General features: G+C 45.6%; 2 protein-coding genes and 2 non-coding genes across 9 annotated transcripts; 3 read left to right on the forward strand and 1 right to left on the reverse strand.

Moving 5' to 3' along the window:
- Positions 1-4794: 4794 nt before the first annotated feature.
- WDR13 (WD repeat domain 13) lies at positions 4795-12480 on the forward strand. 6 transcript variants are annotated; one of them, XM_052662998.1, is made up of 12 exons: positions 4795-4920; positions 5265-5344; positions 6005-6245; positions 6995-7104; positions 7224-7354; positions 7947-8254; positions 8944-9124; positions 9448-9589; positions 10711-10829; positions 11251-11431; positions 12027-12104; positions 12432-12480. In XM_052662998.1, the coding sequence occupies exons 2-12, from the start codon at positions 5304-5306 to the stop codon at positions 12463-12465; spliced, it is 1566 nt and encodes a 521-aa protein (XP_052518958.1). In that variant the 5' UTR covers positions 4795-4920; positions 5265-5303; the 3' UTR covers positions 12466-12480. The 6 variants fall into 6 exon arrangements, with proteins under 6 accessions (XP_052518958.1, XP_052518956.1, XP_052518959.1 ...); XM_052662996.1 differs by lacking the exon at positions 4795-4920 and having other exon boundaries at positions 5051-5344; XM_052663000.1 differs by lacking the exons at positions 4795-4920; positions 5265-5344 and adding an exon at positions 5379-5459.
- A 23606-nt stretch (positions 12481-36086) lies between these two features.
- On the forward strand, positions 36087-36196 carry LOC128070649 (U6 spliceosomal RNA). Its single transcript, XR_008201625.1, has one exon. It is a non-coding gene; the product is annotated as a U6 spliceosomal RNA (small nuclear RNA).
- Positions 36197-40157: 3961 nt separating this feature from the next.
- Positions 40158-40264, reverse strand: LOC128070728 (U6 spliceosomal RNA). The gene has a single exon (XR_008201698.1). It is a non-coding gene; the product is annotated as a U6 spliceosomal RNA (small nuclear RNA).
- A 14633-nt stretch (positions 40265-54897) lies between these two features.
- WAS (WASP actin nucleation promoting factor) lies at positions 54898-67286 on the forward strand. Its single transcript, XM_052663524.1, has 13 exons — positions 54898-54959; positions 60212-60377; positions 60734-60874; positions 61990-62076; positions 62179-62281; positions 62386-62427; positions 62521-62574; positions 63367-63541; positions 64515-64557; positions 64761-64914; positions 65126-65538; positions 65798-65912; positions 67173-67286. The coding sequence occupies exons 1-13, from the start codon at positions 54898-54900 to the stop codon at positions 67226-67228; spliced, it is 1611 nt and encodes a 536-aa protein (XP_052519484.1). The 3' UTR covers positions 67229-67286.
- The last annotated feature ends 3640 nt before the right edge of the window (positions 67287-70926 follow it).

Raw genomic sequence — 70926 nt, forward strand, 5'->3', positions numbered from 1 at the left:
CACACATTTGTTGTCTAGAGCTTCATGTATCGGGCTGCTTTTTCATTCAGGTTCCAGCTTAACTTTTTTGGTCATTTTATTTTTAAAATTTTATTGAAGTGTAGTTGATTTACAGTGTTGTGACCAGCTTAAATTTATTTCTCACTCCTTCCTCCTTCCCCCACCGCTCAGTAATGCTAACCAAAAGTGAAAAGTGAAGTTACTCAGTTGTGTCCGTCTCTTTGCGACGCCATGGACTGTAGCCTACCAGGCTCCTCTGTCCATGGGATTCTCCAGGCAAGTATACTGGAGTAGGTTGCCATTTCCTTCTCCAGGAGATCTTCATGACCCAGGGATTGAACCCAGGTCTCTGGCATGGTAGGCAGACGCTTTACCGTCTGAGCCACCAGGGAAGCACTAACCAAGCTTCTATTTTAATGATAGTAAAAACCAGTTTGAAAAATGATCTTATTTATCACTTATCTTTCTAGCTAGAATGGCAGCTCCATGAGAGTGGAGCCCAGTTATCTGAGTTACTGCTGTTTTTCCAGTGGCTGGCACCTAGTAGGGGCTTGATAATTATTTGTTGGAAAACTGGCTATTGCAATTTGCTGGAGGCTGCTCAAGTGGTCTGTGAGACTTTTCCCAAATGTAGGAATCTGGTTTCTGACTCAGGCATTGGGGAGTTATCACCATTAAGACTTTGGTGATTGTGAGAATTTTGGCTTCAGAGGCAAATATTTTCCCATCAGGAAATGGTCAAATTTAAATTATGATCTTGTGTCCCAACCCCCACTTGTCCAATTTAGGAAGAAACCTCAGGGATGAGATAGAGTTCTTACTGTACTCGGGGTCTACATGTTACACGTCATCTCCATGGTCTTCCTATTTCATTCTCTGGCTTTGATTCTCAGCACACTCTTGTCACCCCCCAGCCATCTAGGCTTTCCCTCAAATCATGCTTCTGTTAGTTCCTGAGGATGAGGCCCAACTCCAGGTTTCATCTCAGCCTGTGTAATGAGAAGCCGGCACAACCAGTGTCGTCCAGTGCTCGCCTTTGCAGTTCTAAACTCTGGGGGCCAAATAGGCAGGAGGCACATGAAGAAAGGAGTCCAAAAAAGACATGGCCCCTGCTTGTTTCTGCCATTACTTAAGTTACTATTGTGATGTGGTGTCACCTTCAAACAACCTGGCTTACCTGTCTTTTCTGTCAAACTGTTTTTGTTTATTCTTTCAGCTAGGACCCTCAACTGTCACTCTGACAGTGAAATAGCTCCAGATTCTGTTAGAGTGGGTGGGACTTGTGGTCCACCCTGGACTTGAGCTTTTTTAAATGCCATGATTGTAACCAAGGTCACTTACAACCTCCAGAAGCTGCTCCTGGTGACTTGATACCCCCAGGCCCTAGATCATTCTTTCCCTACCCACTGACCTGCCTGCCATTCATGTACGTAAATTATGCCCCTTTCTCTCCAAGCCCCCAACAAACTGAAAGTGCCTTCTATTACCAGCTTGTTGTTCAAAACCCAATTTAAAAATTAATTAATTTATTTATGGCTGCGTTGGGTCTTCGTTGCTGCACAGGCTTTCTCTAGTTGCAGCAAGTGGGGGCTACTCTCTATTTGCAGTGTGTGGGCTTCTCACTGTGGTGGCTTCTCTTGTGGAGCTCAGGTTCTAGGGCATGTGGGCTCAGCAGTTGCGGCACATGGACTTATTTGCTCCACAGCACGTGGAATCTTCCCAGACCAGGGATCAAATCCATGTCCCCTGAATTGACAGGTAGATTCTTATCCACTATACCACCAGGGAAGCCCCTCAAAACCAAAACCAATTTTTAATCTAGTACATGCATGCTCAGTCACTTCAGTCGTGTCTGACTCTGCAACCCTATGGATTGTAGCCCACCAGGCTCCTCTGTCCATGGAGTTTTCCAGGCAAGAATACTGGAGTGGGTTGCCATGCCCTCCTCCAGGGGATTGTACCCACTCAGGGATTGAACTCACTCCTCCTGTGTCACAGCCAGATTCTTTACTGCTGAGCCACCAGTGAAGCCCCTTTTTATCTAGTATCAGTGTGTAAATGTTTAAAAACAAAAGTTGAAAAAATGCAGAGCAGATAAATACAAGAGGTAATCAGGGTCATTCTAATTCTTGTTATTTTTGCATCAGATTTACCTCTGGCAGATGGATCTGTTTATTGGGAAAAGTTTTTTAAAACAACTTTTAAATATAGTCAACATTCTGTGGATATATTCTCTATTCCAGATGCTTATCTAAGCTTTACAAATATTAACTCATTTAGTCCTCTCACTAACTCTATGAGGCAGTTTTTATTTTCAGATAAGGAGACTGAGTCACATAGAGGTTAAGCCCAAGATCACATAGTTGTCAGAGACTGTGGCGGTGGCCAGATTGTAGTGCCTTCTGAAAAGTACTGTACTACTTCCTGGAATGACAGCAAATGTTCTCACAACAGGTGTCCTTATAAACATGTTTTACACATAAATAGCTAATTTATAACAACCCTGTCATTAAAGTGGTTTTATCTAGTATCAGGAATGAAGTTCTAAAATAATTTATGAAATTTTAACATGAATTGTAAAAGCAACAAGAACAAAACAATTCTGGCAGGGAGACAGTAGATCTCCTTGCTATCCCTGACTCTCCTGTGATTTCTTCCTACAGCGTTTCTACGGAAGCTGAATGGTGGGACAAAGGTGTGGAGTTCTGTCTAGGGAGGGTCAAGGAGAATAGGAAAGGCATTGGTTGTATCATCCTTTATGGCAAAAAAAAAAAAAAAAACTGGCAGGGGTGTCTGTGGGGGATGGGTTCCAGGACCTACATGGATAATAAAATCCATAGATGCTCAAGTCCCATAATTGGTCTTCTGTATCCACAGTTATGCATCTATGGATTCAACCAAGCAGAGATGACATAATACTGTAATATTTCTTGAAAAAAAATCCACATATAAGTGGGCCCACACAGTTCAAACCTGTTTTGTTCAAGGGCCAACTGTAAACCCAATGCTGGCCACAAATAGTGGTCTGGTGCAACAAAATGTCACCCTTGGTCTTTGGGTTTCCTCGGCTGTAAAATAGGGATAGTAAAGGGACCCACAACATTCCGTTATTAGGATTAAGTGGATTAATACATATAAATCACCTTAAACAGTATCTAGCATGTCCAATAAATGTTAGTGGTTACACATTTGTGCAGCAAAATAGTTTATTATTTAGCAACCATGAAACAAAGTGGTGTTCAACATCTTGAAAAGAACACAGATAGCTTAGTTACATGGACAAGGGAGGTTGTTATAACACAAAGGGCAAGACGTTTTTGGCTCTGTCTCATTTAACGTTTGGAGAAGGCACTGGCAACCCACTCCAGTACTCTTGCCTGGAAAATCCCATGGACAGAGGAGTCTGGTAGGCTGCAGTCCATGGGGTCACACAGAGTCGGACACGACTGAAGTGACTTAGCAGCAGCAGCAGCAGCATTTAAGGTTGCTTTAAAAAATACTGTTCAGATTATTGTATTATATAAATAGTGTGAAAATAACACTACTTTTATAACAAACAATAATCTGAACAACATTTCTGAGAACTGTATCAGTTAAGATCTGTTAAGCCCTTACATAGGCTTGCTCCTTGGAAGAAAAGCTATGACAAACCTAGAGAGCATATTAAATAGCAGAGACATTACTTTGCATACAAAGGTCCATCTAGTCAAAGCTATGGTTTTTCCAGTAGTCATGTGTGGCTGTGAGAGTTGGACCATAAAGAAGACTGAGCGCCAAAGAATTGATGCTTTTGAACTGCGGTGCTGCGGAAGACTCTTGAGAGTCCCTTGGACTGCAAGGAGATCAAACCAGTCAACCCTAAAGGAAATCAACCCTGAATATTCATTGGAAGGACTGATGCTGAAGCTGAAGCTCCAATACTTTGGCCACCTGGTGTGATGAGCCAACTCACTAGAAAAGAGGCTAATGCTGGGAAAGATTGAAGGCAGGAGGAGAAGCAGACAACAGAGGAGGAGATGGTTGGATGGCATCACTGACTCGATAGACATAAGCTTGAGCAAGCTCTAGGAGATAGCAAAGGACAGGGAAGCCTGAAGTGCTGCAGTCCATAGAGTCTCAAAGAGTTGGACATGACTGAGCTACTGAACAACAACAGGAAGCTACTAAACATTGTAGTCCAACTCCATACACTGTACAACCTGATCACGTTAAGATGAATACAGATGCAACTTCCTGTTGCAGTTGAAATAAAGATGATTCAGATGGCCTCCTGGGATCCAAACCCCAAAGCGTGTAGTACATAATTATGTCTCCCATCTCTAGAGATGTCCAGACCAAGCTTCCTGGGAGTATCCAAGCCCACCCCGCCACTCCATCACAGACACACAGGAAGTACTCTTCTTACTCTGGGCATGTCTGAAGGCCCATCAGTCACCTAAGAATTGGAGAACTTTCTAGGGGCCTCTGCATGTGTGACAATTTTTTATTCTGCACTTCTAATCTTACTTGGTGAAGCTTGTACTGCTGAAAAGCAGCTTATGCCACTCTTTTCAAAAGAAAGTCTTTTTTTAAAGTAGTATTTCCGATTTTTAATGGGTAATTCACATACTCGCCCTGTCCCGGTCCTCCCTGGACGTTGTTCTTGTGTACCTAAATGCCATTAGGGACTGGGGGTGAATAGACCTTAAAAGGGCGGAGCCTCCATCCTTGTGCCAAAAGCGCCTCTTCCTTAACGCGCCTGCGTGATTTCTCCCACGCCCTGGGGAGGATTCCTATCGACTTGCTCCGCGCTCGGTGGCTCTTCCTGGCAGCAGGCGGCCATTTTACTGGAGCCTGTGAGAGAGAGAGAGAGAGGAGAGAAGGGTGACACTGGTTTCAGGGCCGCCCCGGGAGCCTCAAGAACGGGAGGCAGCCCCGGAGGTGGTCCCTGATCCCGGGTCCTGCTCTTGGACCTGGGAAGGGAATGCGTGGGGTGGGAGGGGGCAAGATGGTTGGGGAGTGCCGACAAGGATTACTAGGTGGGGGAGGGGCGTTGCTATGGTGACCGGGAAGGGCGGGGTCAGATCTGAATCGTCGCTATGAGTCACCCGGGCGCTGCCTGGGAAGGGCAGGACTGGGGTGGTGACCATGCTAACAGCCGGGTGGGATTTCGCGACTTCGTGGACTGGAGGGACTCTGTGTCTATGGCAACGATCGCCTGGCGGAAGGGGCGGAACTAGATCTCTTCACTTGAGACGCTGATATTCCAGGCCCTTGTCCTGCAGGCTCCCGCGGGCGGACACGCCGGAAGAGGAGGCCAGGGAATGGCCGCGGTGTGGCAGCAGGTCTTAGCAGTAGACGCGAGGTGAGGCGTGGGGTCGGAGTTCGTGGGAGCGGAAGTTATTGTGGTGCATGCGCAGTGGCAATAAATGAGGCTGGGCAGAGAACTTGCCTTTTGCGGCTGAGTGGGCTTGCCGGAGGTGAGCATGTGCAGTAGTAGCGTGCGGGGCTTGAGAGAATGACTGGCCAGAGAGGGTCGTTAAAGAGCATGCTAGGAGAATGCAGTCACATGTGGGCATGCGCAAAGCGTCTGGTATTAGACCCTTGGGAGGGGGTGCTAGAGCCCAGGCTAGTGACATCCTGTTCCCACTTTTGCCTCCAGACTTCTTTTACCACCATCATTTCCCCAGCCTGACCCAGTCGCCATCCCATACTGACCCCCACCATTCCCCACACTAACTCCCACACCATGTCAGATTGGCCCCTACCATTGTCTACATTGACTCGGCCACCCCATACTACTTCCAGCAAAATTGCAGACTGCCTCCATTGTACCCACACGGACCTTCTTCCCATGCCCATTACTATTGTGGACTCACCCTCATTACAGCACCAGAGAGACTCCCATCACCACTTCTGACCACTTGCCATCCTTACACACACCTCATTCTCCTTCCCTATCCCTTGAGTTGATTGACTCCCTCTGTCCTGTGCCTGCTGCCCGCCTTGCCTCCTGCCATCGCAGGTACAACGCGTACCGCACACCAACGTTTCCACAGTTTCGGACGCAATATATCCGACGGCGCAGCCAGCTACTGCGAGAGAATGCCAAAGCTGGGCACCCTCCAGCATTGCGTCGGCAGTACCTGAGGCTGCGTGGGCAGCTGCTGGGCCAGCGTTACGGGCCCCTCTCTGAGCCAGGCAGCGCTCGTGCCTATAGTAACAGCATCGTCCGCAGCAGCCGCACTACCCTTGACCGCATGGAGGTGAGCTCCTCCCCATGCACTTGCTGTGTTTACTACCTGCCTCCATATTTATTCATCCAACAGACTTGTCAAGCACCTGCTATGTGCCAGGCACTGTTTTAGGCTCTTAGGATGAGCAGAAAGCAAAAAGAGATAATGTATGATACAAATCAACAAATACAAATAAGGTAAATAGGTTGATTAACAGGCAATAAATGAAATAAATAGGTCAATAAACGTAGCAAACCAGATAAACAAATGAATAACTACCATGGCTTGTAGTGAGGAGTGCTGACGTGGAAAAATAAAGCAGACTTGGGGAATGAAACGGGACTCGTGTAGGGGACAGAAAAAAGCTGTTTCTAGTGGAGATGATCAGGGAAGGCCTTTCTGAGGAGGTGACAATTGAGCTGAGACTTCAATGAGGCAAGAGACTAAATCAAGTGGTTTTCTGGTGGAAAAGTGTTCATTCTTTGTTCAAAGAACATTTGTTGAATATCTGCTGAGTGGGGCAAGAGCAAGGGAACTAATGCAGAGGCCACCATAGTAGTGCCAGCAGTGGTGGCTGTGAGAAGGAATCTGGTTCTGGCATATGGGGTCTTAGTTCTCCAACCAGGGGTTGAACCCATGCCCTCGAAGTGGAAGTGTGGTCTTAACTACTGGACTACCAGGAAGTTCCCATGGTTCTGGATATATTTTGAAGACTCTAGACCTTATAGGTTCTTGAGGGCTGTTTGCAAGGTGTGCCCACTTTGACCCTCTGTTGCCAGGACTTTGAAGATGATCCTCGGGCCCTGGGGGCCCGTGGGCACCGCCGCTCCGTCAGCCGAGGCTCCTACCAACTGCAAGCACAGATGAACCGTGCTGTCTACGAGGACAGGTATGCACCAGGGACAGCTGAAAGAAGAGGTTTGTGGGGGGGGGGAGGGGCCACGGGACAATGAAAGGCCACACACTAGTACCTCCCTTCTCTTACCCTTCACTCCTACTGGGGCCTAGGCCCCCAGGCAGCGTGGTGCCCACCTCAGCGGCAGAAGCAAGTCGAGCCATGGCTGGGGACACATCGCTGAGCGAGAACTATGCCTTTGCGGGCATGTACCATGTTTTCGACCAGCACGTGGATGAGGCAGGTGAGCCAGTGGATGGCGGGTCCCATCACCATGCCTTTGCCTAAACTGACAGCAATCCAGTGCCTCCTTTTCTGGAATGCAGAGTCTTGGGCCCATCTCTGATGGGGCAGTTCCCATACATCAAACTTTTCGCAAACCTAAGATCCCTCTGCAAAGTGATCTGCAAAGCCTTGGTTACTTTATCTACCATAAAAGGACTGTGCACCTTAAAAGAGCACTTGGCTTCTGGGGTTGTGAGTCACTTGAAGGAGCTTAAAGCTTCTGCTGCAGAGAAATCCCCTTGCAAAGGGTAGAGTGGGTTTTGCAAACTGCCAAGACCTTGGTAATTAGAAAGTGCTAACTGAGATGTAGAAGCCACTTCACACTACAGAAGTCATTTACAGTCCATAAGGTACCTGCCAAGATTTAGGGAGTTTTTGGCAGAGGGCCTTCCGGGTTCCAACTCTCTTTCTCAGCCAAGGAAAGCCCTTTGCTGAGGCCACTGTGCTTGGTGCAGTGATTCCTGGCCCCCAGCTCACAGGTCAGAAGCTTCCATAAATGAAAGCACTCAGTGAGCATGCTGACTCTACCAAATGGCTCCTTGGCCTTGCAGTCCCCAGGGTGCGCTTCGCCAATGATGACCGGCATCGCCTGGCCTGTTGCTCACTTGATGGCAGCATCTCACTGTGCCAGCTGGTACCTGCCCCGCCCACTGTGCTCCGAGTGCTGCGGGGCCACACCCGCGGGGTCTCCGACTTTGCCTGGTCTCTCTCCAATGACATCCTTGTGTCCACCTCCCTTGATGCCACCATGCGCATCTGGGCCTCTGAGGATGGCCGCTGCATCCGGGAGATCCCTGACCCTGACGGCGCTGAACTGCTCTGCTGCACCTTCCAGCCGGTCAACAACAACCTTACCGTGGTCAGGCTCCAGGGCGCCCCCTTGCCAAGGGAGGGATGCCAGGCCGGGAGGGCGTGTCTCAGGGAATGGGGATAAGGAGTCCCCTCTAGTCCATCACCTCCATCCTCCTTTGGCCAGATTCAGAGGGAAACAAGGCAGGACTGCGGTCTCAGTTCTTGGACTGGGGTGGGCTCACTGTGGGGATGAGGCAGTCTGTGGGTAGGGTCACGACCCCATCAGCAGTAGTCCTACCATTTGCCAGCTGTGGGGGTTGTTGGCTGGGGAGCAGGGTTACTGGTTGGAAACCTTGTCTCAGTGGCAGCTCTTTGGTGGTCTGACCTGGATGGAGAGTCAGAGGGCAGGGGAAGGAAATGAAAAGTCTAGCCCAGCCCTGAGCAGGGAGTAGGGGGAGTTGGCCCCCTGAGCCTGTGCTCTGGGATCCTTTCAGCTGCAGCAGCAGCTGCTGTCCTAGAATAGTCGAAGACTCCAAGAAGGACCAGGCAGTTCCCTTTAGTTCTGGGAGCAGCTGTCTGTTCTGGTCAAATTGCAAGAGGGACCAGCTGGGGAGGATTACCGGCCTGGGTCACCTTGCAGTCTACCGACCCACCCTCCTATAATGAGAGGGCACAGGGATCAGCCAATCCCATCAAATGCAGCCTCAAGAAGGACTAGCTGGGAGCAGGATGATGGTGCCTGGGTCTCACCCACAGGTGGGGAATGCCAAGCACAATGTGCACGTCATGAACATCTCCACGGGCAAGAAAGTGAAGGGTGGTTCCAGCAAGCTGACGGGCCGCGTCCTCGCTCTGTCCTTTGATGCCCCTGGCCGGCTGCTCTGGGCGGGTGATGACCGCGGCAGTGTTTTCTCCTTCCTGTTTGACATGGCCACAGGTAGGCAGGCACCCGGGCTTTCCTGGTGGCTCAGTGGAAAAGAATCCACCTGCAATGCAGGAGCTGCAGGTTCCATCCCTGGGTTGGGAAAATCCCCTGGAGGAGGGCATGGCAATCCACTCTAGTATTCTTGCCTGAAGAATCCCATGGACAGAGGAGCCTGGCAGGATCAGCCCATAGGGTCGCAAAAAGTTGGACACAGCTGAAGCAACTTAGCACGCACAGGCAGGCCCCCAGCCTGCATCCGGGTGCTTGCACTCCCACCCTCCCGGTGCACAGCCCTAGCCCTCACCTCTGCCTCCTCTCTCTCTCTGCTGCCACAGGGAAGCTGACCAAAGCCAAGCGACTGGTGGTACATGAGGGCAGCCCCGTGACTAGCATCTCTGCCCGCTCCTGGGTCAGCCGTGAGGCCCGGGACCCCTCACTACTCATCAACGCTTGCCTCAACAAGCTGCTGCTCTACAGGTGAGTCTCCTTTCTGTGCCACCTGGAGGTGGGGAGCCTGTCCCCTCTGTCAGACTAGCGTGAGAGCCTTCTCTTCCCAACAGACTGAGCCATGGAGGGTGGAGATTAACTTCCTTGAGGGTGGAGGCCTGGTCTCCTGATAATATGGTAACGGCAGCGCCAATAGGAGCAGTAATGCAAAAGGAGAAGTAATAGTAATAGCAGTAGTTAGCATGTTCATAGCAATTATTGGGGCCAGGCTGTGTTCAAAGCACCTTGTACATATCACCTCATTTAATCCTCACAAAAACCATATGAGGTGGGTGCTATTTACACGTCTATTTTATAGATGAGCAAACTGAGCCGTAAAATGTGTTAGAGCCCCCTTAGAGCTTCCCAGGTGACGCTAGTGGTAAAGAACCCACCTGCCAGTACAGGAGATGTAAGAAAGGTCGGTTTGATTGCTGGGTTGGGAAGACCCCCCCTGGAGGAGGGCCTGGCAACCCACTCCAGTATTCTTGCCTGGAGAATCCTATGGACAGAGGAGCCTGGCAGGCTACTGTTCATGGGGTCGCAAAGAGTTGGATACGACTGAAGTGACTTAGCATGCCCTTAGAGCTGTGGCCTGCTTTCTTTCCTTCCTTTTTTTTTCTCTTTTTGAAGTAGGGAGTTTTACTATCTCCACACAATTATGTCACCTAAATGCAGTTCTCAGCCTAGGCTGCATGCCAGAAAGCTTTCCCTACCAAACTGCCGTGGAAATGCCCCAGACTCCCTGGAGTAGCTTGGGTTCATTCCTTTGAATGGCCATGCAGTGTTCCACAGTGCAGGGGTCCTGTAGTTTGGTCAGCCATTTCCTCTCTTTGTGCATGTCCTAACTCCAGGATCTCTTAGGGATCCTTAGAGAAAGGAACTAGTGAATTAAACAGCAGTGGTTCCCCACATATATCAACAGATACAGCTTCCAAACAGTCACTATTGCACTCTAGCCTATGCTTTATATGTTTATGCAGTGGTCTCAAAACTGGATTTCATGAACCTTGAAAGGAGCTTGGGTGTGGGGGTGGGGACACAGGCTAGCCCATCATTTGTCTCCCCCGGGGCTCATGCTGCCCCCTGAACCACTCTTCTCCTCCTCTCAGGGTGGTGGACAATGAGGGGACCCTGCAGCTGAAGAGAAGCTTCCCCATTGAGCAGAGCTCACACCCTGTGCGCAGCATCTTCTGCCCTCTCATGTCCTTTCGCCAGGGGGCCTGTGTGGGTGAGTCCCATGGGGTTGGGGTGTCTGGGTGGCCAGGGAGGAGCAGGGACCAGGGGTGGTGCTGTTCTGGCTCAAATATCAGGATACCCTAATGCCCTGACTTTCTGGGCTTCAAAAACTCCCAGCAATCTCACACTTTGAACGTAGACCCCCAAACAGCCCAGAAACTTCATAGCCTGAGACACAGCCCCTCCTCACCCCCACCAACAAAGAACGCAGAGACCTCACACTCTGGAAACAGAACCAACACAGTTAGGTGACCTCCCATCTAGGGCTGGTACATCCCAGGGACCCCAGCCCTGGGACCTCACACCTTGGACATAAATCCATCAACACCTCAGACACCTCAGAGACTCCACACGCAGGGCACTCCGCTGCCTCCTGCAACACCTCCTGATGGTCTCTCCTCTCATCTGGGCAGTGACTGGCAGTGAGGACATGTGTGTGCATTTCTTTGACGTGGAGCGAGCAGCCAAGGCCGCCGTCAACAAGCTGCAGGGCCATAGTGCGCCCGTGCTGGATGTCAGCTTTAACTGTGACGAGAGCCTGCTGGCTTCGAGCGATGCTAGTGGCATGGTTATCGTCTGGAGGCGGGAGCAGAAGTAGGAGACTTCCAGCCTTGCTACTGTTCACCTTCCTACCCACCTCCTGCCCCAGTCTTGTATTTGTAAATAAAGTTCCTGTGGTTGTGCTGATGATTGGCTTCCAGTTCTGCAGGGGGCGAGATGGGGGATAGGGCAGCTCTAGGACCCAAGATGGGATGAGGTTCACCTCCTCATTCATGCCTTTGTACATTGATTCATTCATTCATTCGACAACCATTTATGAACATCTGCCATGTCAAAGGCACTGCTTCACGTGTTTTACACAGTGATGCGTTGGACAGACATTATCGAGCACCTGCTGCATGCCAGTAACTGTTCTAGGCACTGAGGGTGCAGCTGTGACCTAAACTGACAAAAATCGCTGCCCTTGTGAGGCTTACATTCTAGTGGAGTCAGGTAGATAATAGACAAAACTATATAATGGGTCAGCTAAAGTTGAGTGTTGTAAGGAGAAAGGATAGGGGATAGAGTTGCAAGAGGGTGGGGAGGATTAGGCTCTTTTTGGTATCATGATTGCAGATGTTCCTGACCATGTAAAATTTATTTTTTATGTATTTTGTAAAATAATTTTATTTATTTTTGGCTGTGCCAGGTCTTCGTTGCTGTGTGGTCTTTCCTCGGTTGCAGTGAGCAGGAGCTACTCTTCATTGCAGTGTGCAGACTTATTCAGGTTGTTTCTCTTGTGGCACAGGCTTCAGTATTTGTAGCACGTGGGCTCAGTAGTTGTGGCTCCTGGGCTCTAGAGCACTGGATCAATAGTTGTGGCCCATGGGCTTAGCTGCTCTGTGGCATGTGGGATCTTCCTGCACCAGGGATCGAACCATTGTCTCCTGCATTGGCAGGCAGATTCTTGACCCCAAGCCACCAGGGAAACCTTTATGTATTTTTTTAGATTTCATATTATATTGGAGTATGGTTGATGTACAATGTTGTGTTAGTTTCAGGTGTACAGCAGAGTGATTCAATTATATATATACATGTATCTACTCTTTTTCAGATTCTTTTTCCATGAGGTTGTGATAGAATGTTGACCAGAGTTCCCTGTGCTGTACAGTAGGTCTTTGCTGGTTATCTGTTTTATGTATAGAAGTATATGTATGTTAATTCCAAACCCCTAATTTATTAATATTCCTTCTTCCCACCTTTTCTTTTGGTAACCATAAGTTTGTTTTCCAAGTCTGAGTCTGTTTCTGTTTTGTAAATAAATTCATTTGTGTGTTTTTTAGGTCCTGCAAATAAGAGATATCATATGATATTTATCTTTCTCTGTCTGACTTCACTTAGTGTGATAATCTCTAGCTCCATCTGTGTTGCTGTAGATGGCATTATTTCATCCTTTTTTATGGTTGAGTAATATTCCATCATATATGTGTATCACATCTTTTTTTAAAAGATTAATTCTATTTTTTGGCTATGGGGGTCTTCATTGCTGCAGGCTGGCTTTCTTTAGTTGGAGCGAGTGAGGGTTACTCTTTGTTGTGGTGTGCAGGCTTCTCATTGTGGGGGCTTCTGTCTTGTTGCAGAGTGTGGGCGCTAGGTACCTGGGTTTCTGTAATTGCACCATGTGAGCTCAGTAATTGCGGCTCATGGGCTCTAGAGTGTGGGCTTGGTAGTTGTGGCATAAGGGCTCAGTTGCTCTGTGGCATGTGGGATCTTCCCTGAGCAGGGATTGAACTAGTGTCTCTGCATTACAGGGTGAACTGTTACCCACTGGACCACCAGGGAAACTCTGTATGTCACATCTTTATCCATTCCTCTGTTGATGGACATTTAGATTGCTTCCATGTCTTGGCTATTGTAAATAGCACTGCAGTGAACACTGGCGTGCATGTATCTTTTCAAATTACATTTTTCTCGGGACATGTGCCCAGGAGTAGGACTGCTGGACCATATGGTAGCTCTATTTTTAGTTTTTTAAGGAACCTTACTGTTCTCCATAGTGGTTGTACCAAATTACATTCCCACCAACAGTGTAGGGGGCTTTCCCTTTTTTGCCACATCCTCTCCACCATTTATTGTTTGTAGAATTTTGATAATAGCCATTCTGACCAGTGAGGTGATATCTCATTGTAGTTTTGATTTACATTTCACTAATAATTAGTGATGATCAGCATCTTTTCTTGTGCTTTTTTGGCCATCTGTATGTCTTTTTGGGGAAATGTCTATTTAGATATTTGTTGAGGGTCCTTTAATGGACTGGAACCTGGTGGTCCAGAGTCAACGATAAGAAAGTGAAAGAGAGAGCCAGAGGGAGGGGGAGAGAGAGAGAGAAAGACAGACAGACACAGGAACCCAACCTCTGATGGAGCAAAGGTATTTTATTAGCAGAAATGCAGGCTTATATATCTTTAGTAAGATGATTACTCAGCTATTACACAGGATGAAATTTTATCAATAGCCACAATATGGATAGTCTAATACATACAAGGTCGCCGATGCTGAAAAGAGTCACTGAAGGGAGTTACTGAAAGGAATCCAAGCAGATACCGTTTCTCATGATCTCAGTCCTGAGAGCTGGATGCAGTTCTACTCGTTCCCTAAATAGGAACTGATAAGGAACAGAGAATTTATGAGAAACAGCACATAGGAATCCTCCTGTTAAACATTCCCTGACAGATCTTCTGCTCATTTTTGCCTGTTTGTTTTTTGTTTGGCTGCACCATGCAGTATGCTAGATCTTAGTTCTCTAACCAGGGATTGAACACATGCCCCCTGAGAGATAAGTGTGGAACCACTGGACCCCCTGGGAAATCCCAAGGGTTGGTTGGTTTTTTTTGATATTGAGCCACATGAACTGTTTGTATATTTTGGAGATTAATCCTTTGTTGATAGCATCATTTGCAAATATTTTCTCCCATTCTGTGGGAGAAAATTGTCTTTTTTGTTTTGTTTATGGTTTCCTTGCTGTGTAAAAAGCCTTAAAGTTTAATTAGGTCCCATTTATCTATTTTCATTACTCTAGAAGGTGAATCCAAAAAGATATTGCTGCAATTCATGTCAAAGAGTGTTTTACCTATGTTTTCCTTTAAGAGTTTTATAGAATCTGGTCTTACATTTAGGTTTATAATCCATTTTTAATTTATTTTTGTATATGGTTTCAAAGGATGTTCTAACTTCATTCTGTTACATGTAGCTGGCCAGTTTTCTCAGCAGCACTTATTGAAGAGACTGTCCTTCCTCCATTGTATTCTTTGTCATGGATTAATTGACCATAGGCATGTAAGTTTATTTCTGGACTTTCTATCCTTTTCCATTGATCTATATTTCTGTTTTTTGTGCCAGTACCATAATGTTTTGATTACTGTATCTTTGTATTATAGTTTGAAGTCAGGAGCCTAATTCAACTCCATTTTTTTTTTCTTAAGATTGCTTTGGCTATCTGGGGATCGCTGTGCGTGCTCAGTTGCTTCAGTTGTGTCCAACTCTTTGCAACCCTATGGACTGTAGCCCTCCAGGCTCTTCTGTCCATGGGATTCTCCAGGCAAGAATACTGGAGTTGGTTGCCATGCCTTCCTCCAGGGGATCTTACCGACCAAGGGATTGAACCCTCATCTTCTGCGTCTCCTGCATTGCAGGTGGATTCTTTACCCACTGAGCCACCTGGGAAGCCTGGAGTCTCTGACAGTGTGAAATTTATACAAATACCTGAATGAAGAGAGAGAGCCACTGTGTGTGAGGGAGAAGAATATTATAGGTTTAGAAAAGGCAGTGCAAATGCACCAAGGCTGGAGTGTTCCAGAAGGACCATCATAGAGGCCAGTATAGCTGGATCAAGGTTTGGTAGGAGATAAGGTTAGACAGGTCCAATGCTGGAGGACTTTAGGAGCCACCATGAGGACTTGAACATTTTTTGCTGAGTGAGGGGTGAGTTCCCAGAAGATTTTGAGCACAGTAGGGGAATGAACTGACTTCATTATGAGAGGATCCCTCTGGGCACTGTGAAGAAAACAGACTGAGGCAGGGGAGCAGGAGCAGGGGGGCCAGTCAGGAGACCCTGCATTAGTTGAGGCAAGCAGTGATGGGGTGGTGGCAGCAGAGGGCCTAAGGTAGGGAATGTTGGCTTCTACCACAGAGGTTTCATCCTATTAGTCTGCAGGACTCTGCCTGCTCCTCAGAGAGGCTATGGTTCCTAGGCTCCCCCCACCTTTGGGGCAGCCACTCTGTGAGCCCCACACCTGTTGGTGCATTGGTTGTTTTCTGCAAGTAGGTAGCAGAGGTGTTGAGAACGCCAAGGCAGTGCAGAGCAACCATGGACCCCAAGGCTGAGGTGATGGTTCGTGTTGTGGGAGGAAGGGGATGAGGAATCTCTCTTCACCTCAGAGAAACCCCAGTCCACCCCCACCTCCTCCAAAGCCCACCCAGGGCCCAAATTCAGGGCCTGGAATAGCTCAGAGACCACAGAGTAATGTTCAGTATTTGAGAGGAGCCCTGAGTGTATTCTTGCCTGGAAAATTCCATGGACAAAGGAGTTTGGCAGGCAGGCTACAGTCCATGGGGTCACAAAGAGTTGGAAATGACTGAGCTACTGAGCACTGAATGAGGAGAGAAACTTTGGGGTATAGGCAGGGCAACTGATAACCCAAATCTCTTGTCAATGACCTGAGTCACCCGGAAAATGTCAAAGTTCTATAATATCAAGGAGGCTCTTGCTCCAGTTGCTCTCTTCCCTCTAGCTTCATAGGCTGCTGGCCAGATGCATCAATGGGAAGTGTAGCTACCACCTTGAGACCTCAGGCTCAGTCCACAGAGTCACAGAGACGCCAGCCTGGCCCAACATAGTTGAACTGCTGAACTAACACCCACAGTCCTGTTGGAGGAAAGTAACCTCTTGTTCATCCAAGCCACTGTTACCAGACAGTGTGGTTACTTGCAGCCAGAAGCATTTGCACCTGGTAGTTCCATCTGACAGACCTTAAGGTAAATGGTGATGTGATAGTGGTGATAGTCCAGAGAGCTGGACTGTTCACAGAATCAGTGATTTGCTAGAAGCATTCAGTCTCAGCATATGGTTGTATGCACAGCTATGATTTTTACAGCAAAAAGATACAGCACACAATCAGCAAAGGGAAATGGCACACCGGGGTCAAGTCCAGAGGAGACAAGGCACAAGCCTCCAAGGTGTCTTTCAGCAAAGCCTCACAGGACATCCTTAATTCCCTCAGGTGTGATAGCACATGTGAAACATTATCAACCAGGGAAGCATCCATGGTTTCTACTGGGGGCTGGTCACATAGGTGCCCGCTTGCCTAGCACATACCCAACTTCCAGACTCCCTGAAAGAATGCAGCTATTTAGCATAAACCACAGTGCTTGGGTGGACAGTTCAGGCACATCAAGTCACTCAGTTAAGAGAGTGGTGGAAATTGCCCGGAAGTTTCCAGATGCCAGCCAAGGACCCCCATTGAAGCAGGCCTTTCCATGCTAGCTCTTTCCTGCATAGTATGAAGCACCAAAAAGATGCTCAGATTCAACTAAAATTAGTCAACCTCAACATCATTTGGGGGAACCTCATTTTCCTCTAACACCTTCCTTTCTTCACATTTTTCATGTTCTTTATTGCATCTGGATTCAAGATGACTGATCATGGATGTTGTTATACATGACTTGGGGGATTTTCTCCTTGCAAAATTCTGAAGTAACAGAGTTGACATTCTGTTTTAAATTTATCTTCATGATTTTCTTGACTTACAATCTAAGGGGAAATTAAAGAACAATTAATAAAAAATAAACTTAGTCAAACCTGGGCCTCTGTTAACTTGTCCATCATCACTGTGCCTCTGATTTGACATCAGATCTGGAACTCTTAACCACGCCACCATCAGTACCCCTCTGGTCTTATTTGGAAATGAAATTCTGCCAACTGTTCTTTGGTTCAAACTTGAATGTAGCCCTCTAGTTAATATCCCACCATCCCTTGCTTTCTGCTCTGACTGGGCCTTTTTGAACTCTAGAATCGTCAAGGCGTTTCTGGTATGACCTCAAATTCAGACTCTGCTGGCTCTCATGGCATCAAGACCATCTTTGATACCACATGAGAATTTCTTAACTAATCCAACATGATAGGCTTCACATTCAACCAAAACCCAGAGCTTTTGTTAGTTATTCTACTGCTGCCCTGACCTCTATAAACTATTCGACCATCATCAGCCCTCTGGTCTGACTGTGAGTAGAGAATTCTGTTAACTATTCCAACATGAATTCCTCTGATCTAATTTTGTACTGTTTTAAGATGCCAGCCTCTCTGGTTTGACCTCCTCTGTTAACAGTTCCACCATCAGTGCCCTTCTGGTCTACCTTAACAAAGTCTCTGTTAAGTATCCTACCATCACCGCTACTCTGACATGACCTGAACCTGTTATGCTCTGAGCCCGTATCTCCGAACCGACCGAGAGAGCAAGTCCACCACAGTATTGCAAACGCAAGAAGGGAGTTTGTTTATTCCTAGCGCGCTAGGGCCCAAGTCTCATCCCACACAAGGGAATGCGACAAGAGCCCTGAACAAAGGAGTATGGCAGCTTATATACAGGCAGTTCTTTGTCTCAGTTACAGGAGTAGCTGGCGTTACATGATTGGCCAGGCAGGATGAGCGCATATCCTGTCTCTTTCTGGTAAACATGACTCAGGTCCTAGAGCCCGCCGTTTGGTCCCTAACATTCCCCTCTGTCCTTAGATCATATAGAGGAATCTTCCTCTTGGTCCTGAGACACAGTTTGATATTGTTGTCGAAGCACAAACAGCTGTACTGTATTTATGCGTTTTTTTTACAAAGGCTATAAGTCTATTGATAATACATGGGCCAAAGGTAAGCATCAGTAGAAGTATTAGCAGGGGTCCCAGCAAGGTGGAGATTAGGGTGGTCAACCAAGGGGATTGTTGAAACCAAGACTCAAACCATCTTTGCTGAGCCTCACGTTCTCGTTTACATTGGGCTAGTCCCTCTCTTATTCACTGAAGGGGAATTCAGCCTAAAAGGACATTTTAGCACCCAAGTCAACCACATTAGATTTCATTCTTACTCTTCGGAAAGATAATGCCTCTTTATTTGGAATGCATGTGTTCCTTCCAGTGGCAAGAAGTGAGGTGACTTTTATACATCATGTCCCATTACAGGGCTCCTCTGTAGGGAAGCAAGGAAAACATGGCATCTGGGGCTGTTAATTCTTAACAACACCAGTAGGATGTAATTGCTTTATCACAGGGGACCATGAAGATAGCACATGTCAACACCGTACGAATGCTCTTAGATTATGGAATCTGGTCAGTGACTCGACACGTACTGAAATAGACAACAGTCGGATTGATAAATTGTGAAAGAGAAGCCAGTAACAGCAAATGATAAGCAAGTACATGACTTGAAAACATTCCTGGCGTTTCATTTATCAGAGCTCTTACTTGGGTATGCTCCCTGCTTGTTGCTTTGAAAGAGTTTTTCTTAATTATACTCGTCATTATTTTCTAAGTGAAAGTCACTCAGTCGCGTCCGACTCTTTGCAACCCATGGACTATACAATCCATGGGATTCTCCAGGCCAGAATACTGGAGTAGGTAGCCTTTCCCTTCTCCAGGGGAGTTGTCCTCCCCGGCGGGATGGAGATCCCGGACGAGCCCCCAGATGTTATGCTCCGAGCCCGTATCTCCGAACCGACCGAGAGAGCAAGTCCACCACAGTATTGCAAACGCAAGAAGGGAGTTTGTTTATTCCTAGCGCGCTAGGGCCCAAGTCTCATCCCACACAAGGGAATGCGACAAGAGCCCTGAACAAAGGAGTATGGCAGCTTATATACAGGCAGTTCTTTGTCTCAGTTACAGGAGTAGCTGGCGTTACATGATTGGCCAGGCAGGATGAGCGCATATCCTGTCTCTTTCTGGTAAACATGACTCAGGTCCTAGAGCCCGCCGTTTGGTCCCTAACAAACCTATGCCTTCATATTCTAACTGAAAGGCCCTTCTGGTATCAAATCAAATCCAGATGTCTTATTAATTCTTCATCTAAGACTCCTACCTTAATTGTACCTGGGCTTCTTTTGAACTATTCAACCTTCAACCTCTCTGATCTGACTTTGAACCCAGGCCACTTTAACACAAGTCACAATGCTCCGTTAGTCTGACCTCAGACATGTTCCACTATTAACTTCTGTGACAGTGTCCTGGTCTGTTCTCAAAACAGGGCCTGTTTGATTGTCATCCCATCTTCAATGTCATCCTGCTTCCTAATCAAAGCTTTTCTACTATCCTTGCTCTTCCATCTGTCTAATATTTACTCTTCCAGGTTCAATGATCTACTGTCTTAACTATCCAACACAGCCATTTAAATCCCTCCACACCAGGCCTATCCTCAAACCTCTGTTACATGTGCCACCATTAACTCCCCTCTGACTTGACCTCAAACCTGATTTTCTGATGACTGCCCTATGAGTCTGTCATTGAACTGGTACAGTTATTTCTTCCAACATCAGTGTTCCTGGAATCTGAATTCAAACCCCAGGCTCTGTGAACTATTTTAGAATTCCCCTCTTGACTGACCTCAAACCCAAATATTTATTCAGTTGTCTCCATCTCTGTTTCTCTGGACTGACCCTAAACCAGGGCCTGTTAACTGTTAATGCCTGTCTAGTCTGAATTCAAGCATTTGCTAACTAGTCTAACATCACCACCACTCTGTGTATATAATCAAACAGAATGATTGTTAGCTAATTAAAAAAATCCTAGCTTCTTTTATCTGACCCTAAATCTGGGTCTCTTTATTCCACCATCAGTGGCTTTTCTGGTCTATTATTATTGAACTCTGTGTGTTAACTCTTCTACCATCAACACTCCTCTTATCTGACTTTGAACCACAGTCCCTGTTACTTCTTCCACTGTCAATTCCCCTCTGGTGATGTTGCCTTCCACTGGGGCCTCTGATAAGGAAACTACTGTTATTGACTCTCTGGCCTGACCTTAAACACGGTTAGTCATTTTACCATCAACACTCTTGTTTTAGAGCACAGACTAGTAACTAGTCTATCATCCATGCCCTGTTTTCTGACCTTGAACCTGGACCATTGTTATGTCTTTCACCATCTGTGCCCCTTTGGTAAAACTTCAAACCAGGACTTATGGTAAATACTCTAGCATTAGTGGCCTTCTTGTCTGAATTCAAATATTGGGGATAAAAACTACTGAACTTATAAGGACTTCTTATAGGTGTTTACTACTGGTGAAATACAAGCTACAATCAGATATAATGGGGTGGGGGATTGCAATGTGCACCAAACTGTTCACAGAGCTAAATGTAGATTCTAGTGAAGTCACAGGCTGGAATATGGACACTCCCATCATGCATACCTGAGTGTGTGTGAGCCAAGGAGTCTCCATAGCATAGTCTTTATGAACACAAGTGTCCAAACTCCAGTCTGTAGACCCCCAAAGTGTCGACACTCCAGTCTGTGTGACTGCAGGAGGTCCCTACCTCAGGATATATGTACTGAGGAGTGTCCACATCTAGCCTTTGTGACCTGAGCATGTCAATACCCTAGTCTATATGACTCCAGAAGTGTTCATACCACAGCCTGTGTTATATAGGAGTGTCTACGCCCGGTCTGTCTGACCTGTTTCTAAATTACTCTGTGTGTGACTCATGGGACTCCACATCCCAGCTGTTACCCCAGATGTGCCTGTACCCAGTCTGTGTGACTCGGAACATTCAAACTCATGTCTGTATGACCATAGGAGCGTTCACATTCCATTCACAAAGGAGATAAGAAATGAATAGATATCCTTCATTTCTGTTGTGGATAATTAGATAAAGGTAGATTCAACAAAGTCTTTTTTTAAAAAGACTTAGAGATAATCATAAGTTGAATTACAAAGAGAAGAGAGAAATTTCCCATCACTTGAAAACAGAAATGATTCTGTAACAAAAGGTAGACCAAGAAGGAAATACCAAGAAAGCATAAAAAATACTGAAAACATAAAACAATACAGAATTAAAATTCTGAGGATAAATATTAATGGATTAAATTCCATACATTAAGTGACAAGGGCATGCAGACTGGGCACACAGATTGAGTAAAAATTCAAAAATCAAATAATGTCTAAATCAAAATAATTCAGGATTTTTGTGGGGCCCTAAATGGGAAACCTTAAAAAAGATGGGTTAGCTTTCCGGTCGGAAACTAAGATGGCGCCTGGCGGAAGAGATAGGGGCGTGGTCTATGTTACAGTTTTTGATTGGCTCTCTTGATTTCTGTGCACGTGGACAGCGCGTGATCACCATAGACTCCTGTTATAATGAAGGCACATGACGATTTGACCTTTAACGAGATTGGTGCAACTATGGTATACTACAATTTGACCTTTAACGTGATTGGTGCAATTATGGCACATGATGATTTGACCTTTAACGTGATTGGTGCAACTATAGAAAGTCCCTCGCAAAACCCCCTTGCTTGCCTATATAAACCAAGAGTTTGTGGCAATAAGGCGGAGCTGCTTAGACGGAACACCTGTGGAAGAATGTCTGTGGCGTGTGATTGTCTCTCGCTCCCGGAGGGGCTGGGTTGGCGGGACAGCAGGCTCACCTCTCCTCGGGACCCCTCAGCTTTTTTGAGGGAAGTTCCACTGCGTCTCTCTGCGGAGCGACCCCCGCAGATTTTTTTAAACAGTAAGTAAAAATGTATGAGAAAAGTAAAGACAGAGAAAATAGTAGTTGCAGTATAAATTCAAGATAAAATTAAGGAAAACAGCATGAAGCAGTCAAAAAGGACCGTTTATATTGATCCAGAGCATGGTCAAGATTAAAAATATAGTAGTAACGAATTTTTATAGTCCATATAACAGACCAGATCGTCAGCTAAAGAACTAGAAGACAGCCAATTGAATCCTTGCCAACTTATCCATATGGCTGGATCAAGTTGAACAGTCTTCATATTAGACATTTAAAAATGAAATAGGCCTGCAGTTAGGTTTAGTGGAAAATGCAGCAAAATAGAGGAAGTGGTCTACGTGTTTTTCTCAGCTCTGGACTCAAAGAAGGGTACTCTCATGGCCTTGGGTGTTCTCTCTTGCAGTGACTATGAGTGGCCACAGGTATAATGTCTAATGTTCGTATTAGTTCTTGACTACCCTAGGCCCATTAAAAAAAAAATATGTATTTATTATTCATTTGGTTGTGTCAGTCTTAGTTGTGGCACAGGGGAATTTTTGTTATGTCATGTGGGATCTTTTATTGCGGGTTAGTTGCCCTGTGGCATGTGGGATCTTAGTTTTCCAGCCAGGGGTTGAACCCAAGTCCCGGGTACTGGAAGGCAGATTCTCAACCACTGGACTACCAGGGAAGTCCTATTTTTTTTTTTGTTTTAATTGAGGTATACTTGACATACTATATTATATTAGTTTCAGATGTAAATATAAAACATTAATATTTGATACTTGTATATATTGTGAAGTGATCACCATAATAAGTCTAGTAAACATCCATCACCATATATAGTTACAATCTTTCTTCTGTGATGAGAACTTTTAAGAGTACTTTAAAATATGCAACACAGTATTATTAACAGTATTATATTACAGTATTATAGTCACCATGTGATACATTATATCCCCTTGTTTTATAATTGGGAGTTTGTACCTTTTTACTCCCTTCACCCGTTTCACATTGCCCCCACCCCACCTCTGGCAACCACCAATCTGCTCTGTGTTATCTATGAACATCCCCCACTCCAGGTCCATTTTCAGGTTTTATTCAAAATGAGAAGTCACTTGTGGTCAAATTCTACCTCACAACCTCGTCTGAATAAAAAAGATGTGCACTACTCTATTACTGAACCACAAGAAACCCTCAAGTTATTTAAAAACATAACTTTCAATGACCATACTCTCAGACCATGATGCAATGCTGCTGCTGCTAAGTCACGTCAGTCGTGTCCGACTTTGTGTGACCCCATAGACGGCAGCCCACCAGGCTCCCCCGTCCCTGGGATTCTCCAGGCAAGAACACTGGAGTGGGTTGCCATTTCCTTCTCCACCATGATGCAATAGTGATTAGAAATTAGCACTCAATTCTAAAAACGAAGACATCAGGGTCCTCCCACCACCCTAAATGCGGTTTGGGCTAAATTCTCTGAGGCTGTTTCCTCCACCTGTCCCGGGTGATGCTCTAGTTTCCTGACAGGATTGATCTGGTCTTATTCATTCTTGCATCAGAGAGATTATTCAAGCATCAAGTATCATTGCTTTCTACTCATTGTTGAGTGTGTCTTAAGCTAAAATAACCTGTTTGACACGATTCTTGAGCTACACAGCATGTTACATGTTTCAGGAGCTCTCGGAAGACTGATTTCCCAGATCTAGAAAAATGCAGTCCATCTGCTGTTCCTTTGGGCTTTTAGATTTTTTTCAGAACACATGGAGATGTGTTCTGAATAAAAGCCATCCCCGTGTTTTCATGCTCCATCCCACCTGCCTGCTTGTGTTGGACTGAGTTTAATACAACTCGGCACCAGTGAAATACACAGTCATCTCCTGCACCTGTTGTTTTGCATCATGTGCCTCCAGTATTCTCAGGTGAGCTTTAAATAAATTTACTTTTTCAACTAGTTAGACATCTACATTTAGCTGATAAATGAGGTGGCTATTCTATTCACCTGCTTCCCCCAAACTGGTGTAGAACTGGAGGCAGTGTTAAGGCCCCTGGGATCACTGGGGCATTTTATTGGGCCCTTGGAGAATAGTCAGTGTTAGAAGGTGGGTTCTCCGAAAGCAAAATTTCAGATGGAGTTTGGGGTATAACATGTTTATTAGGGATTGGTTCCTGAGCAGGGAAGCAGGAGGAAGTGGGATTGGGGGAAGGGCCAGTTGATCTGTGATGAGGGCCCCACAGAGTCTGGGTGGTCCCAAAGAGGAGCTCTGGAGCCAGGGCTGCCCATCAGAGTGACCCTGTTGGGAGGAAACCATAGGGGTTTATGTCTGTGCCTTGATGGGTCATCAGATGTGGGCTGGCCAAGGCAGGACTTGACCGTGGGGAGGTGGCTCTCATCACCTGAGGCCCACCCTGCAGAGCTGACAACTGCAGCCAGGGCTTCCTTGAAACGGGGTCTAGGCGGTGCAGGGAGAGGGCTGGGAAAGAAACAGGTAGCCACTGGGTGAGTGAGTGAGGACCCAGGTTTTTAATCCATGGTCCTGAACCAGTCACCTCTCCACTCTGTGGGTCAGTTTCCTCTGGACCCAGCTGAAGGTTAGGGAGTCAGTTCATTCATTCTTTTGACATGTACTACCTGAGCCTTCACACTGTGTAAGGCACTGCAGCAGGATTTAACAAGAAATAAAACAGATAAAACCTTTGCTCTCAGGAAAACAGCCTTCCTGGTGACCCCTAAAACCCATGCAGTGATGCAGACTCAGAGCAGAGGTCACCCCGGCCTTGCTTTTGATGATTGTGATGCCCGGTGAGTGCCGTGGCCTCGATGCATATTCGGACAGATGGCTGGCTGGCATAGAAGAGGAGAACATGATCAGCTGAATCCATGCGATAACAGGAAGGAGGGAGCCACTGTGCGTTCTTGAGGAGAAGAACACAGAGATAAGTGTGGCGTTATAGAAAGGCTATTCCAGCGGCAGTCAATAACAAAAGTGCAGGAAAAAGAAAGTTTTAGCACATATCACCCTGCTTCTTGCAGGGATTAAAAGAAAAATAGTCAAGGCCAGGCCATACTGCCTGCCCTGCTGGCTGATAAATGTTTGTTTTGGGCTTACTGTAACCAAGTTATTGTCCATCAGTGGCGGCAATGATTGGGAATTTGCCTTTATGATCTGACAATTTGGGGGCCTCTGTGAATGAATGAAGGTTGGGCAAGAGACCACACAGAGTATCTGGCGTGTTAGTTTGTACCTCTTGCAGCTAGCCCCTCCAAGGCCTCTCTCCTCCACATTGCCTTCACAGGATAGCCTGTACTACTTTATATAATTGGCTGAGCTCTAGTTGAGGGAGGGAAAAGGCAATGGGTGGCAGCAGGGACAGTGGAAGCCAGTAGGAGTGTACCTAAGACAGAAGCTGCAGTCTTTTTATAAACTAACCTCAGAGATGCTACCTCATCATTTCTCCTAATTCTACTTGTTAGAAGTGACACTCTAAATCTAGGCCACACTCAAGGGGAAGAGATGATATAAGTGTATGAGCCCCAGGAGGCAGGGGTCATTGGGGACCATCTCAGAGGCTGCCTACCACATTGCCTGTAAGGTGTCTGGGGCCACAGACTAATATTTTTGCAAGGTCTCCATCTAGATGAATAGTTTGAATTAAAAATGTATTGAAAATCATGGGTTCACATGTGGTATTATGATTTATTAATGAGGATTTAGAAAAAAGTGTAGAGAAGAGGTATTTTATTGGAATATAGTGGCTTTACACTACTGTGTCAGTTTCTGCTGTACAGCTAAGTGAATCCACCATACATATATACATAGCTCCTCTTTTAAATTTCTTTCGCATTTAGGTCACAACGAGGCACTGAATAGAGTTCCCTGTGCTCTATAGCAGGTTCCCAAGAAGAGAGATTTAGGTATCTGTTTATTGTATAGTCAATACACCTGAATAATCCTTGTATTTCCAGTCTCCATCTCTTCCTCTTCAGGTCCAGGAGCCATCTCCTTATGTTCTTTATGTTTTGTTTTTTTGTTTTTTTCTGTTTTTTTTTGTCAAATGTGCCTAAAAAGGAAAAAACCATCCTTCACCTTCCATGTAGGGAAAAACCAAGTTTTTCACCTCCTTCTGTGTTTCTCTTTCTGATGTGTCTCCTATACTACTCACACAGAACACTCACAACACTTCTGACCCAAGATGTGTGGGTTTTTCTCCCCACATCAAGCAATTCTCTATGACACCAGCTGGGTGTCCTATAATTTAACTCAATTCCAACACTATCTACCTGGAGAGTGCATCAGATCCCAGAGGTTAAGGGCTCAGCCCCACAAGACTGCCCCTCACCCCACTTCAGATGCCAATTGCAAGTAGTAGGTCCCCAGGTTACCCACAAATTCTGTCTGATTTGGTTGCAAATCAGAGGTTCCCACGACCTCCTCTTCAAGATAGATTAATTTGCTAGAGCAACTCACAGAACTCTGGGGAATACTTAACGTTTACCAGTTTATTAAAGGACATGATAAAGGGTACAGATGAACAGTCAGATGAAGAGATACCTAGTGTGAGGTCTGGGAGACTCCTTAGTGCAGGAACTTCTGTCCCTGTGGCACTGGGGTACATCACCCTCCTGGCATGTGGATGGTTCACCCACCAGGAAGCTCCCAGAACTTCTCGCTATTGAGATTTTACAGAGGCTTCCTCACGTAGGCATGATCAATTATTAACTTCATTTCCAGCCCTCTCCCCTCTCTGGAGGATGGGAGGTGCGGCTGAAAATTTCAAGCTTCTAACTATGGTGTGGTCTTTCTGGTGACCAGCCAGCATCCAGGAGCCATCCAGACCCACCTAGAGTCCCTCAATAGAATAAAAGATGTTGCTAGTGCTGTTTCTTTTTTTTATTTTTAATTGGAGGATAATTGCTTTACAGTGTTGCATTGGTTTCTGTCATACATCAACATGTATAACTGTGGCTGATTCATGTTGATATATGGCTGCTAGTGCTCTTGTCATGGAGGAGTTTACAAGGGGTTCAGGAGCTCTGTGTCAGGAATCAGGGGCAGAAACAATATATATTTTCTATTTTCTCACAGTGCCACTCCTGGCTAATTTCATCTCCTACCACAAGAAGGTAGCAACGCCATTATTACTCACAATACTGTGGCTCTTTCGAATCTGTTTGTACTGGAAAATATGGAGCTCCTGCCTGTGCAGTTTCCTAATACCATTTACTTAATGCTGGTTACATCTTACTTGGGACATCGCATCGTACATTGGGCTGCCCATAAATCCCAGCCTCCAGTGACTCCTCATACTTCTGTGTTTTGCTGATTAGACCCACAACAGCAAACCTTACACAGAGTACGTGGGGAAATGTGAACAAAAATACTTCATTTCCTGGTCATGTTAAATTTTCTGTTTGGAATTTTATATTGTAAATGTAGAACAGGGAAACTTCTAGCCATGTCTTTTCTTGAACTCTTTCAACAATAATCACTGCATTCCTAGAATGAGATCTATTGCAAACTTGACTGCACCCCTACCTTCCACACATCCCCACTAGGGCGGAGGAAAGCATGGCGCCCATGGCAGAGCGAGAAGTCTCAGCTGTAGAAAGAATGTTCATTCTTGGAGTCCCCTGGCAGTCCAGCGGTTAGGACTCCACACTCTCAATGCACAGGGCATGGACGGCTTCAATCTCCAGTCGGGGAGCTAAGATTCCCCATGCCACATGGTGTGGCCAAAAATAAATAAAAACAACCTATAATAATAAAATCCATAAATTTCATTTTAAAAGAATTGTATTTTTTTATGGCCACATTGGATCTTCATTGCTGGGAGCAGGCTTTCTCTAGTTGTAGCAAGTGGAGTTTACTTTCTGGTTACGGTGTGCAGGGTTCTCACTGCAGTGGCTTCTCTTGCTCCAGAGCAGACTCTAGAGTGCATGGGCTCAGTAGTTGTGGCACTCAGGCTTAGCTGCCCCACGGCACGTGGGACCTTAGTTCCTGGACCAGGGATCAAACCTGTGTGAGCTGCACTGGCAGATGTACCCTTAACCACTGGATCATCAGGGAAGTTTTGTTTTGTTTTTAAAGAATGTCCATTCTTCATCTTGCCACCCCATGGGCTGTAAACCACTAGTCTCCTCTGCCCATGGAATTTTCCAGTAAGAATGCTAGAGTGGGTTGCCATTTTCTTCATCTGGCAGGGCTTGAGACCCACCTGGGGGAACATGATGTCACCACATTGATGAGCCAAGAGACCTGACTGGAGTTGTGAAGCAATTGTCTTGAAAGTTCCTAGAGGGAGTGGACATGGCCCAGAGCACTTGCCTGATACCTGGCGCAGAGCCTGTGGAGGGAATGATTGCCCTGGATGCTAAGGCACCTGCCACCACCTCTGTACCTTTAGGTGCCCTAGACTGGAGGCATGAAAAGGTCATGGTGAGAGCTGATACACATGCAGCTCAAGCACAAGGGCTGGCACTGAATTTTCAGGCCAGGAGCCTTGAACTTGGCCTATAAACAACACAACTGAAAGTCAGCCCAAATCAGCCTGTTGCCACCATTCTGCTGTCCTAGTCTCATAAGATCCTATGAAAGAAATGCCACACTAGCCAGCAGGAGCAATCTACTCACCAGGCCCTGTCCCCAACTCCCCCACCCTGGGACTAGCCACAGAGCTCTGGGACAGCCCCATAGGGTAACATCAGTGATGATGGCTTGTCTTTGCTCCTCTTTGTCTGCAGCCCCAGCTGGAGACTTGAAGACCAGGGCCTGGGTCATCTGAAGGCTCCTTTACTCACATGGATGGACGTTGATGCTGGTTGTAGCCCGGGCCACTCCATGTGGTTGCTTTGGGCTTCCTCACAGCATGATGGCTGGGTTCCAAGGCCAAGGAGGCAGGTGGAAGTTGTACCTTTGATGACCAGTTTTGGAAGTTACATAGTGTCACCTCCCATATACCCTATTCATTGAGTCAGTCACAAAGTCCTACCCAGGTTCAGAAGGAGAAGAAAAAGGTTCTGCTTCTTGATGGGGAGTGACAAGGTTCTGGAAAGACACATGGGGCCAGAAATAGTGCTGCAACCATTTTTGGAAATTATGTTGTTGCTGTTCAGTTGCTCAGTCTTGTCTGACCCTTTGCAACTCCATGGACTGCAGCATGCCAGGTTCCCTTATCCTTCACTTTCTCTCAGAGTTGACTCAAACTCATGTCCATTGAGTCCGTGATGCCATCCAACCATCGCATCCTGTCATCCCCTTCTCCTCCTGCCTTCTATCTTTCCCAGCATCAGGCTCTCTTCTAATGAGTCGGCCCTTCACATCAGGTGGCCAAAGTATCGGAGCTTCAGCTTCAGCATCAGTCCTTCCCATGAAATGTTCAAGATTGATTTCCTTTAGGATTGGATTGACTGGTTTGATCTCCTTGCAGTCCAAGGGACTCTCAAAAGTCTTCTCCAACACCACAGTTCAAAAACATCAATTGTTTGATGCTCGGCCTTCTTTATGGTCCAATTCTCATATGCATACATGAGTACTGAAAAAAACATAGTTTGACAATAAGGACCTTTGTATGTAAAGTGATGTCTCTGCTTTGTAATACACTGTCTAGGTTGGTCATAGCTTTTCTTCCAAGGAGTAAGCATCTTTTAATTTCATGGCTGCAGTCACCATCTGCAGTGATTTTGGAGCCCAATAAAATCAAGTCTGTCACTGTTTCCATTATTTCCGCATCTATTTGCCATGAGGTGATGGGGCTGGATGCCATGATCTTGGTTTTTTGAATGTTGAGTTTTAAGCCAGGTTTTTCACTGTCGTCTTTCACCTTCATCAAGAGGCTCTTTAGTTCCTCTTCACTATCTGCCATAAGGGTGGTGTCATCTGCATATCTGAGGTTATTGATATTTCTCTAGGCAACCTTTATTCTAGCTCATGCTTCATCCAGCCCAGCATTTTGCATGATGTACTCTACATATAAGTTAAATAAGCAGGGTGATAATATACAGCCTTGATGTATTCCTTTCTCAATTTTGAACCAGTCCATTGTTCCATGTCCAGTTCTAACTGCATACAGGTTTCTCAGGAGAGAGGTAAGGTGGTCTGGAGAAACCTGTATGATTTTTGTAATTTTGAAAATTATAATCGACCACCTGTATAATTTCCATAATTTTGGAAATTATAATCTACCTCTAACTTAATGAGAAACTTGGCAAGTTGCTCCAACTCACTAGGCCTCAGTTTCCTTATCAATTAAATGGGTATAATAATAGTGTCTATGGTGGAGGGAAAGAATCACATGCAATAATGCACATTAAATACTTAGCCCAGTGCCCACAATATGGCAAGTACTCAGGGAAAATTAGAAATTATTGTCAGTAATCATTAGCATTGACTAATGAAGCATCCTGGTATAGCTGAAACAAGGTGGTGTGGGTTGAATTGTGTTCCCTTGCCCCGCCCCCAAGTTTATTCAAGTCTTAACCTGTGAATGTGACCTTATTTGGAAATCGGTCTCTGCAGGTGTAATTAAGATGTAAGTTAAGATAAGGTCATCCTAGATTAGGGCAAGCCCTGAATACAATCACTGGCATCCTGATGAGAAGAGGCACAGGGATACACACACGGGGAGAATGCCATGTGACAATGGATACAGAAGTTAGAGTGATAGGTCTGCAAGCTATGGACCACCAAGGATTGCTGGCAACCCACCAGAAGCTGGAAGAGGCAAGAAAGGACCCTCGCCTGGGGCCTTCAGGGGGCCCTGCCACCAACGCCTTGATTTCAGACTTCTAACTTCCAGAACTATAAAATAACTTCTGTTTTTTTTTCTTTCTCTCTCTTTTTTTTGGCAGCACTGCATGGCTTGTGGGTCTTAGTTTCCAACCAGGAATTGAACCTGGGCCCTTGGTAGTGAAAGCATGGGTATCTAACCACTGGACTGCCAGGGAATTCCCAAAATTTCTGTTGTTTTAAGCACTCCCCACCAATGATTCAACTGACACTGGGACCCTACTCTTTTCTAGGCACTGAGAATACAGTGATGACTAAAGTAAGCATTCTGCATCTGAGGAGCTGGCAGCAATACAAGCAGTAAAGTGACAGATGTACAGGCTGGATTTAGAAAAGACAGAGGAACCAGAGATCAAACTGTCACCATCTGGTGGATCATAGAAAAAGCAAGGGAATTCCAGAAAAACATCTACTCTGCATCATTGACTATGCTAAAGCCTTTGACTATGTGGATCACAACAAACTGGAAAATTCTTAAAAGATGGGAAAACCAGACCACTTTACCTGCCTCCTGAGAAATCTATGCACGTCAAGAACCAACAGTTAGAACTGGACATAGAACAACAGACTGGTTCCCAACTGGGAAAGGAGTATGTCAAGGCTGTATACTGTCACCCTGGTTATTTAACTTATATGCAGAGTACATCATGAGAAACGCTGGACTGGATGAAGCACAAGCTGGAATCAAGATTGCTGGGAGAAATCTCAACAATTTCAGGTATGGAGATGACACCACCCTTATGGCAGAAAGCGAAAAGGAACTAAAGAACTTCTTGATTAAAAAGCTGGCTTAAAACTCAACATTCAAAAAACTAAGATCATGGCATCCAGTCATCACTTCATGACAAATAGATGGGGAAAAAGTGGAAACAGTGACAGATTTTTTTCTTGGGTTCCAAAATCACTGTGGACGGTGACTGCAGCCATAAAATTAAAACACACTTGCTCCTTGAAAGGAAAGCTATGACAAACCTAGACAGCATATTAAAAAACAGAGACATCACTTTGTCAACAAAGGTTGGTATAGCCAAAGCTATGGTTTTTCCAGTAGTCATGTATGGATGTGAGAGTTGGACCATAAAGAAGGCTGAGTGCTGAAGAATTAATGCTTTTGAACTGTGGTGCTGGAGATGGTTCTTGAGAGTCTCTTGGAAATTAGCAAAGAGATCAAACCAGTCAATCCTAAAGGAAATTAACCCTGAATGTTCATTGGGAGGACTGATGCTGAAGCTCAAGCTCCAATAGTTTGATCGCCTGATGTAAAGATCTGACTCACTGGAACAGACCCTGATGCTGAGAAAGATTGAGGGCAGGAGGAGAAAGAAAAGACAGAGGATGATGGTTGGATGGCATCATCAACTCAATGGACATGAATTTGAACAAACTCTGTGAGATAGTGAAAGACAGGGAAGCCTGGCGTGCTGCTGTCCATGGGGTCGCAAAGAATTGGACAGAATTTAGGGACTGAACAACAACAAAGCAGTGAACAAAGGGGCTCTGGGAATGATGGCCTGAGACAGTGGGGAAGAGGCTCTGGGCCTCAAGTCCCTCAGTTTGATAATTCACTCTGAGGACTCCGGACTCTGTGGAGTCATACGGTGATGATTTGTTACAGTGAAAGGACACAAAACACAGTCAGCACAGGGAAAAAGCACATGAGGTGAAGTGGGGAGGGAAACAGGAACAGGCTTCTTAGGCTCCTGTCCTGGTGGAGTCCCACGGGACACGCTTAATTCCTCCAGCGATGACCAGTGACAAAGCCAAAATGCTGTCTACAGAGGAATTCACCTGGGGTAAGAGTCTAAGATTTTTCTCAGAGGCCAGTCATGTAGGTACCCTCTGGTTAACAGGCACCAAAATGGTAGATCCCCAGAAGGAAAGCAGGTGTTAGGCATAAACCACAGAATTTATCCAAACTAAGCACAGTCACCTACTTGTCATTTAGAGAGTGCTGGGAACTCTCCCAAAATCTGAGTTCCCAAATGGCAGCTATATTAGTCAGCTCAGGCTGCCGTACGAGTTACTGCAGACTGGGTGGCTTAAACAGTAGAAATTTCTGTTCTTACAGTTCTGAAGGCTAGAAGTCCAAGATCAAGGTGCCACTAGGGTTGGTTTCTGGTAAGGACTCTCTTCCTGGCTTGTAGATAGCTGCCTTCTTGCTAGCCCCTCTCATGGCTTTTTATCTGTGCACACACCAAGAGAGAAATTTCGGGGGTCTCTTCCTCTTCATCTAAGGACACCACCCTTCTGGCCTCATTTAACCTTGATTACCTCCTTAAAGGCCCTGTCTCCAAATACATTCACTTTGGGTTAAGGGGTGCAACACAGGAATTTGGGGTGGGGGCACAATTTAGTCTCTTACACTAACCAGTGTCCAGGGAGGAAGTGACCCCCATTTGGTGCTGTGGTCCAGGTTACGATGACTCCTTCACTGTGTGTTGAGTACCTTCCTGCCAGCTTGGTCACAGCTGACGAAACCAGAAGTAGATGTAAGAGCAGAAGGCATCCCTACAGTTAAAGGACAGAATGTGTCCTTTATTTAGTGGGGAATCATTGCAGGGTTTTAAGTAACACAGCTAACACTGCTGATTGAGAGAAGCTTCATTTCTCACAAGTGGCAGAAACAAGGATTTCAGACATGGAATTCACTATGAAATGGATCAGGGCAAGTTGAGACCCTCTGTATTTACTAGACCTCATGTACATACAATAATTCCATGTATTAAATACATATAAAATGCAGTACCACGTGAACTCATGCGTGTGTTTACCAGGAAAAAGAAAAGCTAAACATGGATTGAACTGCTACTTCCTTAACAGGAAGTAGGTGTTGTGGATTTTGGAAATCTCATAAATTGTGAGATGACTCAGGATTGTATGAAACTAGGCCATCTAAAACTTTATTAAGTCCCAATTCATACAAGCTGTATGTATACAAATTATATAAATAGAATATGTGCTTAGAATGTATTCAAAGCTAGATCTGAATTAAGGGCACTGTGCTTATAAAAGGCATAATTCCAGCAATCTAATTTTATTTTTACTGTGTATTAGGACATATTAGAAACTTACACAAAAGTCTAGAGAACAGCAAAATGAACATTCTGTACCACCATCCAGCTCCAACATTCATAAGCTCATGGCCAAGCATCTATATATCCCATCTACTATGTACCCTTCAGATTATTTTGAAGCAAATCTCAGACATATTTTTTAATGTACAATGGGTCAGTATGTGTATCTGAAAGATAAGGAATCTTTAGAAAATCTAACCTCAATACCTTTTTCTCATCTAAAACAATAATAAGAAATCCTAAATAGTTTCAAATATCCATTCAGCCTTCACATTACCCTGATTTTTTTAATATATATTCAGGATGACTTCGTATGGATGCTTTATTGTTGTTATTCAGTCATCCAGTCGTGTTCAACTCTTTTCGACCCCATGGACTACAGCATGCCAGGCCTCCCTGTCCCTCACCATCTCCTGAAGTTTGCTTAAGTTCATGTCCATTGCATCGGTGATGCCATCCAGCCATCTCATCTTCTGACGCCCTCTTCTTCTGCCCTCAATCTTTCCTAGCATCAGGGACTTTTCCAATGAGTCAGCTGTTTGTATCAGATGACCACAGATGTTCGCATCAGGTGGCCAAAGTATTGGAGCTTCAGCTTCAGCATCAGTCCTTCCAATGAATATTCAGGGTTGATATCCCTTTAGATGGACTGGTTTGATCTTGCCATTCAAGGAACTCTCAGGAGTCTTCTCCAGCATCACAGTTCAAAGGCATCAATTCTTTGGCATTTGGCCTTCCTTAAGGTCCAGCTCTCAACTGTATGTGACCACTGGGAAGACCAGAGCCTTGACTATATGGACCTTTGTCAGCAGAGTAATGGCTCTGCTTTTCAACACACTGTCTAGGTTTGTCAGTGTGGACGGTTGTGCCCCCATAATTAGGCACATACTGTTGGTTGTCTCTTTTTATGATGTCATCAGTCATTGATGGGCAGTGACTGGACCCATTTATTTACAAGGGGGTGACAAAGTAGAATATTTTGACTCTCTTATTCTTTCATTTATTAGCCCAAATATATTTATAAAAGGATCTCCCCCCCCAACTCTTTGCTTGTATAAGAAAAACGATCAATACTTGATACTTGATTCTTTCCCTGTATTTATCAGTTTCCAACATAAAGAGCTGTTTTCCAAGACTTCCCTGGTGGTTCAGGGATTAAGACTCCATACAATCACTGAAGGGACCACAGGTTCCCCCGTGGAAAAACATATCCCACTGGCGACATGATGCAGGGGAAAAAACAAGACAAAACAAAAAAAACCCCAGGTTTATATTTCATGTATTTCAAACCATTGCAACCTTGTTGATGCTCAAATTGTCCCATCGACAAATCACTGGGATTATCTTCAATTTGGCTTCTGAGTCAGTCACTCAGGACTTCTGGATTTTCTGTTCCACCAAAGCATTCCTTTCTTTCTGGTATTGTAGAAAGATTGAGGGTAAGAGGAGAAGGGGGCAACGAAGGATGAGATGATTGGATGGCATCATCGACACAATGGACATAAGTTTGAGCAGACTCCAGGAGATAGTGAAGGACAGGGGAACCTAGTGTGTCGCAAAACTGAGCAACTGAACAACAGCCTCCTTTTGTTTGCTCACATGGCTTGAGGCTTTGTTACATTTTCCTCTTGGTGGCAATGTTGCTCCAGAAATGCCAAGAAGCCCTTAATTCCTCACCCCCACCCTCACCTACACTGCCTCTTCGCCCGCCTTTCGCGTCTGAAAAAACGCAGCAGAGCCCTTTGGCGATTGGGAAGGAAGCTGCTTGCTGCGGTGTTTGCGGGAAACCCGCTCACTGCGGCAGTACAGCCCATCTTTCTCCTTTGATGAATCTGAAATAAATCTGAAGTCTAAGCTGCTAAGTCTGATGACACATCTAGAATTCCATTTCTACTCGACCTGCTGCTGCTGCTGCTAAATCGCTTCAGTCGTGTCCGACTCTGTGCGACCCCAAAGACGGCAGCCCATCAGGCTCCCCCATCCCTGAGATTCTCCAGGCAAGAACACTGGAGTGGATTGCCATTTCCTTCTCCAATGCAGGAAAGTGAAAAGTGAAAGTGAAGTCGCTCAGTCGTGTCCCACTCTTAGCGATCCCATGGACTGCAGCCTACCAGGCTCCTCTGTCCATGGGATTTTCCAGGCAAGAGTACTGGAGTGGGTCGCCAGTGCCTTCTCCTCAGCAGCACATACATATAGTAAAACTGGAACAATACAGAAAAGATTAGCATGTCCTCTGCACAAAGATATGCAAATTTATGAAGCATTTCATGTTTTTTAAAAATAAAAAGCTAGCTAATGGGAATGCAATAACATTGCTGTATAACACAGGGAGCTCAACCCTGTGCTCTGTGACAACCTAGAAGGGTGAGATGGGGTGGGGATTGGGAGGGAGGTTCAAGAGGGAGGGGACATCTGTATACTTACAAATGATTCATGTAGTTGTATGGCAGAAACCAACACAACATTGTAAAGCAATTATCTTCCAATTAAATATAAATTTAAAAAATAAAAAGTAATACCCATTAAAATGAAAATTAATTACAGAAATATTTAGCAAGAAGAGTAAAAAGTTTGCTACCTAAAATTTCTATTGCCCCAGAATAACCACTGTTGAAGACTTGATATATACTCTTCCAGTGTATTTCCAATGAATATTATAAAATAAACTTTTCTCAAAAAAAAGACAAACCATAGACTGGAAGAAAATATTTTCAAATCACAAGTCTGATAAAGGACTTACATCTGAAAAATACAAAGAACTCTTCAAACTCAGTAAGAAGACAGGCCAACTTAAAAATTGGCAAAGGATTTGAGTACACACTTCACCAAAGAAGGTATAGGAATGGCTAAGCAAATGAAAATGTAGATACTCAGCATCATTAAGGAAATGAAATGCAAATTAAAATCACAATAAGATGTCACTACATTCCAAATGGCTATTACCAAAAAGGCAGATAATGCCAAGTGTTGACACAAATGTGGAGAAACTAGAACCCTCATGCATCGCTGATGGGAATTTTAAATGGTACAGTCATTTTGAAAGGAGTTTGACAGGTTTCTTGAAAATTTATTAATAAACTAATCATGATGTTGTTGTGCTTGGTGACTCTGTCATGTCCGACTCTGCAATCCCATGGACAGAGGAGCCTTGTGGGCTACAGTCCATGGGGATTCTCCAGGCAGCAATACTGGAGCGGGTTGCCATGCCCTTCTCCAGGGGAACTTCCCAACTCAGGAATCGAACCAGGGTCTCTTGCATTCTAGGCAGATTCTTTACCAGCTGAGCTACTCTCATACAACCCAGCCATTTTGCTCCTAGGAATCTACTCAAGAGAATAAAAATATGTTCACGCAAAGACTTGTATGTTAATATTTTTTTCCTTTTTTTTTTTTTTACTATTTATTTATTTTGTTGCCTTGAGTCTTAGTTTTATTGCTGCTCAAGGACTCTCTAGTCATGGCAAACAGCCCTGTGGCATGCAGAATCTTCTTGGACCAGGGTTCGAACCTGTGTTCCTGTATTGGCAGGCAGATTCTTTACCACTGGACCACCCAGGAAGTCCATTATTTATAGCAGCATTATTCATAAATATGCTTTTGAACTGTGGTGTTGGAGAGGATTCTTGAGAGTCCCTTGGACTGCAAGGAGATCCAACCAGTCCATCCTAAAGGAAATCAGTCCTGAATATTCACTGGAATGACTGATGCTGAAGCTGAAACTCCAGTACTTTGGCCATCCGATGCAAAGAACTGACTCTGGAAAAGACCCTGATGCTGAGAAAGATTGAAGGTGGGAGGAGAAGGGGACGACGGAAGATGAGATGGTTGGATGGCATCACTGACTCGATGAACGTGAGTTTGAGCAAGCTCTGGGAGTTGCTGATGGACAGGGAAGCCTGGCGTGCTGCAGTCCATGGGGTCGCAGAGTCAGACACAACTGAGCAATTGAACTGAACTGAACTGATTCATAATAATGAAAGTCTAGGAAGTATCCATATGTCCAATACTGGTGAATGGATAAACAAAACATGGTATATCCAAGCAATGGATTACTGTCAGCAATAAAAAGGAACAAAATACTGATACATACTACAACATTCAGTTCAGTTCAGTCGCTCTGTCGTGTCCGACTCTTTGCGACCCCATTAATCACAGCACACCAGGCCCCCCTGTCCATCACCATCTCCCGGAGTTCACTCAGACTCACGTCCATCGAGTCGGTGATGCCATCCAGCCATCTCATCCTCTGTCGTCCCCTTCTCCTCCTGCCCCCAATCCCTCCCAGCATCAGAGTCTTTTCCAATGAGTCAACTCTTCGCATGAGGTGGCCAAAGTACTGAAGTTTCAGCTTTAGCATCATTCCTTCCAATGAACACCCAGGGCTGATCTCCTTTAGGATGGACTGGTTGGATCTCCTTGCAGTCCATGGGAGGCTCAAGAGTCTTCTCCAACACCACAGTTCAAAAGCATCAATTCTTCAGCACTCAGCCTTCTTCACAGTCCAACTCTCACATCCATACATGACCATTGGAAAAACCATAGCCTTGATTAGATGGACCTTTGTTGGCAAAGTAATGTCTCTGCTTTTGAATATGCTATCTAGGTTGGTCATAACTTTCCTTCCAAGGAGTAAGTGTCTTTTAATTTCATGGCTGCAGTCATCATCTGCAGTGATTTTGGAGCCCCCCAAAATAAAGTCTGACACTGTTTCCACTGTTTCCCCATCTGTTTCCCATTGATGAACCTCAAAAATCTTATACAGAGTGAAGGGAGCCAGACAGAAAGGGGTACACATTGCATGATTCCATTTATGTGAAATGTCCAGAAAAGGTATCCACAGGGACTTGCCTAGGGCTGGGGATCAGGAGTGGAAAGTGACTAGAGGTGGGCTTGAGGGAACTTTTGGATTTGATGAAAAACTTCTGAAACTGGTTCGTGATGATAGTTGTATGAGTCTGTCAATTTATTTAAAAATCATCGTATACTTAAAATGGGTGAATTTTATGATATGTAAATTATACCTTGATGAAGCGATAAAATACATGTACAAACTCAGGAGAGACAGACGGGCTTTATTATCTTGCCCTGGCAGCCATAGCAACACCAGCCACAGTGTGCGCTTGGAAGATAAACCAGATGAGGAACCAGGGCTGAAGGCATGGTGCAGCCACCACAGTTCTCTTGACCCAAACTAGTGACTTCCTCAAGGACCTGCTATTAGCATTGTGAGATGCTCTTCTAGGGTTCTTCACAACAAAATATTTCATTTTCTTGACTTGAAATCAGACTTTTCCAGGCCATGGTTTCTGCGCTCTCTGTTTCCCTCCAAATCATCACCAATAACTAATGAGGTGCTGCTGCTGCTAAGTCGCTTCAGTCGTGTCCGACTCTGTGCGACCACATAGACGGCAGCCCACCAGGCTCCCCCGTCCCTGAGATTCTCCAGGCAAGAACACTGGAGTGGGTTGCCATTTCCTTCTCCAATGCATGAAAGTGAAAAGTGAAAGTGAAAAGTGAAAGTGAAGTCGCTCAGTCGTGTCTGACTCTTCGCGATCCCATGGACTGCAGCCTACCAGGCTCCTCTGTCCATGGGATTTTCTAGGCAAGAGTACTGGAGTGGGTTGCCATTGCCTTCTCCGTGGTGAGGTGCAGCCGCAGCAATTTCTTAAACAAGAAGGGATCACAGGTACTTTGGGGCCTTAATACTATCCAGAAGACCTCTTGTTTGCCTTTGGGAAGAAATTCCCATTTCCCTCAAAAGATCTTCCAAAGTTTTACAACTACCCCCCAGGCTTATTTCTTTTATCTTTCTAGCAGATGATCTGGTACTCCAAGATCTGGAAAAGTGGAATTTTCTTTACTTTTCTTCTCTCCTTCCTGCTCAGTCTTTGACATCTTCACCCCCATTCTCACTTCCTTCTCTGGGTCTCTGGAACTCCAGAGGATGACATGACTAGATTCTGAGATTAGGTCCTTTCTCCTTTTGTTTCTAATGTGAAAATTTTTGCTTTTTTCACAAAAAGATGGTGAGAATAGTTCGAAGTTGAGGCTCTGTCAGATTGCTAAGGTTCTAACTTGGTAAAAAAAAATTTTTTGTGTGTGAACATACCTTGTAAGATTTTATTTAGGCCAAGTTCTTAGTACACAGCAACAATAAATTCCAAATACAATTTCAAAATTAAAGAAGGAGTGTTCCCCCATCTCATCTGGAGGTGGTTTAATGGCACATACAAGAAAAAAACATGGACTGCTTCATGAATTTGCATGTAATTCTTGAGCAGGGGCCATGCTAATCTTCTTTGCATTATTCCAGTTTTAGTATATGTGTTGCCAAAGCGAGCACTAACTTGGTAAATGGAAAGTTGGCCAACCTCTACCCCTTTCACATGTGTACATACATGGCCATACCTATTTTGGGGGGAGGGGAAGAGGAGATTCATTAGTCCATCAAAAATTTGACTAGAGTCCATGTTATATATTTAAATTATACTTTAAAATGTACATAACATTTATCATAAATAAATGATAACATTTATTTAAAAAGTCACCAATAGTCTCCATATTGTGTCTAAAAAATGGCAAACTTTGCAGAAGGCTGGATTCTGCTAAAAGAACAATAGGAAAAATAATAATAGCTGAAAGCTTGGTTTTGTGACATTGCTTAAATGAAATGACAAAAGGCAATCTTGGAGGCGTGAAGTGAAGAAGAAATGGGAGAAGAAGAAGAAATTGAGCCAGGAGGTACCCAGCGCCCTACCAAGGTGTCCTGGGGGCGGCAGCAACCTCCCCCCCAGGACTGAGGGGACTTCTAAGAAAGTGGAATTTATGTGTTCAATTTATTTTCAGCTATGTAGCCCAGGGTTATCCTTCTCCTGTGTCCTGTGTCCTATTTCCCCACACAGAAAAAGGAACAATAATTCTGGATACAGAGGAATCAGAGCCAGGGGCAGCTACCAAGACATTATTTAGGCAGCAGCTGCCAAGAAGTAAATAACATGTAACAGCAAAAAGAAATGATGATGATGATGATGACAGAAAAAACAATGTAGGAAAACCTGGACTCTTGCCTAAGGGGGCCTTGTTTAATGAACTACATGGGATTTCACCTCAACTGCTTCCATTAAATTTTGTTTTCTGGTGGTCTCGTTCCTTGCTTTCTACCCTTTCTTCACCTTGTTTTCAAAATATATGTGTCTCTGGTCATAATATGTTAAAGGGAAATAACTTTCTACCTGTATCGGTTCACCTCGGTTCTGTCCTGTATCTTGTACCTCTGTGCCCTTTTCTCAATGAGAAATTTCTGGAGAAGAGAGGCCAGGCCTGTTTCATTATCCTTCTGCATTGCCTGGCAAACTGGCACGTGCAAAAAGGTATTTAATAAATATTTTGGAAAGCAACTTCTAATCTCTTCAGAATCATTGAAGAACTGGGAGGTTGAATGAGGTGGCTGATTAAGGCCTGAAATGGATGCTATTTCTACTGTGAAGATATCAAACAAAGGTTCGATGGTGAGTAAAGGAATTAATCAAAAGGATGAATCTTCAGCAAGATCCCAATTCGGTTTCCCCTTGAATTCCAGTCAAACACTGAGTTCGGTTATTCATTTTCCCAGAAGGTGGCAGCAGGAATCTCTTCTTAAGCCCAAGCATTGCCAAGAGGCACCTATTAGGTCACTCTGAAAAAGGTAATGACAGTTGCAAATTAGAGCTTCAGCTTTGGCTCAGAGGCGCTGATTTCTTCTCTCTTACTGTAGTATGAAGGGCACAGGGCCTTGGCAAGCAGGAGGAGCAGTGAGACTTCTCTGCAGCTGTCACCCAGAAAGCCAGCATCTCACCAGCAGGCTAGGGTCAGGTCTGGGGTAATCTTCATGTCTCCTCTTTGCCCATACAAAGAACCAAAAGAGAAAAAAAGAAAGAAAAAATGTTGAATGACAAGAATTACTTGTGTCAAACAAATACCATCAAAGACAATTTAAGAATTGCTAATCTGTGTGGGCGATAAGGGCCTCTCAGTTGGTGCTAGTGGTAAAGAACCCAGCTGCTGATGCAGGAGACTAAAGAGAAGCGGATTTGATCCTTGAGTCAGGGACGATCCCCTGGAGGAGGGCATGGCACCCCACGCCAGCATTCTTGCCTGGAGAATCCCATGGACAGAGGAGCCTGGCGGGCTACAGTCCATGGGGTTGCACAGAGTTGGACATGACTGAGCACACACACCGTACAATAGATAATATATCACTCACAGGTAAGAGTGTATTTAGCCTATTCATCCACATCTGACTGTAAAGGTACATCTGACTATAAAGGCTTGATTCCCCAGTCCATAATTTTTTACAATATTTGTAAACTTGTTATTTATTTGTGGCTGCGCAGGGTCTTTGTTGCTGTGAGGGCTTTTCTCACTGTGGTGAGCGGGGGCTACTCTCCAGTTGTGGTGTGTGGGCTTCTCACCGTGGTGGCTCCTCTTGCAGAGCAGGGGCTTTAGCACGCATGGGCTTGCGTAGTTGCGACACGTGGGCTCGGTAGTTGCAGCTCCCAGGCTGTAGACTGTGGGTTCAATAGTTGTGGTGCATGGGCTTAGTTGCTCCATAACATGTGGGATTTTCCCAGACCAGGGGTTGAACCTGTGTCTCCTACATTGGCAGGAGAACTTTTTACCACTGAGCCACCAGGAAAACCCCACCCCCTAAGTTCATACTTTATAGTCATGTGACTGTTTTCATATTTGGACTGAGAAACAAATTTGGATGAACCAGACTTCTTTTTGCCTCTTTGCCAATGACATAAGTTGATTTTCCTGCCTCAGCTGGCCTCTATCCACTCCACCTCTAGCTCAGAGGACACTGCATTACCAATCATTGTTCTCTGGATTGTCTCTCTAACTAGCAGTAAAGCCACAAAGGCAGAACTCATTAATTTCCATGCATTTCCCCTTACCCTAGAGGGTTCAGCACTGGGCTTACCAGCTTGTGGGAGATGATGGGGTTTTGTGGAAACCTGGGGATTGGCCTGCTCATGCATTCATTTATTTACTCATCCCACAGCTATTTCTTTTTTTTTTTTCACATTCCTGTTTTTTAAATTTTATTTTATAATTTTTTAAAACTAAAACATTTTGTGTTGGGGTATAGCTGATTAACAATGTTGTGATAGTTTTAGGTGAACAGGGAAGAGACTCAGCCATACATGCACATGTGTCCATTCTTCCCCAAGCCCCCTCCCATCTAGGTTGGCACATAACATTGAGCAGAGTTCTCTGTGCTATACAAGAGGTCTTTGTTGACCATCCATTTTAAATATGGCAATATACACATGACCTTCCCAAAGTCCTTAACTATCCCTCCCCCCTGGAAACCATGAGTTTGTTTTCTAAGTCCCTACAGCTATTTCTTGAACATCTCCTACATGCTTGAAACTGTGAAATCAAGCCACAAATCTCTTGGCCACTTAGGGATTACAGAGGAGGGATGATGGGGCCAGTCTGGGGGCCACAGGAGCCCACAGGAGAAGCACAGAAGCTGAACTCACAGTGTCAAGGAAGGAAAGAGATGTTTCAGCTAAAAGCCAAAGGATCAATAGGAGGTTGATAGATGAATGAGGTGAGGGGATAGGGGAACTGGGCCAGTTCATTTTATAAGACACTGCTCAACTTTATTTGCACTGGCTGTGTGACCTTTAGCAAACCGGTCCCCTAAATTCTCTGAATTTCAGTTTCCTCATTAGTAATATGTGGACAAAAGTAGCTACCTTGTGGGTTGGTTGTGAGCAGAGCACTTTGAACAACAAATGTTCAAGGGACATCTCAGGGAGTAGAGATGTCTGAGTAATTCATCAGCTCAATCCCCTGTATTAAAGCGGGGACAGAGCTGTTATATGGGGGCAAAGATTCAGTCTGAGATCCAATTCACTTTGGCTCTGCAAACTTGAGTCAACTAAGGGTGAACCAAGAAGGCATCAAGTGTTCAGCTATCGGTGACAACTGACCAAACCAGTAGATGGTAACTAGAGTTGCAGACCATCAGATGCCAAATAATTTTGTTTCAGAAATGACCACAAGGGGAACTCATCCTGAAATTTCTAATTCATGGCTACAGGGATGCACTCCAGAAACCTCTACCATGAGACTTGGGAAAGTGAGGCTGATGGTGCTCTGGTTGGTTTAGTTATCACCTCCCCTCACTGGCTGAAGATTCATGTTCTAACAAAAGGGCAGATTTGGTATTTAAGGTCCTAAATTTCCCTGTGTGCAAGTGACCAGATCAGATCTACTCAAGCAGGGAAATGCTCAATTCAGTGCCTAAAATAGAATCAAGTTATTGAGACTCAGAAATCTCTCATTTTTGCTGAGATAGCCGAGTTTAGGAAACATAGTTAACTGGATTTTAGAAGTTGCCTTCTTCTTCTTTTTTGCTACACCACGTGGCATGTGGGATTTTAGTTCCTTGACCAGGGACTGAACCCAAGCCCCCTGCATTGGAAGCATGCAGTCTTAACCACTAGACCATCAGGGATGTCCCATTAACTGGATTTGAAAAGACACAATGCTGTAATGATGTTTTTAGAATGAGATAGTGGTTGCTAGGGGCTAGAGGGAGGGGAAGGGTCACTGGGAAAAATGGGGAGATGTTGGTCAAAGGGAACAAATGTCCAATTATGAGATGAATAAGTTCTAGAGATCTAATGTACAGTGGTGTGGTGGCTATAGTAACACTACTGTATTGTAATACTTGAAATTTACTAAGAGAGTAGATCTTAAATAGTCTCACCACACACAGATACACACACACACACAGGGTAACTTCTACGAGGTGATGAGTGTGTTACCTAACTTGATTGTGGTATAAAATAGATGCATAGATCAATGAAACAGAATAGCGAGCCCAGAAATAAACCTACACATATACGCTCAGTTAATTCATGACAAAGAAACTAAGAATATAAAATGGGGAAAAGACAGTCTCTTCAATAAATGGATATCCACAAGCAAAAGATGAAACTAGACCAATATCTTACACTACACACAAAAATTAACTCAAATGGATTGAAGAAATGTAAGGCCTGAAACCATAAAACTCCTAGAAGAAAACAAAGGTCCTTGACATCAGTCTTGGAAATGATTTTTTGGATCTAACTCCAAAAGCAAAAATAAACAAGTGAGACTACATCAAACTAAAAGCTTCTGCACAATAATGGAAACCATCAACAAAATGAAAAAGTCAGCCTATGGAATGGGAGAAAATATTTGCAAATTACGTATCTGATAAAGGGTTAATACCCAAATATATAAAGAATTTATACAACTCAATAGCAAAACACCAAACAATCCAATTTAAAAATGGGAAGAGGATCTAAATAGACGTTTTTCTAAAGAAGAGATACAGATGGCCAACAGGTTCATGAAAGGATGCTCAACATCACTAATCATCAGGGAAATGCAAATCAAAACCATAATGAGATACCACCTCACTCACATCTGTCAGGATGCTTATCATCAAAAAGACAAGAAATAGGGACTTCCCTGGCAGTCCAGTGGTTAAGACTCTGTCCTTCCACTGCAGGGGGTATGAGTTCAATCCCTGATCAGGGAACTAAGATCCTACCAAAAAAGAAAAATTTTTACAGACAAGAAAGAACAAGTGTTGGTGAGGATGTGGAAAAAAGGGAACCCTCGTGCTCTATTGGTGGGAATGTAAATTGGTGCAGCCACTATGGAAAATCATATGGAAGTTTCTCAAAAACTTAGAACCAGCAATTCCAAAATGAGAACACTGATTTGAAAAGATATATACATGCCTCTATTAACTGCAGCATTATTTGCAATAGCCAAGACATGGAAACAGTCTAGGCGTCTATCAATGGATAAATGGATAAAAAAATGTGGTACATATATACACAATGGACTATTGCTCAGCCATAAAGAATGCAATCTTGCTATTTGCAACAACATGGATGGACCTTAAGGGTATTATGCTAAGTTAAAAAAAGTCAGACAGAAAGGCAAATACTATATGATTTCCCATATGTGTGGAGTCTGAAAAACAAAATGAACAAACCAAACCAAACTAAACTCACAGATACAGAGAATAGATAAGTGGTTGCCAAAGGGACTGGAGATTGGAGGGTGGACAAAGGAGGCCAAGAGGTATAAACTTCTGGTTATAAAATAAATAAGTCATGGGGATATAATGTACAGCATGGTGACTATAATCAATAATATTGTATTTCATGTTTGAAAGTTGCTAAAAGTAAAATCTTAAAAGTAAATCTTAGAATTTCTCATCCCAAGGAAAAGCATTTCATAATTTTATATGGTGACAAATGATAACTAGATTTATTGTGGTGATCATTTTTCAATGTATACAAATATCCAATCATTATATTGTATGCCTGAAAATAATATAATGTTATATGTCAATTATATCTTAATAAAAATGTTTCCTGAATAAATGAATTCTGATTGGACAGATCTAATACAGTCTATAAATTTTACAGGTGTTCCTCTCCTGCCTAAGATGGAATCTCAAACTCTTGTGTGAAATCCTCATTGAATTATTTTAAAAGAATAATTTGGTATCTAGGATGGGGTGTCCAATCACTTTGATAAGTCCACAAAATTAGGCTTTACTCCTTGAGGCCCCTGACAAATCTATGGTTCTACATTCACGCAAATATGCACACATCTATCTGTGTGAGTGTGCCTGTAAAGTATATACACACACATGTTTGTCTGAGAAGAGCCATATAAAGGTCTCATAGCATTAGCTGAGTTTCTGGAGGTTTCTTATCCTTGTGGTTCAGCTTCTCCTCTGTCAAGTGGGAATGGGTTTCAGTTTCCTATTTCAGTGAAGGTTTTACAAGGATTACTATGATATCACTTTCCTGATTGAAAAATGTCCCTTGACCACAGGGCATAAATTTGAGGAATCTAAAGCCTGGAAGCTGAGAGTTTATATCTCAAGACAGTATTGTTAGCATGTAAGCCTTTATGTTGATCAAAAACAAACCTATTCATTGCTTAATCAAAATATGACATGGAAAAATCCTAGCCTGAAATTCAGGGCTCATTTGGGCAGAGAAATAAAAGACCTTTTTAATAATATTCATTAGAGAATGTTTTTGAAAGTTCAGCAGAAGTCATACGAAGGGATTTCCTCTCACACAATGCCAACAAATTGCTGACGGAGATTAACAATATGGATTTGGTTTAAAATCAAGTGAAAAATCTGACTGCTCTTGGCAGTGGAAAGAATTCTGTAATAGCTTGGGCAAATATATTAAAATACCCAGGCAATTTTTTGTGCATTTTTCATAACAGCTGATTGTGGGTTTTTGTTTTGTTTTTGGCCATGCTGCACAGCTTGTGGGATCTCAGTTCCCTGACCAGGGGTTGAACCCAGGCCCTGTCAGTGAAAGCCCAGAATCCTAACCACAGGCACCAGGGAACTCCCTATTTGTGTGTTTTAAAATAATAATGAGTGACTATAATAATAAACAGTGAGTTGTTTGAGAGTTGTAGGATTATAAAGCAATTTTCTGTTAAAAATTTAATAAATGCATGACTGATTTTCATCATGAACCAAAATATTATAAGATTATATACTTCAGTAATATGTAAAATGATCTTGATAATCAAAAACATTAAGAGACAGGGGTAGTGATAGACTACTGACTTTGGATCTGGGGAAAGCTCCCAGTCACGAGCCTGGAGTGTCTTCTCTGCCTGTGTGTGGGAGCTCTCTGGCCTAGGGACAAGAACTGGTTCTTTGGCTGCCCAAACAGACTTTGCCCTTTAGGAATATCGTCGGGTTCACTCAGCCCTAGCCAGGGAGAGAAGAATGCTGTGTCAGCTTGGTTACTATTTGAAAGCAAAGGACTGTAAAACATAGCAGCTTTGAATTACAACAGTGTATTTGCTCACAATCCTGTAGGTAGGCAATTTGAGCTGGGATTGGCTGGTGGTTCCACTCTTAGACTTCCTCTGCTCAACCATGTTGCCACAGCGAACTGGAGGATAGGCTGGGCTGGAAGTTTCAATGGCCTTGATCACATGTCTGGCGTTGGTGCCAGCTGTCAGCAGGGGTGCTTTGGTTCATGGAGGGCTCAGCGCAGCATTGCACTGGGGCCAAGACAGATGCTGCAAGGTCACTTGAGGCCTAGGCTCTAGATTTCATGTGATGGCAGTTTTGTTGCATGCTGTTGGCCAAAGCACAGGCTCAAGGGGTGAGGAAATAAACTCCGCCTCTGAATGGGGAGGTGCAAAGTCCCATTGCCAGAGGACATAACAACAGACAAGGAGGAATGTTGGCAGCCATCTGTATTTATCTGCTTGGGCTATCATAATGGAGTACCATGGATTAGTTGGCTTAAACAGCAGAAATGTATTTTCTCAGTTTTGGAGGTTTGAAGTCCAAGATTAAGATGTTGGCAGGTTTGGTTTCTGAGGCCTCTCTCCTTGAAAGGCTGCCTCCTTTAATGATAGCTGCCTCTTTACCGTGCCCTCACATGGCCTTTTCTCTGTGTACATGCATCTCTGGTGTCTCTCCCTCTTCTTATAAAAACACCAGTTCTATTGGATTAGGGTCCTGTTAAGATTACATTTAACCTTAATTACCTTCTTAAAGGCCCCATCTCCAAATACAGTCACACTAGGGGAAATCAGTCCTGAATATTCATTGGAAGGACTGATGTTGAAGCTGAAGGTCCAATACTTTGGTCACCTGATGGGAAGAACTGACTCATTGGAAAAGACCCTGATGCTGGGAAAGATTGAAGGTGGGAGAAGAAGGGGATGACAGAGGATGAGATGGTTCGATGGCATCACCGACTCGATGGACATGAGTTTGAGCAAGCTCCAGGAGTTGGTGATGGACAGGGAGGCCTGGTGTTCTGCAGTCCATGGGGGTTGCAAAGAGTTGGACATGACTGAGTGGCTGAACTGACCTGAGAGGTTAGGACTTCAATATATGAATTTTGAAGAGTCACAATTGGGTCCATAACATCATCTTTGCAAACAGTCTACTCAATGCATTGAGTTACAAACCAATTACAAGGTATTTTACTCCAATTATCTGGGTTTTTTTCCTTCAAATCATTTTAATACGGCGGTAATTCAAAGTAGGGAAAAAAGATTCAAACATCTTCCCTTTAAAGGGGATGCTTCCATGACTGCTTCACAACAAGCATGACCAGAGGCAAAGATGAGACCAGATTCAAGGAGCAAGGGCCATAGGAAGGCTTCAAGGCTCAAGATTTGAAGAGCTTGGTTTCAGAAAGTCTCTTGAGGGCTAGCAGGCAGCAGAAGAGACATGAAATTTCAAGAGATCCTTAGAGGACGGGGCGCAGTTGCTGGGTCCTGACACTTTGAAGCATTTGTTGATCGTGATTCTGTGTCAAGAGTATTTGTTGTCTGGGAAGAGCTGAGCCAAGTGGGCTGAGCAGATCTGTTGTCCCATAGGGTCAAGATTTATCAGTTGGTAGACCCAGTCTCCCTGCTCGTTGAAGTAATATTGGAGACACATGAGCGCACCAAAGCATGAGCTGCCTCTAACTCTCCATTTACTTGTTTTGTTTCCCAACATGGTTTATTCCTTTTGGGAGAATAAATCTTTGTGATGAGGCTCAGAAGTTGTCTGGCCACTAACTGCACTGTAGCCTGGCATCTCTTTTTACTCTTTGTGAAATCTAAACTGCTAGGACTTTCAGGGAGGCTTCCCTTGGGGACCTTCCCTGTGGGCTTCCCTGGGGACTTCCCTGGTGGCTCAGATGGTAGAGTCTGCCTGCATTGTGGAAGACTTAGGTTCGATTCCTGGGTGGGGAAGATCCCCTGGAAGAGGGCATGGCAACCCACCCCAGTATTCTTGCCTGGAGAATCCCATAGATAAGGGGAGCCTGGTGGGCTACAGGCCATGGGATTGCAAAAAGTCAGACATGACTGAAGTGACTTAGCATGTGCACGTGCTTAGGAATAAAACACGACTGGGTAGCATATTAAACAGTGGAGACATTACTTTGCCAACAAAGGTCCGTTTCATCAAGGCTATGGTTTTTCCAGTAGTCATGTATGGATATGAGATTTGGACTATAAAGAAAGCTGAGCACTGAAGAACTGATGCTTTTGAACTGTGGTGTTGGAGAAGACTCTTGAGAGTGCCTTGGCCTGCAAGGAGATCCAACCAGTCCATTCTGAAGGAGATCAGCCCTGGGATTTCTTTGGAAGGAATGATGCTAAAGCTGAAACTCCAGTACTTTGGCCACCTGATGCAAAGAGCTGACTCACTTGAAAAGACCCTGATGCTGGGAAAAATTGAAGGCGGGAGGAGAAGGGGATGACAGAGGATGAGATGGTTAGATGGCATCACTGACTCAATGGAAATGAGTTTGAGTAGATTCTGGGAGTTGGTGATGGACAGGGAGGCCTGGTGTGCTGTAGTCCATGGAGTAGCGAAGAGTCAGACATGACTGAGTGACTGAACTGAACTGAACTGAGTGCCAAAGCACACAGGACCTTCGGGGTATCACAGACAGAACTTTATGGAGGGAGGAGAGATTCTGTTAAGCAACCGGTCTCCCTCATTGCCAAATATCTGGCACTGCTGTAATTATTTTATAATTAAAAATTTACACAAGGAGTTCATCTATCTTTGATAAGACTATTACTAGTTATTAGGAAAAAACTTTGAAAAGATTAGTGTTTTTCTCTCTTTTTAATCCCTGCCCCCAACAGTGTCCTGGGCCTGCAACTTGCCCCCACATTCCACTTGCCCCCACACCCAGCTGCCTAAATATTTTTAAACATTGACAAAGTACCTTTCAGTCATAAATCAAAGAAAATAAGCTTTATTTCTTTAAAAGATTTAGTGGGGACTTCCCTGGCAGTCCAGTGGTTAAGACGCCATGCTTCCACTGTAGGGTGTGTGGGTTCAGTCCCTGGTGGCAGAATTAAGATCCCACATGCCATGCATGGCAGCCAAAAACAACAACAAAAAAAGACTTTGCTTTGATTTCGAAAGACCATTGTTGGTAATGAGTAACTTTTTAAAGCTTCCTGTCCAACTTCTAACACACAAGCTATGCTAACACTGTGCATATGTGCATCTTTATCGCCCAATTTTCTGAACCCTCTATTGATCATAAGATTGTAAACACACACACTGGGTTCTCCCATAGTTGCCAAACTTAGCCAATTAAATAAAAAACAAAAGCTTTTCTCTTCAAGTTGCCTGTACTCAAGGTATAAATGAGTTGATAATGATGGAATTGGAAAAATTAAAGGGCTATAGACATAATGCATGCTATACTTTTGGAGTTTTTTTTTTAATAAAAAAGCATTTTATTTTATTCAAATAGGCTCATCCTTTTATTCATAAGCTAAAGATCTCTGTCTTCTTTAATTATATCATTTTGGGGTATATTTCTGTAATAGAGACTATATAGTTTATTACATGTTGGGTTATACCATTACTGCAAGGTCCCAAACAAAGACAATGCACCCATCACTAACTATGGACCCTGAGTGGAGATACTAAATTGAAGTACATATATTACAAATCCAGCCGCCATCAGAAAGAAGCATTCAGGGATGACCAAATGCCCACACTTCAACCAACCCTTTCACTTTTCTACCCAGCACCCCAAACACCCATACACACACTTAAAATAACAATCTTTCTAGGATCAGAACGGATACAAAGGCCAGCTTGTGTTTTCAGCAGTGGAGGCAGTGCTGGACATAGACTTAGAGCTTCCAAGCAAATTAAGGGAAATTTGTCCTATTTGGTGAAAGCAGAGGACTCAGAGCTCAGCCTTCCTAAAATTGGGAGCACTATGTAAAATTAGCAACAGTCTTCTGGGAATTCCTCTGTCGTCCAGTGGTTAGGACTCTGCACTTTCACTGCAGAGGGCCCAGGTTCAATCCCTAGCCAGGGAATCCTGCAAGCCACTCAGTGCAGCAAAAAAATAAACTTATTAATAAAGAACATAAAAACAGTCCCTTCTCTTTCAGCATGTGACTGACCAAGAGCAGTGAACTGGGGCCTCACTACTCCATCTATATCATCCATATCTATACCCTTATGAACCATGTATTCACTTATAGATATTATATATATTTATAATGTGTGTAACTTAGTGACTAAACCACCAATCTATATTTATATTTTAATTTATATGTGTGCATGCATGCTCAGTCATGTCTGATTCTTTGAGACCCCGTGGACTGTAGCTCACTAGGCTCTGCTGTCCATGGTATTTTCCAGGCAAGATCTTGGAGTGGGTTGCCATTTCTTCCTCCAAGGGAATCTTGCCCACTCAGGGATTGAACCCCACGTGTCCTGCGTCTCCTGCATTGGCAGGTGGATTCTTTACCACTGTGCCACCTGGGAATCCCTTAATTTACATATATAATGTAAAAATTGCAGATTTTAAAGTAGGTAACTGGCTATACTGTCTATGATGTATATTACATAATACGTCAATCATAGCAATCCTGTCCCATCTGAGAAGGCCTAATGCTCCAAACCATCACTTTGCACGTTGAATACTGGGTAAAGTGTATTCTCTTAAACACCTTTTGTCAAAAGCCTCGCTGTTAGGGCTTGTAACTGCTGTAAACTTGTTGCTGAAACTCAGCCTCTGTTCACCGGTGCCAAATAGGAACAGGGAGACAGAGTTTTCGGTGAAGTAGGAAAGAATAGTTTTTCATTGCTTTGCCAGGCAAAGGGGGCCACAGTGGGCTAATGCCCTGAAGACCCTGTGACCCAGCCTGGAGAGGGTAGTAAGGAGTTCTATAGTGTTCAAGGAGCAGGGCATGATCAGCTCGTGGGCAGTTCTTGGCACCAAGGTGACATTTCAAGCATTATCAACCTTCTGGTTTCAGCCAGTCTAGGGTCTGTGTTCTTGTGGTCAGCAGTTTTCATCTGGTGGGGGGAGGGGGTGTCTGCTTCCTGTAAAAACAACTTAGGAATGTGTATCAGGCCTTTATCTATATCCTTCAGGGAACTGGGAGTTCGGTTGATTCTGTTATGTGGCAGAATTATAGTCTACATTGTTACCAGTTCCTTAGCCCAACAGCTATCCTTTGTTTCTAAATCTTCACATTTCCCAATCATTTACTCAAGTCAGCATTTTACTTCAAAAGACAAGGCCATAGAGGCTTGAACAGTTTCAAACTTTGTACCGGTTTTGTCAGGAGTAAAGTTAATGATTTTAGTACATCACATTCAAAAACTACAAGATATTGCTCTGCAATTTATAGTCTTGGGAGAGCCAGACACCCCACTGTACCCGTCCCACTGTGGCAGAACTTAATTTTATTAAAGTAACTTCTGAGAGTTTTCCTAAACCCATGGGACGCTTTCTATTTTGAGTAAACTAGAGAATAAAGGGAGAAGGCAATGGCAACCCACTCCAGTACTCTTGCCTGGCAAATCCCATCGATGCAGGAGCCTGGTAGGCTGCAGTCCATGGGGTCGCAAAGAGCCGGACACGACTTCATTTTCACTTTTCACTTTCATGCATTGGAAAAGGAAATGGCAACCCACTCCAGCGCTCTTGCCTGGAGAATCCCAGGAATGGGGGAGCCTGGTGGGCTGCCGTCTATGGGGTCACACAGAGTCGGACATGACTGAAGCGACTTAGCAGCAACAGCAGCAGAGAATAAAGGGATGCAGAACCACTTGGTACACGCACTGAAAACCCTGAAAGTGAAAGTCACTCAGCCATGTCCGTGTGACTCCATTGACTATGCAGTTCATGGCATTCTCCAGGCCAGAATACTGGAGTGGGTAGCCCTTCCCTTCTCCAGGGGATCTTCCCAACCCAGGGATCGAACCCAGCTCTCCCACATTACAAGCGGATTCTTCACCAGTTGAGCCACCAGGGAAGCCGAGGAATACTGGAGTGGGTAGCCTATCCCTTCTCCAGCGGATCTTTCCAACTCAGGAATCGAACTGCGGTCTCCTGCATCACAGGCAGATTCTTTACCAACTGAGCTACTTAGGTAAGCCCATGGAAAACCCTAGTGGGTGAGTTACAGAATTTATGATTGTATCACCCAGTGCAGCAGGCGTCCTGATGTGTGATCTTACTAACCCTCCAGCAGTAAACACCACCTTCTACCCTTCTACACTTGAGCAATCTGAACCTCTGGGGAGGTATTCGAACCCACCACCCGAAATCCTCAAAGCCGGCGTAAGCGGCTCGGCACACTGGTCTGGCATCCACTGCGCATGTCCCCGAACCATGACCAATGGGAGCCCCGAGCGCGAGACCGGAGGCGGGGCCATGTTATTCTCTGACCCCGTGCAGCTTCAAAGAATAGCAAGGACGAGAATTCGGTCATCGACCAATCAGAGCCCGTGGCGGTCCTGCTCTCCCCACCCGTAGGCCAATTACCGCTCCGGTGCATTGCGAGCGGCTACGAAATTAAGGAATGGAGCGGGGGTGGTGAAAGTAGTTAAGATGGCTGATATGAGAGAGGCTGAGGGTGAGACCCCAGAGAGAGGCTCGCCCAAAGTGGGTGAGAATCAGGAGCTCTTGGGACTAGCAGGATTGCGACACTCCACTCTCCATTAGGGAACGAGGCAGCCATCGTATCCCTCCCCCACAAGCAAAATGGTATGTTGCAAGACGGCCACCCTCTCCACAGTGGTACGATCCTGGACGGACTGCTCCATTTTGCATTCCTCCCCTTTCCCGCAGTAGTCCATTCCAGACTGCAGCGCTAACCCCTCCTGGGTTCACACTGTCAAGGTGTGGGCGGCCCTTGGGACCCACTGATCAGAAGGTGGACTCTCTTAAGAGTCTCACACAGACTCGGTTGTGGACCCTTCTGGTGTCACTGAGCGGGAAACAGACAGTTGGGGTCACAGATCGGGGTAGGGGTTAGGAAGGACCCATTTAGGGAGAGCTGGTGGTGATTCTGAGACTGTGATCAGTGTAGGGACTAGGAGGGGACCTTTGGCTGCCTGGCTGGTCCGAGATGAGTAGCGCAAACCTAGAAGGGAAGGAGAGAGATGGATGGCACCGTGTTTTCCCATGCAGGTGAGAGGAGTAGGGCAGGAAACGTGGTGGGTGGGACCTCTGAGGTTGATGGGTTAGAGCCCTAGAAGAGTGTGACTGGGCCCACACAATGGATCTCCGAGATGGACTTTGCAGCGCGGAAAAGTAGGGAAAGGGCAGAGAGAAGGTGGCCATGTTCTGGGTCTCTAAATATCCACCAATGGTGCTGGGACTTGAATGTCTAATGGAGGAGGGTGAGAAGAGGATTGGAGCAGGAATGGGGAGAATGCTAGGCTGAAGGAAGGATAGTGCCTTTATCCAAGTTATTCAGCCATTTCATGAAAACAAACAACACATAATTATAACATATTAAGCTCTGTCCTCGTCACTTGACATGAATTATCTCATTTAAATCTTCACAACAGTCTTAACTACTATTGTTATCCACTTTATGGATGAGAGAACTAAAGCACTGAGAGGTTACCAGACTTAAAACAGCTGATAAGTGCCAGAGCCAGGTTGTAAGCCTCGAGAATCTGGCTCTATCCACTGAGCAGTTCTTATCCCTACAGGCATCTCTGCTTTTCTATGCACGCCCTGTCCTCAATCAACCCCAACCAGGACTAGAAATCAGCCCCTCTCCTAAAACATCCCTTTGGCTGTAGCATCAGTGAACAGTGTAGATATCTCTGTGGGAGGGTCTGGCTCTTGCACACTAGAAGCTGTTTTTCTTCCCTCCCCCCAGGCATGGAGGTGAAGAGAGGAGGGGGGGCAGTGAGAAGAGAGCAATAGGTCACATCATAGGTAACTAGACCATACAGTGATTGTTCAACAGATACTGATTGAGCTTCTGCATGTAGGGTCTTGTGCTAGGTGGTGGGGATGTGGCAATGAACAAGACAGACAAGAGTCTGGTTCCTGCCTGCCCTAGGAGTGTGTTTTGGGAATTCCTGGTAGGCAGACTTTGGTTATCACAATGATGGTAATGTTTTGGCATTGAACAGGCAGGGTCCTGAGATGCTGGGGGACAGCCCCACACCACCAAGACTTGTAACATCCATGAATGTCATTCTAGGGTGGTAAAAAGAGGCTTCCCAAAATGTTTCTTATGGAAAGGGTGCATTGTATCCAAGGGTTGGGAACTGCTGTTTCCTTAAGTTAGTCCCAGGAAACACCCCTCAGTCAAGGGTAGGGAGGACCACAAGGGGCAGGAAGGAAAGGGGAGAAGGACTAGGGTGTGGAAGAAAACCCTCATGTCTTTTCACTGACAGTGTCTTATTACCTACTCGGGACTTAGGCATGGCAATGGGGATCTTTAAGCAACATCAGATCCCCCCGCTCCCCCTGCCTTGAGACTTCCCTGGCAGTTCAGTGGTTAAGACTTCACTTTCCAGTGGAGGGGGTGCAAGTTCAATCCTTGATTAGGGAGCTAAGATCCCACATGCCTCTTGGCCAAAAAAACCAAAACATAAAAAACAGGTAATATTGTAACAAATTCAAAAGGACTTAAAATGGTCCACATTAAAAAAAAATCTTTAAAAAAATCAATATCCCCTCAAAATAAAGTAAAATATGCACAAGATATAAACAGGAAATATCTTTCCATATGGTGATCCCTGGGAGTTTGGCAGAGTTTGGGATTGATGGGAGAGCCATCAGGTGAGTGCAAGTCATTGGGCTTATCATGCTTCTTGGGGGTTCCTGGGTATTCACTGGATTACTGAGAAGTAAGTTAGTGTAAGAAACGCTGCGGGAAGAAGGAACCACCCCTATGGACCATTGTTCAGGGCCTTTTATTGGGCGGTCGCTCTCGGGCAGAACTCCCCGGGGTGGGTAAGCAAGGGAGTCTGCGGGGGAAACGGAGTCTGCGGAGTCTGCGAGGTGTGAGGGGGTGGGGAAGGGTTTTATAGCCTGGGCGGGGCCTCCCATATAAGGAAGAAAACGCGGGCTCAGCGGTGATTGGTGTCCAAGGGCTCCGTGTCAGCTCCTGATTGGATGGCGAGGGCTTCGTGTCGGCTCCTGATTGGTCGGCTGGGTTGCCGGCCCGTCTCCGGGGCTTGTCTGCAGCGCCCTCTACCAGGACATGTCCCGACATGACCAGGCATGCCTCAACACGCCGGACCTTGCCCTGACCCTTCATCCTGACCTCGCCCTGACCTCTTATCCTGACCTTGCCCTGACCCTTCATCCTGACCTTGCCCTGACCTTTCAGTTAGAATGTCTGCTCCCTGCTGCAGTAGACTGACTTGTGTGGTAAGTATTCAATCCACTTTCCTGCTGGGAACAACTGGAAAAGCTTGATTAGGGTTTTTGTTTTTGTTTTTTTTTAAATCTATTTGAAGTCCCAGGTGAGCAAATTACCTTTGAGGTCATCACCTCACCAAATACTGTCATCCAGTGCAGAGAAGCAAGTGTCAAAGAGAACACATAACAGTAAAATAAACCAGCTCCAAATTATTAATGCAGGCCAACAGAGCAATTCAGTAATCTGAATAAGATTTAAAATGATCATAAAATGATTAATGAATCACTGTATTCCAGGCTGAGGAAACTCATTGTATTAGGGACAAAAATAATAAAAATAAATCTACTTAAGTTTTTTAATTGGAGAAAAATACAAATTTTAAATTTGTCTGCTCCTTAGAAGTAAGAACATGAAATATACAACTTTTACATATTAATTTACAAAATCACCAGCAAACGTAGCAGAGGTTTAAAACCCGCTGAAATAGACTTAAAGGGGACAGATCTAAGAGCAGAGAAAGAAGGAAAACAAAAGACCGAAGTAGCAGAAGAATTTCATCCCAGGCCCCATGTGGCATTTTAGAGTTTAGGAACCATTTCTCACAAAACTGGCCTCAGCTTCAACTCTCACAAGCTGTGTGATCTCGGGCAACTTAGCTAAGCTACTCTGGGCCACCGCTTCCCTATCAGTAAAATGGAAACAGCTGAAGCTCTCACTGCCTGGGGTTGTCTGTGCATGTGAAATAAGTACGTAAGTATGAGGCACTCAGAAAAATGTCAGAAAACACTAAATCAAATTAGATATGAATCCCTCACTCATTTCTTCAAGAAACATTTATTGAGTGTCTAGTTTGTGCCTGGCACACAGTGAGAGCTCAACAAACAATGTCAACATGAATGAATGCAGTGACTTTCTAAGGAAAAAACAGGTGCTTGCCCTAGTGAACAGGCTGGAAGGGACTCCAGACCAGGAGGTATGAAACTGCCTGGTGACTTGGAAGCACCGTATGCCGGTTGGTGAGCAGAGAAATTGCCACAACAGAAGTGGCTTCGATGGTGCTTCCTTGGTGGCTCAGACAGTAAAGAATCCACCTGCAATGCAGGAGACCCAGGTTCAATCCCTGATCGGGAATATCCCCTGGAGAAGGGAATGGCTACCCACTCCAGTATTCTTGCCTGGAGAATTCCATGGACAGAGGAGCCTGGTGGGCTACACAGTCCATGGATGGGGTCATGGAGTTGGACATGACTGGGCAACTAATACAAGTGGGTTTGAGACTTGGCTTAGGAGAGAAGCTTGGCACCACAGGCATGGGAGCCATACAGGTTTCCAGGTAGGACTGTGGGTCACAAGTTGACATGTGCTGTTTCCCTTCAGGTATATGGGAATGCCAGACACACCCCGGATATGCTCAGCTCCCCTCAAGCTGCTGTATGTGTACCTGAAAACTTCACATCTCCAAATGGGAAATAGGTCCAGGGAGGGGTACGGACCGAGCTTCCATTCTCTTGGGGAAACAGTCTGTCAAAGTTCGAGCTATGCAAGCCCTACAATGCCCCAATTCCCCTCCTGAGAGTGTGCTTGCCTATTTGGAGCAGGAGATGCGTATAGGAGCAAATAAGGCAGCGTTGCTGCCAACCACGAGAGACAGAAACAGCTCAGATATCTGTTAACAGGAGAATACGAATAAACAAATTGTCTAGTAACACAATGTGGGCTTCCCTGGTGGCTCAGTGGTAAAGAATCTGCCTGCAATGGAGACACAGGAGATGCTGGTTTGATCCCTGGGGGAGTTGGGAAGATCCCCTGGAGGAGGGCATGGCAACCCACTCCAGTATTCTTGCCTGGAGAATCCCTTGGACAGAGGAGCCTGGCAGGCTACAGTCCAAAGGGTCACAAAGAGTTAGACACAACTGAAGTGACTTAGCACGCGCACACACACGCATAGTAACACAATAGAATGCTATATAGCAGTAACAACTACTGCTACCGGCAAATATGAATCTTAGTAACAGAGCGGGCGGTGGAGCATCTTGATGAAAAGTGCACACTGACGAACCTGCCTGGCATGCTAGCTTGGAGCTACTGGGGAAATCATGTAACCACTCTGGGCCTCAGTTTCCCTCCATCAAATGGCAAAAATAGCGTGTGTCCCCCAGGCCAATAGGAGGGTTTATACGAGTCAATATTTACAAAGAGGTCAGAAGAGTGCCTGGCACACATGTTCAGTGCTACATGAATATTTGTTAGATAAAAATAGAATGTTGAGGGACTTCCCTGGTGGTCCAGTGGTTAAGAATCTGCCTTCCAATGCAGGAGATGTGAGTTTGATCCCTGGTTGAGGAACTCAGATCTGACATGCCAAGGGGCAACTAAGCGCTCGCATCACAAGAGAATCCCAAACACCACAAGGAGAAGCCCTTGCACTGCAACAAGAGAAGCCCGTGTACCGCAAAGAGCCTAAATAAGTAAATAAAACATAGAGTATTGAGTGGGGGAAAAGACAAGACTCCAAAGATTACACACTTTTAAAAGTTCAGAAGCAACAGCAACTAAATGAGATGGTGTGGTAGGGATGGGGAAGTTGAGCCAGGTGTGAGCGAGTTGGGGTCTCAGGAGAGAGGTGGGGTCCCAGGTGCTTGCTATGTAATTAAAGGAAAATCTGTACTGCAATAACCCTTCAGCACCAGAGCCTTGGACCTTGGGCCCAGAGTAACTGGATGCTTTGGGGAGGAAGAAGGCCGCTCAGCCCATGACTGCCCCCCGTGGCACTGCAGAAATGCTGCAGTGGCCTATCCCTCACTGCCAGACAACCAAAGGGAGGAGGGTCCAAGCAAGTCAGAGGGAGATAGGCCCCAGAGAGTAAGAAAGGAGGACAAAAGCTGGTCCAAAAGATGGGTCTAACCAGTCAAATGGAGGAGGGCCTCAGTCTAAAGGAGGAGGCCAGGCCTACCGAGGGGCCCCTAGAGGACTTGTTTCCCTTGTGGTTTTTTTGCACTTCCTGTTCCCCCACTCACTGCGGAAGTTCCTCTTCTTACCCTGCACTCAGAGCCCAGCCGGAGAGGACAAGGGCAGGAGGCACCATGAGTGGGGGCCCTTCAGGAGGCAGGCCTGGGGGCCGCGGAGGACAAGGGGTTCAGCAGAACATCCCGTCCACCCTCCTCCAGGACCATGAGAACCAACAACTCTTTGAGATGCTCGGACGGAAGTGCTGGGTGAGCTGGGGATCTTCTGGCCCTCCTTGTCTCCCTCTCCTCTTCTTCTCCTCCTCCTCTTCGTTCTCTTCATCTTCCCCATCCTCTCCCTCTCCTCCTTTCCTCCCCTTCCTCTCTCCTGATCTTTCCCATCCTCCTCTCCTTCTCCTCCTCTTCCTCTCCATCATCTCCTCTCAGAATCCACTTACCCCCATTCACCAATTCCAGGAAGAACTCAATATTCATTCACTTTCCCTCTGGTTGTGGCTCTTCCTTTGGAGCCATGATGGCCACAGGCAAGAAAGGGCCAGGACTGGTTCCCAGACCCTCTGGATGCCCCTGACTGCATTCCAACGAGTCCTACTCTCCCCTCTCAGACGCTGGCCACTGCGGTTGTTCAGCTGTACCTGGCGCTGCCCCCTGGAGCCGAGCATTGGACCAAGGGACACTGTGGAGCTGTGTGCTTCGTGAAGGATAACCCCAAGAAGTCTTACTTCATCCGCCTTTATGGCCTTCAGGTGACCCCCGCCCCACCACTGGACAGACAATCCAGTTTTCAACCCATAAACCCAGATCTGTGTCCATAGCCCTGAGCCCTCAGACAGATCAGTGAACCCCCTGAGCTCTAGAACCAAAGACTTTATCCAGATGCCAGCCTCTGGTTCGTCTTTCTAAGCCTGTGATGACTGACCCCAGAGTCTTTGTGTCAAGATCTGTAACCCCCAATATTAGTATACCCCCTAAATCTAATCTGTTCCACAAACTCCATACATATATACACACACAAACACACACACATACTATATTTTTACCTGAACCTCATGTCTATTCAAAACTCCACATTTTAGGTCTCAGAAACCTCCCATCAGTACTCCTGAACTCCAGAATTTTGCCTAGCTTCTAAGTCAAAAATATGTTCCACAAATCCCAAACCTAAGTATGCCATTGAATCTTCAACTCCAAATCTGTCCTTTTAAGCCCACAGCATTGGATCCCAGAACTTCTATATGAAAACTCCTAATCACCTAAATATTGAGGTAGCTCATAAGTCAAAAACCTATTCCACAAACCCTTAACCTAAATCCTCCAAGCATAAACCCCAAATTCATCCCATTAAACTGATAAAGATAGACCCAGTAGAACCGCATCAAGATCCCAGGGTCATCAAATATTGACCAAACTCCTAATTTATAACTCTGCTCTACAAATCTCAAATTGGCTCAACCCCCTCCAAAAAGCCTTCCCAAGTCTGTATTTCTGAACCTCAACTCCTAATACTCCTAATACTGGAACCCCACCTGACCTAATGAAGGTCCCCATATAAGGGGGGGATTTGGGACAGATTCTCTGAATGGACTCAGTTTCCTAGAACTAGAGTCTCATATCCTCAAATTCAAGTCCCCTTATTCCACATCTGGGCCCCAAATCCAAGTTTTCACTGAAGGGTCTGACTCCCATACTGTACCCTAATCCTCCACATCTGACTCCTAGATTCCCAACTCCTCAGTTCTGAGCTGGAATTCTCCAAATCAGATTTTGGGGCCCCAACTTTGTATACCATGCTCCCTATCTGGAAAACAGAGGCCCTCCACCCAGGGCGTGCCTTGGTGCCAGTGTGCTCCCCCCTCTCCAGGCTGGCCGGCTGCTGTGGGAACAGGAGCTGTACTCACAGCTGGTCTACTCTGCTCCCACCCCCTTTTTCCACACCTTTGCTGGAGATGTAAGTGACCACCTAAACCCTGGGCCTCAGTTGGGGTGCAAGGAGGAGAGGGGAAAGGTGTGGGGAGGTCTGGAAGGCAGCTGACCCCCCAGGCATGTGCAGGACTGCCAAGCGGGGCTGAACTTTGCAGACGAGGGCGAGGCCCAGGCCTTCCGGAACCTGGTGCAGGAGAAGATACAAAAACGGAATCAGAGGCAAAGCGGGGGTAAGAAGGCCTTGGGGAAGGGAAAGAGGTTGAGCAGAAGTGAGGGCAAGAGTGGGGAGCTGGAAAAGCCCCTCTCCTGATTCTGATTTCCTGTCTCTCCACAGACAGGCGCCAGCTCCCACCTCCACCAGTGCCAGCCAGTGAAGGTGAGTCCTCTAGTGCAAGGAGGAGTAAAAAAGGGCTAGCGCAGAAAACTGAGGCAGGGTTGTGATAGTTCTCTATCCATTCCATCTTCCCAGAGAGAAGAGGAGGGCTCCCACCCCTGCCCCCGCACCCAGGTGGAGACCAAGGGGGTGAGTGCTGAATATTCCCTGTGTCTCTGGGTGGGCAGGTGTCACCAGCCCCAGAGACACCGGGCTGGCTGCTGGGCCTGTGGGGAAAATGGGTGACTGGGCCATTGACCCATTTACCTACCAACCAGAGCATAAGAGAGACAGGAAGGCGGTTGGGAGAATCAGTGTGTTAGATGGTCATGGAAGGAGTGGGAGAATGAATAGATACACAGGTGGGGCGTGGGCAGATAAATGAGTAGATGGGTGGGTGCAGTGATAAATAGGTGAATAAATAGGTGGATAGATGTGTGGGTGGATGGATTGGTGGTGGACAGATGGTTAAATGGGGGCATGAATTGATAGAAGGATGTAGATGTACAGGTGGGTGTATAGATGTAGGTGAATGGGTATGTGGGTGAGTGGATAAATAGGTGGATGGATGATTGAGTAAATTAATGAATGAGTGATGGAATGAATTCAACAGTGAATAAATGAATAAGTGACAAAATTTCAATCAGTGGAGAAAGCAATGATTGAATGAGTGAATGAATAATTTAACAAATTAGTCAATGAGCCAGTGAATAAATGAGTCAATACTTAAGTGTGAGTAAATTAATTAATGAATCAGTGAATGTATGGATGGTACGCAGGACCTACCCACCCACTTCTCCATAAACCTACTTGGACCCCTCACCCACTCCTTCCATGACCATCTAACACACTGATTCCCCCAACCGTCTTCCTGTCTCTAACTCTCATGCTCTGGTTAGTAGGTAAGTGGGTCAATGGCCCAGTCACCCATTTTCCCCACAGGCCCAGCAGCCAGCCCAGTGTCTCTGGGGCTGGTGACAGTGGACATCCAGAACCCAGACATCACGAATTCACGATACCGTTCGCTCCCAGCACCTGGGCCTGGCCCAAGTGATAAGAAACGCTCAGGGAAGAAAAAGATCAGCAAGTCTGATATTGGTGCACCCAGTGGATTCAAGTGAGAACCTCTCCAGTGGGCCCATGGATCCTGGGGGTGGGGGAGCAGAGAGCAGGTGGACAGGAGGAGAGCTGAGTGAATGGAAGGATGGAAAAATGGATGGGTAGGTGAGAGAGTAGGCAAATGAGTGGATGGGTGAGGGGGGGAGTGCAAAGCTAGGACCAGGAAGAGATACCAAAGGCACCAAGACTGCAAATTTTACAGAGGCAGTCACTCTCTACCGCATCACCCAACTATAATCCATGACTCCAAGAGTGAGTGCCTCTTTAAATTTTGCTCCCTAGGCATTACACTCAACCTAGTCCCTCCCTGGTTAGGCTGGAATGGATGGATGGGTAGATAGATGGATGAATGAATGAATGGTTGGGTTGGAGAATGAATGGATGGTAAATGGGAAGTGGGTAGGTAGATGGGTGGGTGAGTGGATGAGTATGTGGACAGAATGATATACAGGCCAATGGGTTCATATACAAGGTGGATGGGGATGGACAGGTTGCCACATATGTGGATGAAGGACAATTCAGTGGCTACATAGAAGTGTGTGACTGAATGGGAAGTCAAGTGAGTGAATGAATCCAAAGATGGGCATATGGGTAGATGGATGGGTGGATGGACAAGTGTGGGTTAGGACAGATTGGTGGACAAATGGGTAAATAAATGTGTGTGGACAGATGAATGGGGAGACAAATATATATAGATCAGTGGTCTGACAGGTGAATGTGAACACCCAGGTGGACAAATAGATGGGTGGATTGATGGTGGAAAGAGGGATGGGCAGACAGATGGGCACCACAAACTGTGAACCCTCTTTAGTTCCATAACTACTACTCTCACTCATTCATTAACTTAAGACTCATTCATTAATTCTGGCTCCTGAGAGTCCCTCTGGGCAGGGGAGGGCAAGAGAGCTTCACTAGGAAGGGAGGGAAGAAACGGCCATGGCGCTTCACTGGGGTCTCCTCACCTCCCTCAGACATGTCAGCCACGTGGGGTGGGACCCCCAGAATGGATTTGACGTGAGTAACTCCAGAGTCCCCTGGACTCCACTCAACTCCCGCCTACCCTTCCATAGTCCACAGCTCCAGATCTACCCCCCAGACCCCATCCTTCCCACTCTCCTCTCAGATCCCTCTCTGGGGTGGACCCCATGATAATCTGTGCCCCTCCCCTCCCCACCTTATTCCCCGACCCTTGCTGGGGCCTTTTTCCTCCTGGGAAGGTGAACAACCTGGACCCAGATCTGCGGAGCCTGTTCTCAAGGGCGGGAATCAGTGATGCCCAGCTCACCGATGCTGAGACCTCCAAATTTATCTATGACTTCATTGAGAACCAGGGTGGGATGGAAGCTGTGCGGAAGGAGATGAGGCGCCAGGGTGAGCTCCCGCCCCCCGCTTTCTGGACCACCTCTTCTCCAACCCTGGTAGCTGATTTCTAAGAGATACCCTGTAGGCTCTCAGTCCTCATAGAAACCCCTATACTGCTTGAATTGGGAGTTGGTCGGTTGGGGTACCTATTTTACAAGTGAGCAAAACTGAGGCTCTGAAGGAAACTATAATAATAGCTATGTGTTGTCTTTCCCCTCAGAGCCACTTCCACCGCCCCCACCGCCATCCCGAGGAGGGAACCAGCCCCCCCGGCCCCCAACTGTGGGGAGTAACAAGGGTCGCTCTGGCCCTCTGCCCCCTGTACCTTCGGGAGGTGCTCCTCCCCCACCAACTCCCCGGGGACCCCCACCCCCGGGCCGAGGGGGCCCTCCGCCACCACCCCCTCCAGCCACTGGACGCTCTGTGCCACCGCCCCCTCCACCCCCTGGAGCTGGGGGTGGACCGCCCATGCCTCCGCCACCGCCACCGCCACCACCGCCACCACCCAGCTCTGGGGATGGACCAATCCCTCCCCCACCCCCTCCTTCTCTGGGGCTTGTGGGGGGCCCGGCCCCTGGTGGGGGTCGGGGGGCACTTTTGGATCAAATCCGGCAGGGAATTCAGCTGAACAAGGTGAGAACCAGTGTGATGGAGGATTGGGGAACTGGGACTCTGGGGTGTGCTGTGCAAGTGAGGATGGTAGGGGGCTGGGGCTGAGAGTGACGGGGGTCCCACGATTTGGGGGTTCACTGATAGGGTTGGGAGGTTGGTGGGGAGAGGTGAGTTTCAAGGCGACTAGAGTATGTGGGAGGAGAAAGAATGATGAAGGGGTGGGGAGAAGCGCTCCTCTCACAGGCCCTGAGCCCTCTGTGCTGGATCCTGCTTGCTGCAGACCCCGGGGGCCCCAGAGAGCTCAGCGCTGCAGCCACCACCTCAGAGCTCAGAGGGGCTGGTGGGTGCCCTGATGCACGTGATGCAGAAGAGAAGCAAAGCCATCCATTCCTCTGGTGAGAGTGCACCCTCCCTGTGAGCCTGCCATTCAGAGCCCATCCTGCCAGGACCTGTGGCCCTGGTTCCCAGCTAGTGTTGACCTAAAAACACCCCCAACAGCCACCAGCAATTAGTCCCATCTGTTGATGTGAGAATGAACATGAATCTGTAGCAGTCTCTTTTTTGACAGTGTTAACTGTCATTATGTAACAGTAATATGATTAACTCTCTTTGACAATGATATTAACATTAACCCCATATGTTCAATAGTATTAACATTAGCCCACTATGTGATGATAGTATTATAAAGAACCCCTTCTTTGACACTAATATTAACTCTAATGTCATGTGTCAAAAGATTAACTCATTAAGTGACAATATTATAACTAATTCAATCTTTTACAATAGTGTTAATGTTAGTCCCTTAATGTGTCAACAACATTGTCATTATATGAGAATTATATGAGGATACTATTAACCTCAGGGCTTCCCAGGTGGCTCAGTGATAAAGAATCCGCCTGCCAATGCAGGAGACGCAGGGCACGCGGGTTCGATCCCTGATTCAGGAGGAGCCCCTGGAGGAGGAAATGGCAACCCACTCCAGTATTCTTGCCTGGGAAGTCTTATGGACAGAGGAGCCTGGTGTGCTACAGTCCAAAGGGTCGCAAAGAGTCAGACATGACTGAGCAGAGCAGAGAAAGAGAGAGTATTAGCCTCAACCTACTGTGTGACAATAATATAATTAAAGTTCAGCTTTGACAATAACACTGACATCAACCCAGGAGTCTGTTCACAGATCAATAGGAATCCATTATATGACAGAATTATAACAAACCTCCTCTTTTGACCATGATATCATCACTAACCCCATTCTGTGTCAACAATGTTAACATTAAGGCACTATGAAAAAACAACATTGTAACTTCCTCCACCTTTGCTAATATTTAAATCCACTCCATTGAGTAACAAGCCTGTTAACAGTAACCCTTTGTGTGACAATAATATCCCAACCAACCACACATTTTTTATAATATTAACCTCGACTCCAACTAGAACCTAGACCCCAGCTATAGTCCCTATCTTGCCCCTCCCTAACTCTCCCTCCTCTTAGGAGGTCCCTTTATCTAACACACAAACCTCAGATCTAACTTCCAAGTGGGAGATCTCAGCCCCCAGGGTTTAGTAATCCCAACCTCCTAGACCCTAGTAACTCCTCTCTCCAGGGCTTTTGAACCCTCCTACCCATCCTGAGTTCCACTCTTTCTCTCTCCCTCCAGACGAAGGGGAGGACCAGGCCGGGGATGATGATGATGATGATGAATGGGATGACTGAATCACCACCACCTCTGCTGTTCTGTGCTGGGCTCCCCTGGCAGCCCTCCTCGCCACCCTCCTGGCCCCCAAGCCCCTTTTCTTTCCTACCCACCCCTCCAATGCTGTTATCTCTGACTGGCCTCCTCCCACACACACTCACCCTAGCAATAGCCAGGGACCTTTTTATATAAAATGTCTCAGTTCAACTCATTCAAGGATTTTTAAACAAAAATAAAATAACTGTCTTTTTGTTTCTTTAAATCTCAGTTTCTTTACCTACCAAATGTGAGAATTTGGGGTCCTTTTCCCCCAAAGTTCCTTTTATTCCCATTTCATTTGTTTAGCCATACATATGTATATTTATTTATTCATTTGTTCCCTTGGTCATTTAGTCTGTATTTCTTTGTTTCCTTCTGCCCTTCCTTCTCTCCACAGATATTTATTACCAGGCACTACTTTGGGGGCTGGGGATAAAGCAATGGGAAACAAACAACAAAAATTCTTGGTCTTGTGAGGTCAACATTCTAGGGCAGGAGATAGACAAGAAACAAGGAATTAAATAAAAACAAAAAGAGTTACAGATCATGGTAAGAGCTATATTGTGCTGAGAGGAAGTGATGGTAAGATGTAGAGTTCAGGGAAAGACACTTGGAGGAGGTGACAGTTATGCTGAATCTAGAGAGAAAGGATTCAACCATGTGAATATTTAGAGGGAAGGGCCTTCCAGGCAGAGGGAATAGCCAATGCAAAGGCCCTGAGGTGGGAAAAAGCTTGGTGTGAGGCTGAATGTGGTGAATGAGTGAGAGAGTTATTTGTACACTCATTAAAAAAAAGTGTGATCAACACAGTATTAGATCAAGAGAGCACTCAATGATCAGACTTCCCACTCTCCATGCACACAACTCCCACACAATGCTAAAATTTGATTCTGCCCAGTTCCCAGTGCAATCTAAGTCCTGGCCAATGGCAATGAAAGAGGCAAAGATTTAATAAGCACATAGATCTGCTCTAGATCACAGGCAAGATGCCTCACCTCTGAGCCTCAGTTTCCTCATCTATACAATGGGGGCAACAATATGTAACCTATTTCCAACTTGGATCCCACTGGGTCACCCTCCTCCTCTAGAACTTGCTCTCCAGAGGGGGAAAAAGGCACAACTCAAAACTGTCCCTGGTGTCAAAGCTGTTTCCAAGGGGGTAATTGGAAACTCTTGTACATCAAAGCCTAGAATAGAGGGGCCTACCCCTTCCCATTTCTGAAACCTGGTGGATACAAGATCTCAGGTTTCATACCTTCAGAGGAGTAAGAGAGCAGGGAGGAAAATAAAGGTGAGGGGAAATTCAAAGGGGGCAGACTTCTTCCATCTGCAAGATCAGTGCAATAATTTCTGAACCATCCAAGGGCAGCTTAAGGGGTTAGAGGAGGGTGGAGGTATAAGGAGTAGGAGCTGGCTTTGCCCCTTAAGAATTTCCCTGCAGCCATGGAAGCTGGAGAAGGAGGGAGTCCTGGGTTCCCTTTAATTTTTTCATTATTCTTCATCCTTTACTCCACTCCCCGCCCCACCCTGGTTGGGTTCCCATGGCAAGCACTGAGTCTAGGAAGGGCCTGTCATATCACTTCTACCCCTGCCAAACCCAGAATTCCATAACCCTTTGGGCAGGTTTTGTCCTGGAAAAGACCTTACATCACACAACCTCTGAATCCCCAGGAGCATTGGCTAGAGCAAGCACAGACCTGGGGTAAAAGAGTTGACTATGGGGAAGTTGCTTGAGCTCCCTGGGCCTCAGTCTCTTCAGTCTTTAAAATGAAGATACAAATGCTTACTTCACGGGGTTGTGACAAGAATGAAAGTAGATGGTGTGTGCAAAGTTCCTGGCTCCTTGTAGGCATTTATAAACGTGAGATGCTGTTTCTGCTGTTGTTACTATTGTTATTATTGGGTGTCGCTGATCCTGAGTCATCACTGATTATAAAATGCACCATTATTCTATATATCACTTAAAAAGACCAAAAAAAAGTACTTCCAGTTAAGTTATGACCCATCAGTGCTTTTAAGACAGTCTGACTTTAAACAATTAAGTGCTTCTAGGGCCCTGGCTGACAATGTTGTTTCTTAACCTGGATTCTGATTCCACATGTATGTTCATTTGTGAAACTCATTACACGGGGTCACCACCCATGGTCTCCTTGTTTTTCTGTATGTGTGGTACACTCCAATGTTAGGTTTATATTAAAAGCCAGTCAAACTTGCGCACTTTGGAAAGGATAAAATCTTGTATTGGCCCTGCACTGGGAGATGTAGGCTACAGCAGAGTAGGCACTAAATTAATGCTGAGTGAACAGATGAACAGCTGGGTGTAGGACACAGTAATAATAGGGTCGTTTCTTACTTTGAGTTCTTCTAAAAAGGTGCTATCCCAGAAAGATTCATTTTCCGGATGAGCAAGAGATACCCACCCCAAGGTCACTCATCCAAGGTTTTACAGATGAAGGAACTGCCTAAGGTCCCAAACTTTAGTGAAGGGTTGAGCTTGGATTGTACCCAGGTATTTGGGCTCTAAAATCCAAGCCTTTACCCACTATACTATCCTATGTGGGGAAGACTGAGGGATGGTCCCCAACACCTGTAAACCACTACATCTTCCCCAGATTCAGGCAGAAAGAGGTCATGCCAAATAAAAGAAAAAGAAAAGAAAAAGAAAGAGCTCATGCCTTAAACTACTTTTGTGGGTTGGACAGGCCTCCTGGCTCCTAGGAGTGGGAAGGTCCTGCCTGCCTGGGGAGACTGGGGTCATGTGAGGACCAGCATCTGACTGTTCTAGAAGTAATAAGGGAGAGAAGAATTCACAGTGAGACTTCCACTGTTAACTGTTCCACCCATGGCAAGCAGGGGCTAATGGAACCTCATCCTGACCAGTCATTTCTCCAGCTGGCTCACAGTTGGACTGGCAGGCACAGAATAACCATTTGGTTGACTACATAAAGTATGGAAAAACAGGGAGAGGGGCAATTTGAGGAAATGACAGTGTGGGTTATTGACACTGTGAGCTACTTAAAATCTAACTGAATTACAGCCTGCTTGGGACTGGCTGGGGCTGATGACCTGATGCTGCAAAAGAGAGGCAGCCTCCTGAGGGACTTACAGGTTGACTGACTGATGACCCGTGCTGTTGCTGCCTGCCTGGGTAGCCGGATGTTGTGAATGGCTGACTATTGCTAGGAATCACACCTGGCCGGAGAGCATGTGTGGATGTTACACTGTCTGGGGATGTGTAAAGGAGATCTGCTCAGTCGCTCAGTTGTGTCCTACTCTTTGCGACCCCATGAACTGCAGCCCACCAGACTCCTCTGTCCATGGAATTTTCCGGGCAAGAATACTAGAGTTGGTTGTCATTTCCTAATCCAGAGGATCTTTCCAACCCAGGGATCAAACCTGTATCTCCTGCCTTGGCAGGCAAATTCTTTACTACTGAGCCACCTGGGAAGCCCCTAAAGGAGGTCTACCCTGAGGGAATTTCAGATTGACTGATGGACAAATCTGTGCCTGCCTGATAGGCAACCATATCTAGTGACTGACTGTCTACTGTGAACAAATCACAGTGTACTTGACAGACTGTGTGCTCAGTCAGATGTTGAGAATGGCTACCTAGTTGACTGATACAAGGGGCAGACTGAATGCGTCACAGGCCAGCTGGCCCACTGAAAAATCAGTGTAG

Source organism: Budorcas taxicolor, chromosome X (genome assembly GCF_023091745.1).
Source record: "Budorcas taxicolor isolate Tak-1 chromosome X, Takin1.1, whole genome shotgun sequence".
In the NCBI taxonomy this organism is placed as follows: domain Eukaryota; kingdom Metazoa; phylum Chordata; class Mammalia; order Artiodactyla; family Bovidae; genus Budorcas; species Budorcas taxicolor.

Bases quoted from the DNA above. Each gene is read 5' to 3' on its own strand.
- WAS (XM_052663524.1), top strand. From the start codon at position 54,898: ATGAGTAGCGCAAACCTAGAAGGGAAGGAGAGAGATGGATGGCACCGT. The intron at 60,875-61,989 runs GTGACCCCCGCC...CCCCCTCTCCAG, and splicing joins TCCGCCTTTATGGCCTTCAG to GCTGGCCGGCTGCTGTGGGA. The intron at 62,282-62,385 runs GTAAGAAGGCCT...GTCTCTCCACAG, and splicing joins GAATCAGAGGCAAAGCGGGG to ACAGGCGCCAGCTCCCACCT.
- WDR13 (XM_052662998.1), top strand. From the start codon at position 5,304: ATGGCCGCGGTGTGGCAGCAGGTCTTAGCAGTAGACGCGAG. The intron at 7,105-7,223 runs GTATGCACCAGG...ACTGGGGCCTAG, and splicing joins CGTGCTGTCTACGAGGACAG to GCCCCCAGGCAGCGTGGTGC. The intron at 11,432-12,026 runs GTAGGAGACTTC...TGGCTGTGCCAG, and splicing joins GTCTGGAGGCGGGAGCAGAA to GTCTTCGTTGCTGTGTGGTC.